This window comes from Protomyctophum bolini (genome assembly GCF_963924005.1).
Source record: "Protomyctophum bolini genome assembly, chromosome: 10".
Taxonomy (NCBI): Eukaryota; Metazoa; Chordata; class Actinopteri; order Myctophiformes; family Myctophidae; genus Protomyctophum; species Protomyctophum bolini.
The window spans coordinates 1,363,672-1,435,760 of NC_137871.1; the positions used below are offsets into that span (position 1 = coordinate 1,363,672).

A 72,089-nucleotide genomic window follows, 5' to 3' on the forward strand; every position below is an offset into this window, starting at 1 on the left:
GGCCGTGAACGGCCTTCATCAGGTGATAATCGGCAGTATATGTGACAACTCCCTTTTAAACCTAGTCGTCACATCACGTGACTGATGACGACTGCATGGGCAGGTGATTCACTAACACCAATAAGTGACATGACAATCAATATGAACATGAATAACCACCACATCAAGCAAGTTTACAATAAGGCAACACAGTTTTCAAAAGAACAATTTCAATAAAACTTGCTGGTTTTTGCTTGTTACAGACTGTTTTAGTATTTTTTTTAAATACATTTTTTTAAATATTTTTTATATATTAGATTTTGCATTTTTTGTTTGTTTTTAGTTTTAAGATTTAAAAAGCTTTTGGTACCAAAAGTAGTTTACAGTTTGGGCAGTCTGCTCCAAAATAGTATTAATCAGTCAGAACAATATCAAAGGGAACAGGTAAGAGACACATGAAGGCTAGCATTCAAGATCAATCAATGGTTCTCTGGACATCGGCCAGTAAAGCCATCAAGATAAATTTAATTTAAAGTAGACAACCCTGATGAAAGACAAGTAACGAGAAGTATACTTCACAAGACCAAAAGTCTTAAATAATAAGTATAAGTATAAATAGATAAATAAATAGATAAATATAGAGTCAACATGCAGTTCAGTTCACACAGGGGAATCTGATTGTTAAGTCCTTGCTCACTATTTACAGGAAGGCTGATAACTCATAGTCCTCATTTAGATTTGCAAAATTGCATTCTGACTCTTTGGTGATGTAGGGTAGGCTCCTGGTTCATACCACAGCTAATTTGATGAAGATAAGAGTGAGCATTATCAAGTTATAGGCTTTTTTTTGGTCTATTTTGCCCTATTCGGATTTGCCTTTTCAGAGATTGGGGTGGGATTTGTTTGAACCCACCCTGTAGCTTTCCAGTAGCTAGTTGACCAGGTTGTCCACCTAGGTTGTGATCAGTGATGGTCCTAGATATCATTTCTGGTGCACAACCTTTTACAACGCTCCAAGTCTGTAAAACCACTTTGCCCCCTGGGTAACAGTCTTGAAACTTGCTCCATGGACTTGGACCACCAATAGGAGCACGCTGTAAATGTTTAATTGCTTAAGCCCCGCCGCTCTGTCTTCCTATTGTCTGGCCTTTACACAGCTCTAACTATTGTTTACAACATGCTACAGCCTCAAACTTTGGTACATGGACGTAGACCATCAAGAGGAACAAGCTGTAATGGCTTAATTGCTTAAGCCCCGCCCCTCTGTATTCCTATTGGCTGGCCTTTACACAGCTATAACTTTTGTTTGCAACATGCTACAGTCTTGAAACTTGCTCCATGGACTTGGACCACCAATAGGAGCACGCTGTAAATGTTTAATTGCTTAAGCCCCGCCCCTCTGTCGTCCTATTGGCTGGCCTTTACACAGCTGTAACTATTGTTTACAACATGCTACAGCCTCAAACTTTGGTACATGGACGTATACCATCAAGAGGAACAAGCTGTAATGGCTTAATTGCTTAAGCCCCGCCCCTCTGTAATCCTATTGGCTGGCCTTTAAACAGCTATAACTTTTGTTTGCAACATGCTACAGTCTTGAAACTTGCTCCATGGACTTGGACCACCAATAGGAGCACGCTGTAATGGCTTAATTGCTTAAGCCCCGCCCCTCTGTATTCCTATTGGCTGGCCTTTAAACCGCTATAACTTTTGTTTGCAACATGCTACAGTCTTGAAACTTGCTCCATGGACTTGGACCACCAATAGGAGCACGCTGTAAATGTTTAATTGCTTAAGCCCCGCCCCTCTGTCTTCCTATTGGCTGGCCTTTACACAGCTCTAACTATTGTTTACAACATGATACAGCCTCAAACTTTGGTACATGGACGTAGACCATCGAGAGGAACAAGCTGTAATGGCTTAATTGCTTAAGCCCCACCCCTCTGCATTCCTATTGGCTGGCCTTTACACAGCTATAACTTTTGTTTGCAACATGCTACAGTCTTGAAACTTGCTCCATGGACTTGGACCACCAATAGGAGCACGCTGTAAATGTTTAATTGCTTAAGCCCCGCCCCTCTGTCTTCCTATTGGCTGGCCTTTACACAGCTCTAACTATTGTTTACAACATGCTACAGCCTCAAACTTTGGTACATGGACGTAGACCATCAAGAGGAACAAGCTGTAATGGCTTAATTGCTTAAGCCCCGCCCCTCTGTATTCCTATTGGCTGGCCTTTGCACAGCTATAACTTTTGTTTGCAACATGCTACAGTCTTGAAACTTGCTCCATGGACTTGGACCACCAATAGGAGCACGCTGAAAATGTTTAATTGCTTAAGCCCCGCCCCTCTGTCTTCCTATTGGCTGGCCTTTACACAGCTCTAACTATTGTTTACAACATGCTACAGCCTCAAACTTTGGTACATGGACGTAGACCATCAAGAGGAACAAGCTGTAATGGCTTAATTGCTTAAGCCCCACCCCTCTGTATTCCTATTGGCTGGCCTTTGCACAGCTATAACTTTTGTTTGCAACATGCTACAGTCTTGAAACTTGCTCCATGGACTTGGACCACCAATAGGAGCACGCTGAAAATGTTTAATTGCTTAAGCCCCGCCCCTCTGTCTTCCTATTGGCTGGCCTTTACACAGCTCTAACTATTGTTTACAACATGCTACAGCCTCAAACTTTGGTACATGGACGTAGACCATCAAGAGGAACAAGCTGTAATGGCTTAATTGCTTAAGCCCCGCCCCTCTGTATTCCTATTGGCTGGCCTTTGCACAGCTATAACTTTTGTTTGCAACATGCTACAGTCTTGAAACTTGCTCCATGGACTTGGACCACCAATAGGAGCACGCTGTAATGGCTTAATTGCTTAAGCCCCGCCCCTCTGTATTCCTATTGGCTGGCCTTTAAACAGCTATAACTTTTGTTTGCAACATGCTACAGTCTTGAAACTTGCTCTATGGACTTGGACCACCAATAGGAGCATGCTGTAAATGTTTAATTGCTTAAGCCCCGCCCCTCTGTCTTCCTATTGGCTGGCCTTTACACAGCTCTAACTATTGTTTACAACATGCTACAGCCTCAAACTTTGGTACATGGACGTAGACCATCAAGAGGAACAAGCTGTAATGGCTTAATTGCTTAAGCCCCGCCCCTCTGTATTCCTATTGGCTGGCCTTTGCACAGCTATAACTTTTGTTTGCAACATGCTACAGTTTTGAAACTTGCTCCATGGATTTGGACCACCAATAGGAGCACGCTGAAAATGTTTAATTGCTTAAGCCCCGCCCCTCTGTCTTCCTATTGGCTGGCCTTTACACAGCTCTAACTATTGTTTACAACATGCTACAGCCTCAAACTTTGGTACATGGACGTAGACCATCAAGAGGAACAAGCTGTAATGGCTTAATTGCTTAAGCCCCGCCCCTCTGTATTCCTATTGGCTGGCCTTTGCACAGCTATAACTTTTGTTTGCAACATGCTACAGTCTTGAAACTTGCTCCATGGATTTGGACCACCAATAGGAGCACGCTGTAATGGCTTAATTGCTTAAGCACCGCCCCTCGGTATTCCTATTGGCTGGCCTTTTAACAGCTCTAACTTTTGTTTGCAACATGCTACAGTCTTGAAACTTGCTCCATGGACTTGGACCACCAATAGGAGCACGCTGTAAATGTTTAATTGCTTAAGCCCCGCCCCTCTGTCTTCCTATTGGCTGGCCTTTACACAGCTCTAACTATTGTTTACAACATGCTACAGCCTCAAACTTTGGTACATGGACGTAGACCATCAAGAGGAACAAGCAGTAATGGCTTAATTGCTTAAGCCCCTCCCCTCTGTATTCCTATTGGCTGGACTTTGCACAGCTATAACTTTTGTTTGCAACATGCTACAGTCTTGAAACTTGCTCCATGGACTTGGACCACCAATAGGAGCACGCTGTAAATGTTTAATTGCTTAAGCCCCGCCCCTCTGTCTTCCTATTGGCTGGCCTTTACACAGCTCTAACTATTGTTTACAACATGCTACAGCCTCAAACTTTGGTACATGGACGTAGACCATCAAGAGGAACAAGCTGTAATGGCTTAATTGCTTAAGCCCCGCCCCTCTGTATTCCTATTGGCTGGCCTTTAAACAGCTATAACTTTTGTTTGCAACATGCTAGTCTTGAAACTTGCTCCATGCACTTAGACCAAGTTGACCACCTCTCACACACGCGCACACACAAACGCACATGCACGCACATGCACACATGTGCACACAAACACACACACACACACACATTGAAAGTCAATAGAGAAAATCGGGGAAACACGTAACTTTGTCATTTCTCAACCGTTTCAGACGCGGGGCGGCTCGCCGAAACCGGGACGCCCCCCCCCTGAACGAAACCAAATGGACCCTTACAGCTCAGACATCTTAGCATGTTAGCATTAGCATATTAGCATGATAGCATGATAGCATGTTAGTATTAGCATGTTAGCATATTAGCATGTTAGCATGATAGCATGTTAGCATTAGCATGCTAGCAATGCTAACATTCCCAATAAACTTAGACAAAAAAACCCATTGAAAGTCAATGGGGAGACCTGGCTCACATGCAACCAAATGGACCCTTCTGAGAGGCTGAATGTCATCAAATGGTGGTCCGTGGCTCAAATGCTGCACAGACTTGGCGAGCTTCAGGCACCCAGTAAAATTTCTTGAAATTTTGTTTCTAGTAATAATCGTAATCGTATATGTTCCGAAACTTTGACCGCTATGGCCGGCCGCACCGTTTACCAAAGCCCCGCAATATATACATCAAAACGTGCGGCTCGGCCGGGAATGGTGTGCTTGTGCTTTTCTTTCCGATTCGCGTTACCGTGCCGACGTAATTCGCAATAAACTACGCGAAAAATCCCCATTCAAAGTCAATGGGGAAACGCGGGTAAAAACAGAAAACGACGCGTTACTTTAGAGCCACATTGCTCTGGCATACTGTTACGTAGAAACACGATTTGAACGTCAAACAGCACACGAGGCAATCGACTTTGTTGTGGTTCAGACGGAATTCGAATACGTTGCACGGTTTGCCCGCTATCGCAGTGTGTGTGGTCTGAGCAAAAATCTCGACTTAGAGTGTCGCACGCCCAGAGAGAGAGCGGGTCAGAGTGAGCGGCCAGTGTCAAAACTGTAGCGAAATTCTCAGAACAAATCGTCCTCACGGCCAAAATATTAACTTTACACGCATGGGTTTCGGTAATTTTGTAGCCACACTCGTCCTCTTTCACCCAATGTCACAACCACAGCGCAGATTCATATGGTACGTGAACTACAGCCCTGAAAGCGACAGGTGTACCATCATAAAGTGTCATGAAACGCCATGTTAACTGCCTGAATGAGTCAGCATTTTTTTCATCACAAACACAATTTCTTAACTCGCTCTTATAACCACATTTTTTATCGTACCAATACCACGATCGCACACGGCGTACCTCAATGTCTCGGGTCACTCACGGCGAAAACAAAAATCGCATTCGACTTTTACTTTTTGCGCTAGAGCAATTTGTTCGGACCATATATCTGAACAAATTCTCTCATTGAGTCACTGTGCTGACTTTTTTTTTTTGACGTGTTTGCATTCGCATAGACTAGCCCTGCCCCAAGCTCAGGTGAAATTGATACTTTGTTAATGATTCAAGGTCAAGTTGACCACATCTCAAACACGCGCACACACGAACGCACATGCACGCACATGCACAAATGTGCACGCACACACACACACATTGAAAGTCAATAGAGAAAATCGGGGAAACATGTAACTCTGTCATTTGTCAACCGTTTCAGACGCGGGGTGGCTCGCCGGAACCGGGCCGCCCCCCTGAGCGAAACCAAATGGACACACACACACACACACACACACACACACACACACACACACACACACACACAAACCCTCTCTTCCTATTGGCTGGCCTTTACACAGCTCTAACTTTTGCTTGCAGCATGCTACAGTCTTGAAACTTGCTCCATGGACTTGGACCACCAATAGGAGCACGCTGTAAATGTTTAATTGCTTAAGCCCCGCCCCTCTGTCGTCCTATTGGCTGGCCTTTACACAGCTCTAACTATTGTTTACAACATGCTACAGCCTCAAACTTTGGTACATGGACGTAGACCATCAAGAGGAACAAGCTGTAATGGCTTAATTGCTTAAGCCCCGCCCCTCTGTATTCCTATTGGCTGGCCTTTAAACAGCTATAACTTTTGTTTGCAACATGCTACAGTCTTGAAACTTGCTCCATGGACTTGGACCACCAATAGGAGCACGCTGTAAATGTTTAATTGCTTAAGCCCCGCCCCTCTGTCTTCCTATTGGCTGGCCTTTACACAGCTCTAACTATTGTTTACAACATGCTACAGCCTCAAACTTTGGTACATGGATGTAGACCATCAAGAGGAACAAGCTGTAATGGCTTAATTGCTTAAGCCCCGCCCCTCTGTATTCCTATTGGCTGGCCTTTACACAGCTATAACTTTTGTTTGCAACATGCTACAGTCTTGAAACTTGCTCCATGGACTTGGACCACCAATAGGAGCACGCTGTAAATGTTTAATTGCTTAAGCCCCGCCCCTCTGTCGTCCTATTGGCTGGCCTTTACACAGCTGTAACTATTGTTTACAACATGCTACAGCCTCAAACTTTGGTACATGGACGTATACCATCAAGAGGAACAAGCTGTAATGGCTTAATTGCTTAAGCCCCGCCCCTCTGTAATCCTATTGGCTGGCCTTTAAACAGCTATAACTTTTGTTTGCAACATGCTACAGTCTTGAAACTTGCTCCATGGACTTGGACCACCAATAGGAGCACGCTGTAAATGTTTAATTGCTTAAGCCCCGCCCCTCTGTCTTCCTATTGGCTGGCCTTTACACAGCTCTAACTATTGTTTACAACATGCTACAGCCTCAAACTTTGGTACATGGACGTAGACCATCAAGAGGAACAAGCTGTAATGGCTTAATTGCTTAAGCCCCGCCCCTCTGTATTCCTATTGGCTGGCCTTTACACAGCTATAACTTTTGTTTGCAACATGCTACAGTCTTGAAACTTGCTCCATGGACTTGGACCACCAATAGGAGCACGCTGTAAATGTTTAATTGCTTAAGCCCCGCCCCTCTGTCTTCCTATTGGCTGGCCTTTACACAGCTCTAACTATTGTTTACAACATGCTACAGCCTCAAACTTTGGTACATGGACGTAGACCATCAAGAGGAACAAGCTGTAATGGCTTAATTGCTTAAGCCCCGCCCCTCTGTCTTCCTATTGGCTGGCCTTTACACAGCTCTAACTATTGTTTACAACATGCTACATCCTCAAACTTTGGTACATGGACGTAAACCATCAAGAGGAACAAGCTGTAATGGCTTAATTGCTTAAGCCCCGCCCCTCTGTATTCCTATTGGCTGGCCTTTACACAGCTATAACTTTTGTTTGCAACATGCTACCGTCTTGAAACTTGCTCCATGGACTTGGACCACCAATAGGAGCACGCTGTAAATGTTTAATTGCTTAAGCCCCGCCCCTCTGTCTTCCTATTGGCTGGCCTTTACACAGCTCTAACTATTGTTTACAACATGTTACAGCCTCAAACTTTGGTACATGGACGTAGACCATCAAGAGGAACAAGCTGTAATGGCTTAATTGCTTAAGCCCCGCCCCTCTGTATTCCTATTGGCTGGCCTTTACACAGCTATAACTTTTGTTTGCAACATGCTACAGTCTTGAAACTTGCTCCATGGACTTGGACCACCAATAGGAGCACGCTGTAAATGTTTAATTGCTTAAGCCCCACCCCTCTGTCTTCCTATTGGCTGGCCTTTACACAGCTCTAACTATTGTTTACAACATGCTACAGCCTCAAACTTTGGTACATGGACGTAGACCATCAAGAGGAACAAGCTGTAATGGCTTAATTGATTTAGCCCCGCCCCTCTGTATTCCTATTGGCTGACCTTTACACAGCTATAACTTTTGTTTGCAACATGCTACAGTCTTGAAACTTGCTCCATGCACTTAGACCAAGTTGGCCACCTCTCACACACGCGCACACACGAACGCACATGCACGCACATGCACACATGTGCACGCACACACACACAATGGAGAAAATCGGGGAAACACGTAACTCTGTCATTTCTCGACCGTTTCAGAAGCAGGGCGGCTCGCCGGAACCGGGCCGCCCCCCTGAACGAAACCATATGGACCCTTACAGCTCAGACATCTTAGCATTAGCATGTTAGCATATTAGCATGTTAGCATTAGCATGCCAGCATTAGCATGTTAGCATGTAACATTAGCATGTAACATTAGCATGTAACATTAGCATGTTAGCATGTTAGCATTAGCATGTTAGCATGTTAGCATTAGCATGTTAGCATGGTAGCATTAGCATGTTAGCATTAGCATGTTAGAATTAGCATGTTAGCATGATAGCATGTTAGCATTAAAATTTTAGCATGCTAGCATGTTAGCATGTTAGTATTAGCATGTTAGCATTATAATGTTGGTGGCAACATAATGCGCAATAAACTTGAACAAAATACCCCATTGAAAGTCAATGGGAGAATGGGGAGACCTGGCTCACATGTAACCAAATGGACCCTTCTGAGAGGCTAAATGTCATCAAATTGTGGTCCGTGGCTCAAATGCTGCACAGACTTGGCGAGCTTCAGGCACCCAGTAAAATTTCTTGAAATTTTGTTTCTAGTATTATAGGTTGTTTTCCGTGGACTAGAGATTTGAAGAAATGTGAATAAAATGCATTAATGCGGCACCAACACTAATACAAAGTGACTGTGTGTCCTCCAGCTCCAGTGTCCTCTCCTAAGCTGTCCTCTGAGTGTCTGTCCCAAGGACAGATGAGGCTGTCCTGCTCCTGTGACGGGGACAGTGTCCAGTACAGCTGGACTCTGGACGGAGAACCTCTGACAGACAACCAACTCTTCTCTGGAGGACGTCAGGACACCCAGAGCATCACTCTGACACAGGTTAGTATAGTAGTTAACTAAAAAAAATAAATAAAAAAAATAAATAAAATAAAATAAAATAAAATAAAATAAAATAAAATAAAATAAAATAAAAAAGACGATAACAAACTGAAACACAAAATAATCTGAAATGATAGACAAAGTTCCCTTAGTTTTTGTCAATTTACTTCTTAGCTTAATCTGTAAATGGATATTATTTTTTTGTAATGCTATCTTTTTTATATTACACTGTTACACAACACTTATGTTGGCCCTTTGCAATCCTGCACCTGACTTATTTGTTGCAATGAACACAAAGTCATTAATATAAACTAAACTGAAACTAAGCGTCACAAAAATAAGAAACTAATACAAACTGTCGCAAACCTGCTCTAAAATCTAGTCTGAAATGTCACTTCGCAAGTCATGCAAAGTGACATTTCAGACCCGCTGGAACCCAGGCTAATAACCTTGCCTCTGACACAGGATCTCTCTGGACTCCTGATGTGTATCGTCAGCAACAGTGTCAGCCGTGCTGCTGCTACGAAGAACATCACTGCATGTCCCGGTGAGACTGAACATGATTGTAAATGATACTGAGGAACATGGCAGTAATGTATAATAACCATAATGTGTTCTGCTTAGGGTTTAGTGGGTTAATCGGGGTCATCCCTATGTTCCCCAGGTTCTATGTTCCCCAGGTTCTATGTTCCCCATGCATGTTCTATGTTCCCCAGGTTCTATGTTCCCCAGTTGTTATGTCCCCCAGGTTCTATGTTCCCAAGGTTATTATATGTTCCCCAGGTTCTATGTTCACCAGGTTCTATGTTGCCCAGGTTATATGTTCCCCATGTTCTATGTTCCCCAGTTGTTATGTTCCCCAGGTTATATGTTCCCCAGGTTCTATGTTCCCCAGGTTATATGTTCCCCACTTATCTTAGGTTTAGGGTTAGCGTTAGGTTTCTGGTTTAAGGACTTCAGTGTTTTGTACTATATAATTGTAGTACAGAACAAATAATGTTTGTTTTTGCCATCTTTGTTGAAGAGTGAGGATTATTATTTTATGCCAGTGTTAATTTTTAGTCGGCTAAGACTAGATAGTTTAAGTAGCCTAGGCAGGCCTAAAGGATTGTTCAAAGACTGAGCTTAAATCAGAATTTGCTACTAAAAGGAACACTATTGCTAAAATACTTTTAGATTTACTAGAATTACTAAAATTACTAGGTTAGGTTTCTGGTTTAGGTTTAGGTTTATTCTAAGTGGGGAAAAAATAACCTTTTTTGCAACCTGGGGGACATAGAACCTGGGGAACATAGATCCTGGGGAAGATAGAACCTGGGGAAGATATGACCTGGGGAACATAGGACATGGGGAACATAGAACCTGGGGAACATAGAACCAGGGGAACATAGAACCTGGGGGACATAGAACCTGGGGGACATATAACCTGGGAAACATATAACCTGGGAAACATATAACCTGGGGAACATATAGCCCCATATGTGCCCTCTCCCTACGCTCATTCTGTAGCTCCGAGATGAGGTCACACACTAGGCCCCTCCCACGCGTTTCAGGAACGGCGCAAGCTTCCGCAATATACGTTTCTTATCCTTACCACACCATTAATCCAAAACGTGTATGGACCATGTACGTTTACACTAAATCATACATAGGAGCGGCGCAGAAAATCCCGCCGCTCCTATGTATGAAAGCCTTTACGTCCCGTCTTTTGTCAGTCGCTTCCATGTTTATCAAGGAAGTGTGCGTGTGCGCGTGCATGTCGAGAAAAAATCACACCCATGTGGCCCCCCCTCATCTCTCCCCCCTCTCCCTCTCTCTCTCTCATTAGCAGGCAACAGTGCGTGCAGCACTAATACTGTCTCTCTCTCTCTGTTTCTGGCAACAGCGCCCCTACTGGTACTCATTATACTGGCTCATTAACGTCACATATAGGTTAAAAAAAAGCACACACGTGTGAACTGAGTGGTGCAATCCCCCCCTCTCTCTCTCTCTCTCTCTCTCTCATTAGAGACACAGCACTACCCCTCTCTCTGTTTCTGGCGCCCCCTACTGGTATAAATAAGTCACATACTCGTGCTCATCCAGGTACACAAACAGGTACATACACGGACATTGCTGGTTGTAGGAGTGGTTGCACCACTCAACAACCACACATAGGTGTACACGGACATTGCTGGTTGTAGGAGTGGTTGCACCGCTCAAAAAATAGTAGACATACCAGTTCATAGTCACTGTCTGAGCAGAAGCTCTCAATGTTTTAACGATAATTCTAAGTGTACAATAACCAAACATAAATCTCACTTGAATTGGATTGCAATACAATACAATTTCAAATCATAAAAAATATGGAGCCCCCCCCCCCCCCCCCCCTGTCGGGGGCCCCCGGGCTGTAGCCCACCCTAGCCCAATGGTAAGTCCGCCTTTCACAATGTCGAAACTGTAGAGTGTAAATGTGCTAATTTAACTCATTATTAAACATTGAACTATCCCTCCTCAGGTGTGCCTCTCCACTGTGACGCCAGACAGAATGGAACTCAGTGTTTCGCAGCTCTGGGGGGAACCGTTGAGCTACGCCTGGTGGAGAGGATTGAGACAGAACGTGAATACCAATTATACAAAGGGATAAAAGAGGCATTGGGCAGAGTACAAGTAGTATTTAGCCTTAAAAGGAATACGTTTAACCCTGCTCCAACATACCGAAACAGATCATACTTGATTGAAAGTAGTGTAACATTTCGGATGAGTGACGTCACAAAGAGTGATGAAGCTCACTATGGTCTTGACATCTTCAACACGGATGGAATGTTCATCGAAAGGAAACACCTCCATCTGTCTGTTCAAGGTAAAGTGTTACAAATTACAACTGATATGTAATACAACTGATAAAAAATATAATATAAACTGTTCAGCTGGAACTACTGCAGTTTCATGTCAAATGCAGCTTTAATTATTCATGCATTTGCTATGCATTAATTTAGAATAAAATACATTTATAAATATTTAATTTAAATTCATAAAATACATTTATATTATATTATAGGTTGTTTTCCGTGGACTAGAGATTTGAAGAAATGTGAATAAAATGCATTAATGCGGCACCAACACTAATACAAAGTGACTGTGTGTCCTCCAGCTCCAGTGTCCTCTCCTAAGCTGTCCTCTGAGTGTCTGTCCCAAGGACAGATGAGGCTGTCCTGCTCCTGTGACGGGGACAGTGTCCAGTACAGCTGGACTCTGGACGGAGAACCTCTGACAGACAACCAACTCTTCTCTGGAGGACGTCAGGACACCCAGAGCATCACTCTGACACAGGTTAGTATAGTAGTTAACTAAAAATAAAATAAAATAAAATAAAATAAAATAAAATAAAATAAAATAAAATAAAATAAAATAAAATAAAATAAAATAAAATAAAATAAAATAAAATAAAATAAATAAAAAAGACGATAACAAACTGAAACACAAAATCATCTGAAATGATAGACAAAGTTCCCTTAGTTTTTGTCAATTTACTTCTTAGCTTAATCTGTAAATGGATATTATTTTTTTGTAATGCTATCTTTTTTATATTACACTGTTACACAACACTTATGTTGGCCCTTTGCAATCCTGCACCTGACTTATTTGTTGCAATGAACACAAAGTCATTAATATAAACTAAACTGAAACTAAGCGTCACAAAAATAAGAAACTAATACAAACTGTCGCAAACCTGCTCTAAAATCTAGTCTGAAATGTCACTTCGCAAGTCATGCAAAGTGACATTTCAGACCCGCTGGAACCCAGACTAATAACCTTGCCTCTGACACAGGATCTCTCTGGACTCCTGATGTGTATCGTCAGCAACAGTGTCAGCCGTGCTGCTGCTACGAAGAACATCACTGCATGTCCCGGTGAGACTGAACATGATTGTAAATGATACTGAGGAACATGGCAGTAATGTATAATAACCATAATGTGTTCTGCTTAGGGTTTAGTGAGTTAATCGGGGTCATCCCTATGTTCCCCAGGTTCTATGTTCCCCAGGTTCTATGTTCCCCATGCATGTTCTATGTTCCCCAGGTTCTATGTTCCCCAGTTGTTATGTCCCCCAGGTTCTATGTTCCCAAGGTTATATGTTCCCCAGGTTCTATGTTCACCAGGTTCTATGTTGCCCAGGTTATATGTTCCCCATGTTCTATGTTCCCCAGTTGTTATGTTCCCCAGGTTATATGTTCCCCAGGTTCTATGTTCCCCACTTATCTTAGGTTTAGGGTTAGCGTTAGGTTTCTGGTTTAAGGACTTCAGTGTTTTGTACTATATAATTGTAGTACAGAACAAATAATGTTTGTTTTTGCCATCTTTGTTGAAGAGTGAGGATTATTATTTTATGCCAGTGTTAATTTTTAGTCGGCTAAGACTAGATAGTTTAAGTAGCCTAGGCAGGCCTAAAGGATTGTTCAAAGACTGAGCTTAAATCAGAATTTGCTACTAAAAGGAACACTATTGCTAAAATACTTTTAGATTTACTAGAATTACTAAAATTACTAGGTTAGGTTTCTGGTTTAGGTTTAGGTTTATTCTAAGTGGGGAAAAAATAACCTTTTTTGCAACCTGGGGGACATAGAACCTGGGGAACATAGATCCTGGGGAAGATAGAACCTGGGGAAGATATGACCTGGGGAACATAGGACATGGGGAACATAGAACCTGGGGAACATAGAACCAGGGGAACATAGAACCTGGGGGACATATAACCTGGGAAACATATAACCTGGGAAACATATAACCTGGGGAACATATAGCCCCATATGTGCCCTCTCCCTACGCTCATTCTGTAGCTCCGAGATGAGGTCACACACTAGGCCCCTCCCACGCGTTTCAGGAACGGCGCAAGCTTCCGCAATATACGTTTCTTATCCTTACCACACCATTAATCCAAAACGTGTATGGACCATGTACGTTTACACTAAATCATACATAGGAGCGGCGCAGAAAATCCCGCCGCTCCTATGTATGAAAGCCTTTACGTCCCGTCTTTTGTCAGTCGCTTCCATGTTTATCAAGGAAGTGTGCGTGTGCGCGTGCATGTCGAGAAAAAATCACACCCATGTGGCCCCCCCTCATCTCTCCCCCCTCTCCCTCTCTCTCTCTCATTAGCAGGCAACAGTGCGTGCAGCACTAATACTGTCTCTCTCTCTCTGTTTCTGGCAACAGCGCCCCTACTGGTACTCATTATACTGGCTCATTAACGTCACATATAGGTTAAAAAAAAGCACACACGTGTGAACTGAGTGGTGCAATCCCCCCCCCCCCTCTCTCTCTCTCTCTCTCTCTCTCTCTCTCTCTCTCTCTCTCATTAGAGACACAGCACTACCCCTCTCTCTGTTTCTGGCGCCCCCTACTGGTATAAATAAGTCACATACTCGTGCTCATCCAGGTACACAAACAGGTACATACACGGACATTGCTGGTTGTAGGAGTGGTTGCACCACTCAACAACCACACATAGGTGTACACGGACATTGCTGGTTGTAGGAGTGGTTGCACCGCTCAAAAAATAGTAGACATACCAGTTCATAGTCACTGTCTGAGCAGAAGCTCTCAATGTTTTAACGATAATTCTAAGTGTACAATAACCAAACATAAATCTCACTTGAATTGGATTGCAATACAATACAATTTCAAATCATAAAAAATATGGAGCCCCCCCCCCCCCCCCCCCCCCCCCTGTCGGGGGCCCCCGGGTTGTAGCCCACCCTAGCCCAATGGTAAGTCCGCCTTTCACAATGTCGAAACTGTAGAGTGTAAATGTGCTAATTTAACTCATTATTAAACATTGAACTATCTCTCCTCAGGTGTGCCTCTCCACTGTGACGCCAGACAGAATGGAACTCAGTGTTTCGCAGCTCTGGGGGGAACCGTTGAGCTACGCCTGGTGGAGAGGATTGAGACAGAACGTGAATACCAATTATACAAAGGGATAAAAGAGGCATTGGGCAGAGTACAAGTAGTATTTAGCCTTAAAAGGAATACGTTTAACCCTGCTCCAACATACCGAAACAGATCATACTTGATTGAAAGTAGTGTAACATTTCGGATGAGTGACGTCACAAAGAGTGATGAAGCTCACTATGGTCTTGACATCTTCAACACGGATGGAATGTTCATCGAAAGGAAACACCTCCATCTGTCTGTTCAAGGTAAAGTGTTACAAATTACAACTGATATGTAATACAACTGATAAAAAATATAATATAAACTGTTCAGCTGGAACTACTGCAGTTTCATGTCAAATGCAGCTTTAATTATTCATGCATTTGCTATGCATTAATTTAGAATAAAATACATTTATAAATATTTAATTTAAAATAAATTTATAAATATTTTATTTAAATTCATAAAATACATTTATATTATATTATAGGTTGTTTTCCGTGGACTAGAGATTTGAAGAAATGTGAATAAAATGCATTAATGCGGCACCAACACTAATACAAAGTGACTGTGTGTCCTCCAGCTCCAGTGTCCTCTCCTAAGCTGTCCTCTGAGTGTCTGTCCCAAGGACAGATGAGGCTGTCCTGCTCCTGTGACGGGGACAGTGTCCAGTACAACTGGACTCTGGACGGAGAACCTCTGACAGACAACCAACTCTTCTCTGGAGGACGTCAGGACACCCAGAGCATCACTCTGACACAGGTTAGTATAGTAGTTAACTAAAAATAAAATAAAATAAAATAAAATAAAATAAAATAAAATAAAATAAAATAAAATAAAATAAAATAAAATAAAATAAAATAAAATAAAATAAAATAAAATAAAATAAAATAAATAAAAAAGACGATAACAAACTGAAACACAAAATCATCTGAAATGATAGACAAAGTTCCCTTAGTTTTTGTCAATTTACTTCTTAGCTTAATCTGTAAATGGATATTATTTTTTTGTAATGCTATCTTTTTTATATTACACTGTTACACAACACTTATGTTGGCCCTTTGCAATCCTGCACCTGACTTATTTGTTGCAATGAACACAAAGTCATTAATATAAACTAAACTGAAACTAAGCGTCACAAAAATAAGAAACTAATACAAACTGTCGCAAACCTGCTCTAAAATCTAGTCTGAAATGTCACTTCGCAAGTCATGCAAAGTGACATTTCAGACCCGCTGGAACCCAGACTAATAACCTTGCCTCTGACACAGGATCTCTCTGGACTCCTGATGTGTATCGTCAGCAACAGTGTCAGCCGTGCTAATGCTACGAAGAACATCACTGCATGTCCCGGTGAGACTGAACATGATTGTAAATGATACTGAGGAACATGGCAGTAATGTATAATAACCATAATGTGTTCTGCTTAGGGTTTAGTGGGTTAATCGGGGTCATCCCTATGTTCCCCAGGTTCTATGTTCCCCAGGTTCTATGTTCCCCATGCATGTTCTATGTTCCCCAGGTTCTATGTTCCCCAGTTGTTATGTCCCCCAGGTTCTATGTTCCCAAGGTTATATGTTCCCCAGGTTCTATGTTCACCAGGTTCTATGTTGCCCAGGTTATATGTTCCCCATGTTCTATGTTCCCCAGTTGTTATGTTCCCCAGGTTATATGTTCCCCAGGTTCTATGTTCCCCAGGTTATATGTTCCCCACTTATCTTAGGTTTAGGGTTAGCGTTAGGTTTCTGGTTTAAGGACTTCAGTGTTTTGTACTATATAATTGTAGTACAGAACAAATAATGTTTGTTTTTGCCATCTTTGTTGAAGAGTGAGGATTATTATTTTATGCCAGTGTTAATTTTTAGTCGGCTAAGACTAGATAGTTTAAGTAGCCTAGGCAGGCCTAAAGGATTGTTCAAAGACTGAGCTTAAATCAGAATTTGCTACTAAAAGGAACACTATTGCTAAAATACTTTTAGATTTACTAGAATTACTAAAATTACTAGGTTAGGTTTCTGGTTTAGGTTTAGGTTTATTCTAAGTGGGGAAAAAATAACCTTTTTTGCAACCTGGGGGACATAGAACCTGGGGAACATAGATCCTGGGGAAGATAGAACCTGGGGAAGATATGACCTGGGGAACATAGGACATGGGGAACATAGAACCTGGGGAACATAGAACCAGGGGAACATAGAACCTGGGGGACATAGAACCTGGGGGACATATAACCTGGGAAACATATAACCTGGGAAACATATAACCTGGGGAACATATAGCCCCATATGTGCCCTCTCCCTACGCTCATTCTGTAGCTCCGAGATGAGGTCACACACTAGGCCCCTCCCACGCGTTTCAGGAACGGCGCAAGCTTCCGCAATATACGTTTCTTATCCTTACCACACCATTAATCCAAAACGTGTATGGACCATGTACGTTTACACTAAATCATACATAGGAGCGGCGCAGAAAATCCCGCCGCTCCTATGTATGAAAGCCTTTACGTCCCGTCTTTTGTCAGTCGCTTCCATGTTTATCAAGGAAGTGTGCGTGTGCGCGTGCATGTCGAGAAAAAATCACACCCATGTGGCCCCCCCTCATCTCTCCCCCCTCTCCCTCTCTCTCTCTCATTAGCAGGCAACAGTGCGTGCAGCACTAATACTGTCTCTCTCTCTCTGTTTCTGGCAACAGCGCCCCTACTGGTACTCATTATACTGGCTCATTAACGTCACATATAGGTTAAAAAAAAGCACACACGTGTGAACTGAGTGGTGCAATCCCCCCCCCCCCTCTCTCTCTCTCTCTCTCTCTCTCTCTCTCTCTCATTAGAGACACAGCACTACCCCTCTCTCTGTTTCTGGCGCCCCCTACTGGTATAAATAAGTCACATACTCGTGCTCATCCAGGTACACAAACAGGTACATACACGGACATTGCTGGTTGTAGGAGTGGTTGCACCACTCAACAACCACACATAGGTGTACACGGACATTGCTGGTTGTAGGAGTGGTTGCACCGCTCAAAAAATAGTAGACATACCAGTTCATAGTCACTGTCTGAGCAGAAGCTCTCAATGTTTTAACGATAATTCTAAGTGTACAATAACCAAACATAAATCTCACTTGAATTGGATTGCAATACAATACAATTTCAAATCATAAAAAATATGGAGCCCCCACCCCCCCCCCCCCCCCCTGTCGGGGGCCCCCGGGTTGTAGCCCACCCTAGCCCAATGGTAAGTCCGCCTTTCACAATGTCGAAACTGTAGAGTGTAAATGTGCTAATTTAACTCATTATTAAACATTGAACTATCTCTCCTCAGGTGTGCCTCTCCACTGTGACGCCAGACAGAATGGAACTCAGTGTTTCGCAGCTCTGGGGGGAACCGTTGAGCTACGCCTGGTGGAGAGGATTGAGACAGAACGTGAATACCAATTATACAAAGGGATAAAAGAGGCATTGGGCAGAGTACAAGTAGTATTTAGCCTTAAAAGGAATACGTTTAACCCTGCTCCAACATACCGAAACAGATCATACTTGATTGAAAGTAGTGTAACATTTCGGATGAGTGACGTCACAAAGAGTGATGAAGCTCACTATGGTCTTGACATCTTCAACACGGATGGAATGTTCATCGAAAGGAAACACCTCCATCTGTCTGTTCAAGGTAAAGTGTTACAAATTACAACTGATATGTAATACAACTGATAAAAAATATAATATAAACTGTTCAGCTGGAACTACTGCAGTTTCATGTCAAATGCAGCTTTAATTATTCATGCATTTGCTATGCATTAATTTAGAATAAAATACATTTATAAATATTTAATTTAAAATAAATTTATAAATATTTTATTTAAATTCATAAAATACATTTATATTATATTATAGGTTGTTTTCCGTGGACTAGAGATTTGAAGAAATGTGAATAAAATGCATTAATGCGGCACCAACACTAATACAAAGTGACTGTGTGTCCTCCAGCTCCAGTGTCCTCTCCTAAGCTGTCCTCTGAGTGTCTGTCCCAAGGACAGATGAGGCTGTCCTGCTCCTGTGACGGGGACAGTGTCCAGTACAGCTGGACTCTGGACGGAGAACCTCTGACAGACAACCAACTCTTCTCTGGAGGACGTCAGGACACCCAGAGCATCACTCTGACACAGGTTAGTATAGTAGTTAACTAAAAATAAAATAAAATAAAATAAAATAAAATAAAATAAAATAAAATAAAAAAGACGATAACAAACTGAAACACAAAATCATCTGAAATGATAGACAAAGTTCCCTTAGTTTTTGTCAATTTACTTCTTAGCTTAATCTGTAAATGGATATTATTTTTTTGTAATGCTATCTTTTTTATATTACACTGTTACACAACACTTATGTTGGCCCTTTGCAATCCTGCACCTGACTTATTTGTTGCAATGAACACAAAGTCATTAATATAAACTAAACTGAAACTAAGCGTCACAAAAATAAGAAACTAATACAAACTGTCGCAAACCTGCTCTAAAATCTAGTCTGAAATGTCACTTCGCAAGTCATGCAAAGTGACATTTCAGACCCGCTGGAACCCAGACTAATAACCTTGCCTCTGACACAGGATCTCTCTGGACTCCTGATGTGTATCGTCAGCAACAGTGTCAGCCGTGCTGCTGCTACGAAGAACATCACTGCATGTCCCGGTGAGACTGAACATGATTGTAAATGATACTGAGGAACATGGCAGTAATGTATAATAACCATAATGTGTTCTGCTTAGGGTTTAGTGGGTTAATCGGGGTCATCCCTATGTTCCCCAGGTTCTATGTTCCCCAGGTTCTATGTTCCCCATGCATGTTCTATGTTCCCCAGGTTCTATGTTCCCCAGTTGTTATGTCCCCCAGGTTCTATGTTCCCAAGGTTATTATATGTTCCCCAGGTTCTATGTTCACCAGGTTCTATGTTGCCCAGGTTATATGTTCCCCATGTTCTATGTTCCCCAGTTGTTATGTTCCCCAGGTTATATGTTCCCCAGGTTCTATGTTCCCCAGGTTATATGTTCCCCACTTATCTTAGGTTTAGGGTTAGCGTTAGGTTTCTGGTTTAAGGACTTCAGTGTTTTGTACTATATAATTGTAGTACAGAACAAATAATGTTTGTTTTTGCCATCTTTGTTGAAGAGTGAGGATTATTATTTTATGCCAGTGTTAATTTTTAGTCGGCTAAGACTAGATAGTTTAAGTAGCCTAGGCAGGCCTAAAGGATTGTTCAAAGACTGAGCTTAAATCAGAATTTGCTACTAAAAGGAACACTATTGCTAAAATACTTTTAGATTTACTAGAATTACTAAAATTACTAGGTTAGGTTTCTGGTTTAGGTTTAGGTTTATTCTAAGTGGGGAAAAAATAACCTTTTTTGCAACCTGGGGGACATAGAACCTGGGGAACATAGATCCTGGGGAAGATAGAACCTGGGGAAGATATGACCTGGGGAACATAGGACATGGGGAACATAGAACCTGGGGAACATAGAACCAGGGGAACATAGGACCTGGGGGACATAGAACCTGGGGGACATATAACCTGGGAAACATATAACCTGGGGAAGATAGAACCTGGGGAAGATATGACCTGGGGAACATAGGACATGGGGAACATAGAACCTGGGGAACATAGAACCAGGGGAACATAGAACCTGGGGGACATAGAACCTGGGGGACATATAACCTGGGAAACATATAACCTGGGAAACATATAACCTGGGGAACATATAGCCCCATATGTGCCCTCTCCCTACGCTCATTCTGTAGCTCCGAGATGAGGTCACACACTAGGCCCCTCCCACGCGTTTCAGGAACGGCGCAAGCTTCCGCAATATACGTTTCTTATCCTTACCACACCATTAATCCAAAACGTGTATGGACCATGTACGTTTACACTAAATCATACATAGGAGCGGCGCAGAAAATCCCGCCGCTCCTATGTATGAAAGCCTTTACGTCCCGTCTTTTGTCAGTCGCTTCCATGTTTATCAAGGAAGTGTGCGTGTGCGCGTGCATGTCGAGAAAAAATCACACCCATGTGGCCCCCCCTCATCTCTCCCCCCTCTCCCTCTCTCTCTCTCATTAGCAGGCAACAGTGCGTGCAGCACTAATACTGTCTCTCTCTCTCTGTTTCTGGCAACAGCGCCCCTACTGGTACTCATTATACTGGCTCATTAACGTCACATATAGGTTAAAAAAAAGCACACACGTGTGAACTGAGTGGTGCAATCCCCCCCCCCCCCCTCTCTCTCTCTCTCTCTCTCTCTCTCTCTCTCTCATTAGAGACACAGCACTACCCCTCTCTCTGTTTCTGGCGCCCCCTACTGGTATAAATAAGTCACATACTCGTGCTCATCCAGGTACACAAACAGGTACATACACGGACATTGCTGGTTGTAGGAGTGGTTGCACCACTCAACAACCACACATAGGTGTACACGGACATTGCTGGTTGTAGGAGTGGTTGCACCGCTCAAAAAATAGTAGACATACCAGTTCATAGTCACTGTCTGAGCAGAAGCTCTCAATGTTTTAACGATAATTCTAAGTGTACAATAACCAAACATAAATCTCACTTGAATTGGATTGCAATACAATACAATTTCAAATCATAAAAAATATGGAGCCCCCCCCCCCCCCCCCCCCCCTGTCGGGGGCCCCCGGGCTGTAGCCCACCCTAGCCCAATGGTAAGTCCGCCTTTCACAATGTCGAAACTGTAGAGTGTAAATGTGCTAATTTAACTCATTATTAAACATTGAACTATCTCTCCTCAGGTGTGCCTCTCCACTGTGACGCCAGACAGAATGGAACTCAGTGTTTCGCAGCTCTGGGGGGAACCGTTGAGCTACGCCTGGTGGAGAGGATTGAGACAGAACGTGAATACCAATTATACAAAGGGATAAAAGAGGCATTGGGCAGAGTACAAGTAGTATTTAGCCTTAAAAGGAATACGTTTAACCCTGCTCCAACATACCGAAACAGATCATACTTGATTGAAAGTAGTGTAACATTTCGGATGAGTGACGTCACAAAGAGTGATGAAGCTCACTATGGTCTTGACATCTTCAACACGGATGGAATGTTCATCGAAAGGAAACACCTCCATCTGTCTGTTCAAGGTAAAGTGTTACAAATTACAACTGATATGTAATACAACTGATAAAAAATATAATATAAACTGTTCAGCTGGAACTACTGCAGTTTCATGTCAAATGCAGCTTTAATTATTCATGCATTTGCTATGCATTAATTTAGAATAAAATACATTTATAAATATTTAATTTAAAATAAATTTATAAATATTTTATTTAAATTCATAAAATACATTTATATTATATTATAGGTTGTTTTCCGTGGACTAGAGATTTGAAGAAATGTGAATAAAATGCATTAATGCGGCACCAACACTAATACAAAGTGACTGTGTCCTCCAGCTCCAGTGTCCTCTCCTAAGCTGTCCTCTGAGTGTCTGTCCCAAGGACAGATGAGGCTGTCCTGCTCCTGTGACGGGGACAGTGTCCAGTACAGCTGGACTCTGGACGGAGAACCTCTGACAGACAACCAACTCTTCTCTGGAGGACGTCAGGACACCCAGAGCATCACTCTGACACAGGTTAGTATAGTAGTTAACTAAAAATAAAATAAAATAAAATAAAATAAAATAAAATAAAATAAAATAAAATAAAATAAAATAAAATAAAATAAAATAAAATAAAATAAAATAAATAAAAAAGACGATAACAAACTGAAACACAAAATCATCTGAAATGATAGACAAAGTTCCCTTAGTTTTTGTCAATTTACTTCTTAGCTTAATCTGTAAATGGATATTATTTTTTTGTAATGCTATCTTTTTTATATTACACTGTTACACAACACTTATGTTGGCCCTTTGCAATCCTGCACCTGACTTATTTGTTGCAATGAACACAAAGTCATTAATATAAACTAAACTGAAACTAAGCGTCACAAAAATAAGAAACTAATACAAACTGTCGCAAACCTGCTCTAAAATCTAGTCTGAAATGTCACTTCGCAAGTCATGCAAAGTGACATTTCAGACCCGCTGGAACCCAGACTAATAACCTTGCCTCTGACACAGGATCTCTCTGGACTCCTGATGTGTATCGTCAGCAACAGTGTCAGCCGTGCTAATGCTACGAAGAACATCACTGCATGTCCCGGTGAGACTGAACATGATTGTAAATGATACTGAGGAACATGGCAGTAATGTATAATAACCATAATGTGTTCTGCTTAGGGTTTAGTGGGTTAATCGGGGTCATCCCTATGTTCCCCAGGTTCTATGTTCCCCAGGTTCTATGTTCCCCATGCATGTTCTATGTTCCCCAGGTTCTATGTTCCCCAGTTGTTATGTCCCCCAGGTTCTATGTTCCCAAGGTTATATGTTCCCCAGGTTCTATGTTCACCAGGTTCTATGTTGCCCAGGTTATATGTTCCCCATGTTCTATGTTCCCCAGTTGTTATGTTCCCCAGGTTATATGTTCCCCAGGTTCTATGTTCCCCAGGTTATATGTTCCCCACTTATCTTAGGTTTAGGGTTAGCGTTAGGTTTCTGGTTTAAGGACTTCAGTGTTTTGTACTATATAATTGTAGTACAGAACAAATAATGTTTGTTTTTGCCATCTTTGTTGAAGAGTGAGGATTATTATTTTATGCCAGTGTTAATTTTTAGTCGGCTAAGACTAGATAGTTTAAGTAGCCTAGGCAGGCCTAAAGGATTGTTCAAAGACTGAGCTTAAATCAGAATTTGCTACTAAAAGGAACACTATTGCTAAAATACTTTTAGATTTACTAGAATTACTAAAATTACTAGGTTAGGTTTCTGGTTTAGGTTTAGGTTTATTCTAAGTGGGGAAAAAATAACCTTTTTTGCAACCTATAGAACCTGGGGAACATAGATCCTGGGGAAGATAGAACCTGGGGAAGATATGACCTGGGGAACATAGGACATGGGGAACATAGAACCTGGGGAACATAGAACCAGGGCAACATAGAACCTGGGGGACATAGAACCTGGGGGACATATAACCTGGGAAACATATAACCTGGGAAACATATAACCTGGGGAACATATAGCCCCATATGTGCCCTCTCCCTACGCTCATTCTGTAGCTCCGAGATGAGGTCACACACTAGGCCCCTCCCACGCGTTTCAGGAACGGCGCAAGCTTCCGCAATATACGTTTCTTATCCTTACCACACCATTAATCCAAAACGTGTATGGACCATGTACGTTTACACTAAATCATACATAGGAGCGGCGCAGAAAATCCCGCCGCTCCTATGTATGAAAGCCTTTACGTCCCGTCTTTTGTCAGTCGCTTCCATGTTTATCAAGGAAGTGTGCGTGTGCGCGTGCATGTCGAGAAAAAATCACACCCATGTGGCCCCCCCTCATCTCTCCCCCCTCTCCCTCTCTCTCTCTCATTAGCAGGCAACAGTGCGTGCAGCACTAATACTGTCTCTCTCTCTCTGTTTCTGGCAACAGCGCCCCTACTGGTACTCATTATACTGGCTCATTAACGTCACATATAGGTTAAAAAAAAGCACACACGTGTGAACTGAGTGGTGCAATCCCCCCCCCCCCCCTCTCTCTCTCTCTCTCTCTCTCTCTCTCTCTCTCTCATTAGAGACACAGCACTACCCCTCTCTCTGTTTCTGGCGCCCCCTACTGGTATAAATAAGTCACATACTCGTGCTCATCCAGGTACACAAACAGGTACATACACGGACATTGCTGGTTGTAGGAGTGGTTGCACCACTCAACAACCACACATAGGTGTACACGGACATTGCTGGTTGTAGGAGTGGTTGCACCGCTCAAAAAATAGTAGACATACCAGTTCATAGTCACTGTCTGAGCAGAAGCTCTCAATGTTTTAACGATAATTCTAAGTGTACAATAACCAAACATAAATCTCACTTGAATTGGATTGCAATACAATACAATTTCAAATCATAAAAAATATGGAGCCCCCCCCCCCCCCCCCCCCCCCCCCCCTGTCGGGGGCCCCCGGGCTGTAGCCCACCCTAGCCCAATGGTAAGTCCGCCTTTCACAATGTCGAAACTGTAGAGTGTAAATGTGCTAATTTAACTCATTATTAAACATTGAACTATCTCTCCTCAGGTGTGCCTCTCCACTGTGACGCCAGACAGAATGGAACTCAGTGTTTCGCAGCTCTGGGGGGAACCGTTGAGCTACGCCTGGTGGAGAGGATTGAGACAGAACGTGAATACCAATTATACAAAGGGATAAAAGAGGCATTGGGCAGAGTACAAGTAGTATTTAGCCTTAAAAGGAATACGTTTAACCCTGCTCCAACATACCGAAACAGATCATACTTGATTGAAAGTAGTGTAACATTTCGGATGAGTGACGTCACAAAGAGTGATGAAGCTCACTATGGTCTTGACATCTTCAACACGGATGGAATGTTCATCGAAAGGAAACACCTCCATCTGTCTGTTCAAGGTAAAGTGTTACAAATTACAACTGATATGTAATACAACTGATAAAAAATATAATATAAACTGTTCAGCTGGAACTACTGCAGTTTCATGTCAAATGCAGCTTTAATTATTCATGCATTTGCTATGCATTAATTTAGAATAAAATACATTTATAAATATTTAATTTAAAATAAATTTATAAATATTTTATTTAAATTCATAAAATACATTTATATTATATTATAGGTTGTTTTCCGTGGACTAGAGATTTGAAGAAATGTGAATAAAATGCATTAATGCGGCACCAACACTAATACAAAGTGACTGTGTGTCCTCCAGCTCCAGTGTCCTCTCCTAAGCTGTCCTCTGAGTGTCTGTCCCAAGGACAGATGAGGCTGTCCTGCTCCTGTGACGGGGACAGTGTCCAGTACAGCTGGACTCTGGACGGAGAACCTCTGACAGACAACCAACTCTTCTCTGGAGGACGTCAGGACACCCAGAGCATCACTCTGACACAGGTTAGTATAGTAGTTAACTAAAAATAAAATAAAATAAAATAAAATAAAATAAAATAAAATAAAATAAAATAAAATAAAATAAAATAAAATAAAATAAAATAAAATAAAATAAAATAAAATAAAATAAAATAAAATAAAATAAATAAAAAAGACGATAACAAACTGAAACACAAAATCATCTGAAATGATAGACAAAGTTCCCTTAGTTTTTGTCAATTTACTTCTTAGCTTAATCTGTAAATGGATATTATTTTTTTGTAATGCTATCTTTTTTATATTACACTGTTACACAACACTTATGTTGGCCCTTTGCAATCCTGCACCTGACTTATTTGTTGCAATGAACACAAAGTCATTAATATAAACTAAACTGAAACTAAGCGTCACAAAAATAAGAAACTAATACAAACTGTCGCAAACCTGCTCTAAAATCTAGTCTGAAATGTCACTTCGCAAGTCATGCAAAGTGACATTTCAGACCCGCTGGAACCCAGACTAATAACCTTGCCTCTGACACAGGATCTCTCTGGACTCCTGATGTGTATCGTCAGCAACAGTGTCAGCCGTGCTAATGCTACGAAGAACATCACTGCATGTCCCGGTGAGACTGAACATGATTGTAAATGATACTGAGGAACATGGCAGTAATGTATAATAACCATAATGTGTTCTGCTTAGGGTTTAGTGGGTTAATCGGGGTCATCCCTATGTTCCCCAGGTTCTATGTTCCCCAGGTTCTATGTTCCCCATGCATGTTCTATGTTCCCCAGGTTCTATGTTCCCCAGTTGTTATGTCCCCCAGGTTCTATGTTCCCAAGGTTATATGTTCCCCAGGTTCTATGTTCACCAGGTTCTATGTTGCCCAGGTTATATGTTCCCCATGTTCTATGTTCCCCAGTTGTTATGTTCCCCAGGTTATATGTTCCCCAGGTTCTATGTTCCCCAGGTTATATGTTCCCCACTTATCTTAAGTTTAGGGTTAGCGTTAGGTTTCTGGTTTAAGGACTTCAGTGTTTTGTACTATATAATTGTAGTACAGAACAAATAATGTTTGTTTTTGCCATCTTTGTTGAAGAGTGAGGATTATTATTTTATGCCAGTGTTAATTTTTAGTCGGCTAAGACTAGATAGTTTAAGTAGCCTAGGCAGGCCTAAAGGATTGTTCAAAGACTGAGCTTAAATCAGAATTTGCTACTAAAAGGAACACTATTGCTAAAATACTTTTAGATTTACTAGAATTACTAAAATTACTAGGTTAGGTTTCTGGTTTAGGTTTAGGTTTATTCTAAGTGGGGAAAAAATAACCTTTTTTGCAACCTGGGGGACATAGAACCTGGGGAACATAGATCCTGGGGAAGATAGAACCTGGGGAAGATATGACCTGGGGAACATAGGACATGGGGAACATAGAACCTGGGGAACATAGAACCAGGGCAACATAGAACCTGGGGGACATAGAACCTGGGGGACATATAACCTGGGAAACATATAACCTGGGAAACATATAACCTGGGGAACATATAGCCCCATATGTGCCCTCTCCCTACGCTCATTCTGTAGCTCCGAGATGAGGTCACACACTAGGCCCCTCCCACGCGTTTCAGGAACGGCGCAAGCTTCCGCAATATACGTTTCTTATCCTTACCACACCATTAATCCAAAACGTGTATGGACCATGTACGTTTACACTAAATCATACATAGGAGCGGCGCAGAAAATCCCGCCGCTCCTATGTATGAAAGCCTTTACGTCCCGTCTTTTGTCAGTCGCTTCCATGTTTATCAAGGAAGTGTGCGTGTGCGCGTGCATGTCGAGAAAAAATCACACCCATGTGGCCCCCCCTCATCTCTCCCCCCTCTCCCTCTCTCTCTCTCATTAGCAGGCAACAGTGCGTGCAGCACTAATACTGTCTCTCTCTCTCTGTTTCTGGCAACAGCGCCCCTACTGGTACTCATTATACTGGCTCATTAACGTCACATATAGGTTAAAAAAAAGCACACACGTGTGAACTGAGTGGTGCAATCCCCCCCCCCCCCTCTCTCTCTCTCTCTCTCTCTCTCTCTCTCTCTCTCATTAGAGACACAGCACTACCCCTCTCTCTGTTTCTGGCGCCCCCTACTGGTATAAATAAGTCACATACTCGTGCTCATCCAGGTACACAAACAGGTACATACACGGACATTGCTGGTTGTAGGAGTGGTTGCACCACTCAACAACCACACATAGGTGTACACGGACATTGCTGGTTGTAGGAGTGGTTGCACCGCTCAAAAAATAGTAGACATACCAGTTCATAGTCACTGTCTGAGCAGAAGCTCTCAATGTTTTAACGATAATTCTAAGTGTACAATAACCAAACATAAATCTCACTTGAATTGGATTGCAATACAATACAATTTCAAATCATAAAAAATATGGAGCCCCCCCCCCCCCCCCCCCCCTGTCGGGGGCCCCCGGGCTGTAGCCCACCCTAGCCCAATGGTAAGTCCGCCTTTCACAATGTCGAAACTGTAGAGTGTAAATGTGCTAATTTAACTCATTATTAAACATTGAACTATCTCTCCTCAGGTGTGCCTCTCCACTGTGACGCCAGACAGAATGGAACTCAGTGTTTCGCAGCTCTGGGGGGAACCGTTGAGCTACGCCTGGTGGAGAGGATTGAGACAGAACGTGAATACCAATTATACAAAGGGATAAAAGAGGCATTGGGCAGAGTACAAGTAGTATTTAGCCTTAAAAGGAATACGTTTAACCCTGCTCCAACATACCGAAACAGATCATACTTGATTGAAAGTAGTGTAACATTTCGGATGAGTGACGTCACAAAGAGTGATGAAGCTCACTATGGTCTTGACATCTTCAACACGGATGGAATGTTCATCGAAAGGAAACACCTCCATCTGTCTGTTCAAGGTAAAGTGTTACAAATTACAACTGATATGTAATACAACTGATAAAAAATATAATATAAACTGTTCAGCTGGAACTACTGCAGTTTCATGTCAAATGCAGCTTTAATTATTCATGCATTTGCTATGCATTAATTTAGAATAAAATAAATTTATAAATATTTAATTTAAAATACATTTATAAATATTTTATTTAAATTCATAAAATACATTTATATTATATTATAGGTTGTTTTCCGTGGACTAGAGATTTGAAGAAATGTGAATAAAATGCATTAATGCGGCACCAACACTAATACAAAGTGACTGTGTGTCCTCCAGCTCCAGTGTCCTCTCCTAAGCTGTCCTCTGAGTGTCTGTCCCAAGGACAGATGAGGCTGTCCTGCTCCTGTGACGGGGACAGTGTCCAGTACAGCTGGACTCTGGACGGAGAACCTCTGACAGACAACCAACTCTTCTCTGGAGGACGTCAGGACACCCAGAGCATCACTCTGACACAGGTTAGTATAGTAGTTAACTAAAAATAAAATAAAATAAAATAAAATAAAATAAAATAAAATAAAATAAAATAAAATAAAATAAAATAAAATAAAATAAAATAAAATAAAATAAAAAAGACGATAACAAACTGAAACACAAAATCATCTGAAATGATAGACAAAGTTCCCTTAGTTTTTGTCAATTTACTTCTTAGCTTAATCTGTAAATGGATATTATTTTTTTGTAATGCTATCTTTTTTATATTACACTGTTACACAACACTTATGTTGGCCCTTTGCAATCCTGCACCTGACTTATTTGTTGCAATGAACACAAAGTCATTAATATAAACTAAACTGAAACTAAGCGTCACAAAAATAAGAAACTAATACAAACTGTCGCAAACCTGCTCTAAAATCTAGTCTGAAATGTCACTTCGCAAGTCATGCAAAGTGACATTTCAGACCCGCTGGAACCCAGACTAATAACCTTGCCTCTGACACAGGATCTCTCTGGACTCCTGATGTGTATCGTCAGCAACAGTGTCAGCCGTGCTGCTGCTACGAAGAACATCACTGCATGTCCCGGTGAGACTGAACATGATTGTAAATGATACTGAGGAACATGGCAGTAATGTATAATAACCATAATGTGTTCTGCTTAGGGTTTAGTGGGTTAATCGGGGTCATCCCTATGTTCCCCAGGTTCTATGTTCCCCAGGTTCTATGTTCCCCATGCATGTTCTATGTTCCCCAGGTTCTATGTTCCCCAGTTGTTATGTCCCCCAGGTTCTATGTTCCCAAGGTTCTATGTTCACCAGGTTCTATGTTGCCCATGTTCTATGTTCCCCATGTTCTATGTTCCCCAGTTGTTATGTTCCCCAGGTTATATGTTCCCCAGGTTCTATGTTCCCCAGGTTATATGTTCCCCACTTATCTTAGGTTTAGGGTTAGCGTTAGGTTTCTGGTTTAAGGACTTCAGTGTTTTGTACTATATAATTGTAGTACAGAACAAATAATGTTTGTTTTTGCCATCTTTGTTGAAGAGTGAGGATTATTATTTTATGCCAGTGTTAATTTTTAGTCGGCTAAGACTAGATAGTTTAAGTAGCCTAGGCAGGCCTAAAGGATTGTTCAAAGACTGAGCTTAAATCAGAATTTGCTACTAAAAGGAACACTATTGCTAAAATACTTTTAGATTTACTAGAATTACTAAAATTGCTAGGTTAGGTTTCTGGTTTAGGTTTAGGTTTATTCTAAGTGGGGAAAAAATAACCTTTTTTGCAACCTGGGGGACATAGAACCTGGGGGACATAGAACCTGGGGAACATAGATCCTGGGGAAGATAGAACCTGGGGAAGATATGACCTGGGGAACATAGGACATGGGGAACATAGAACCTGGGGAACATAGAACCAGGGGAACATAGAACCTGGGGGACATAGAACCTGGGGGACATATAACCTGGGAAACATATAACCTGGGAAACATATAACCTGGGGAACATATAGCCCCATATGTGCCCTCTCCCTACGCTCATTCTGTAGCTCCGAGATGAGGTCACACACTAGGCCCCTCCCACGCGTTTCAGGAACGGCGCAAGCTTCCGCAATATACGTTTCTTATCCTTACCACACCATTAATCCAAAACGTGTATGGACCATGTACGTTTACACTAAATCATACATAGGAGCGGCGCAGAAAATCCCGCCGCTCCTATGTATGAAAGCCTTTACGTCCCGTCTTTTGTCAGTCGCTTCCATGTTTATCAAGGAAGTGTGCGTGTGCGCGTGCATGTCGAGAAAAAATCACACCCATGTGGCCCCCCCTCATCTCTCCCCCCTCTCCCTCTCTCTCTCTCATTAGCAGGCAACAGTGCGTGCAGCACTAATACTGTCTCTCTCTCTCTCTCTCTCTCTCTCTCTGTCTCCAGAGAGCGTTTGTATATTTGTATGCTCTGCATTAAGTGCGTCTGCTAAATCCCTAAATTATATTTTAAAGTATTTCATAGGTCAACAATAGTATACACCCCCAACTGAACATGTTAACTCACACTGATGTATTGCTAGACAGGAACTATCTACTGTTACACTCAAACTCATTCATTTGATCATGTTTCTCTTCAGCAGTTAATCCAACAGTCCACACAATGGGTAAATAAAACAAGAACGGACAACTACGCAACATTGTAAGCTGATTTTAGTTTTCCTTATAATCAAAGTAATATTACCTTTTTACTGGATATTATATTGTCTGTACAGAGTCTGATGATGTCAGGTTGGTGGAAGGAACCGGTCTCTGTACTGGTAAACTCGAAGTGAGACACCAGGGAGAGTGGAAACCAGCGGCTGATTTTACGTCTAGCTGGAACCTCCAGTCATCGTCTGTGGTCTGTCGACAGCTGGGCTGTAGCTCTGCTGTTGATCACAAATGGAGGTCTGGTTCTACACGTCAACCTGTGTGGTGGATTACATCTTCCTGTGTTGGATCTGAATCTTCAATGAGGGAGTGTGTAACGATGCAGGCTGGTCATTCTGTGGATAGACTGGAGGTGATCTGTTCAGGTATCTATCTATCTATCTATCTGTCTGTCTGTCTGTCTGTCTGTCTGTCTGTCTGTCTGTCTGTCTGTCTGTCTGTCTCATATGAAACATGATGTAACTCCAACGGTCCAACCTAACCCATATGAAGCCTGAAAGATGTTCCACAGTTTTGTTTTTTTCACTGTTTTCACTCAAACTAATTAATTTGATCGTGTTTCTCTTCAGCTCTCCAAGTTAAACCAACACTCCACACAATATGATAAACAGACATGAACAAACAAATATACATTATTACACATTGTAATCTAACAGATGTTCTTCTAATCTAATTCAAGTAATATTACCTCTATACTGTTTATACTACTGTCTCTGTACAGAGTCTGATGTCAGGTTGGTGGAAGGAACCAGTCTCTGTACTGGTAAACTCGAAGTGAGACACCAGGGAGAGTGGAAACCAGCGGCTGATTTTACATCTAACTGGAACCTCCAGTCATCGTCTGTGGTGTGTCGACAGCTGGGCTGTAGCTCTGCCGTTGACCACAAATGGAGGTCTGGTTCTACACGTCAACCTGTGTGGTGGATTACATCTTCCTGTGTAGGATCTGAATCTTCACTGAGGGAGTGTGTAACGATGCAGGCTGGTCATTCTGTGGAGAGACTGGAGGTGATCTGTTCAGGTAACAAAGAATAACTTCAACACTGACAATCATCATCAATCCATCCATCTAGTCTCTCCAAGAACCTGCAGAGAAAAAGTCTTGATTCTGCGGAGAACAATACTGATACTGCGGAGACAAATTCTTGATTCCGCGCCTTGAAAGTTAATATTCCACATGATTTTGCATTAAGAAATAACCCAACCTGACAATCTACAATAGTATAAATACTGTACATACTGTAAAAAACATGATGATGTCACCATGGGCCACATACTGTACATACTGTACATACTGTACAAAACATGATGATGTCACCATGGGCCACATACGGTACAAAATATGATGATGTCACCATGGGCCACATACTGTACATACTGTACAAAACATGATGATGTCACCATGGGCCACATACTGTACATACTGTACAAAACATGATTATGTCACCATGGGCCACACATACTGTACATGCTGTACAAAACAAAATGAACAAACTGTACAAAACACTAACTCTCATAAAGGGCTAATATTGCTGTCTAGAGGGCAGAAGGGCAGGTTCTCTCTGGCGCCACCTAGTGTCTATCTGTGCTCATTGTGGACGGCTGCATCTCTCCACAGTGACACTGTCAAAGCACTGCGGACCCCCAGAGGTCCTCCAGATGAACGGCATCATGAAAGGTACGAGACGAGACGTGTACGCACCCGGAGAGAAGGTGTTCTACGAATGCATGGTGGGATACACTTGGACCAGAGGACCCCACAGTGTTACGTGTGTGGATGGACAATGGTCACGTTTAACAATACAATGTGGAAGTAAGTGTATACGTTTGTCAGTGTTGTTTGATTGAAGTGTGTGTGTGTGTGTGTGTGTGTGTGTGTGTCACCAGTCACAAGGAGGTCCTGATTCTGGAGGTGGGCTGTGTCTTTGATTTGTACATGGACCTAGCCTGGGCTAACCTGACGCTGCCAGATCCAAAAAGCTTGCTACACAAATTTGTTTAACAGCTTATTGGGATCTGGGATCGCGGAAGCAAATTCGATGACGGGGCTGTTCCTTTTTTTCAAGATACATGGTAGATGATTGGATGGGAGCGTCTGTCTATCACCGTGTGGGCGTGCAAACACAACCAATCATATTGACGTGTCTATATAGCTTCACATCCGGTTTCGCACATATCCCGCCCTTAGCTCACGCTGATTGGTTCGGTACGGGTCGGATCTGTGTTAGCTCAACCCCCTCAGAGATCCCAGATCCAAATAAGCTGTGAAACAAATTTGTGTAGCAAGCTTTTTGGATCTGGCAGCGTCGGTTAAGCCTGGGCACCATTTCATTTCGGTATATGATCCGGGCTGGAGCCGGATGATATGCTTACGTCATGTTGTAGGCAATGGTTTGCCTACAACAAACAGGAAGCTGTTTGTTGCTTCCTGTTTGAATAAAAGCAATAAAAGCTCTCGTAAGCGAGAGCTTTTATTGAGAGGGAAAAGGAAGTTGTCGCCGCCTGTTCATCCTGTCTGGCGACTACAAAACAATACTACAACATGACGTAACCACATCATCCGGCCCCAGCCCGGATCATACGGACTTTTGAAACAGAGACCAGGAAGCCTGGGCCGTGTGCATAAACTGACCATGAGTGGCCTATGAGAATAGCTGGCATGACAAAGAGCAAAGCCAAACAACTTGTCAAATACTGTTCTGTTTCGGCTGTTATAGGCAGCTTGTCTGTGTGGAGGAGGAGGTGCCATATGTGTATCCTTAAGTGTACATGAACTGTCAACCCCGTTATATTTGTTTCCTTGTAAAATGTATTGTAATTTGTGGATTCAAATAAATACATTGAAGTGTGTGTGTGTGTGTGTGTGTGTGTGTGTGTGTGTGTGTGTGTGTGTGTGTGTGTGTGTGTGTGTGTGCGCGTGTGCATGCGTCGCACGGAACGCACGCATGCACACACACACACACACACAGTCACACACACACTTCTCTCCATGGCTCTCACGCTCTGTCTCCATTTGACTCAGGAAAGTGCGGCAAGCGGATCGGCAATATGCTCACAATCAGCGGAGGCACTCTGTCTCGACCTGGAGACCATCCATGGCAGGTGTCTCTGCAGCGCAAACGCAGAAACACATCGAATGCGTTCGGACACGTCTGTGGAGGCATCCTCATCCATTCCTGTTGGGTCCTCACCGCTGCTCACTGCGTGTAAGATGCTCTGAATGCTATGTGTGCTAACATGCTGCTCTGAATGCTATTTGTGCTAACATGCTGCTATGAATGCTATGTGTGCTAACATGCTGCTCTGAATGCTATGTGTGCTAACATGCTGCTCTGAATGCTATGTGTGCTAACATGCTGCTCTGAATGCTATGTGTGCTAACATGCTGCTATGAATGCTATGTGTGCTAACATGCTGCTCTGAATGCTATTTGTGCTAACATGCTGCTCTGAATGCTATGTGTGCTAACATGCTGAGGTGTGAGATGTCATGCTGACCAGATTGTCCATTTCTGAGTTTTTACTCAACAATGAAACAATAATCTCTACGTTGAAACTATATACACTATAGCACTATAGGACATGGCATCTGAGTGAGTCTGCAGTTCTGACTGCAATGGGAAGTTCATTCCATAGTTTAGATTGGGAGTGAGTCTGCAGTTCTGACTGTAATGGGCAGTTCATTCCAGTCTGGGAGCCAGAATAATGAATGAAACGTCTCTCATGTCTTAATGACTGACTGTTGTTTCTCCAGTAAGACTAACGACACCATGGACATGCAGGTGGTCTTGGGGGGAGTGGACAAAGGCATACATGAAGAGGAAGACCAGATCGTCGAAGTGGTCAGAGACTTCATTCATGGGGAATATTGGGAAAGCAAAATAAACAAGAATCCAAGAAATGACATTGGTGAGACCATTAATTTACTCTATGTCTCTGATTGGTCCATTCATTTACTCTGTCTCTGATTGGTCCATTCATCTACTCTATGTCTCTGATTGGTCCATTCATCTACTCTATGTCACTCACACAGCATGCCTAAAGGTCTAAATGATGACATCATGTCAGTCAGAGATGCCAATGTTATGTAACTATTGTGTTTACTGTGTCCTCAGCATTACTGCAGCTGGGAACCACCAACGGAGCATTCTGTGCCAATGAAACCAGCTACGTTACAACTGCCTGTCTGCCAGACAAGATGTCCCCCGATGGAACGAAGTGTTGGATCTCTGGATGGGGCGAAACTAAAGATGGTATACGTGTCCAACCATTTCACTACCATTAATCACACCTTAACTTAACCCATTCTGAACGGGAACCCATTTTAGTGTTAGCATAATGTTATGCTTTAGCTATTGAAAAATAGCAGATCTACAAGCTCATAGCGCGCCACCGAGTGGCGCGCTACGAGCTTGTACTGTAGGTCTGCTATTTTTGAAAAATCGAAGAACGACTGACATTTTTAGAATCTGATCTCGGGTCAGAATGGGTTAATTAGACCAGTGTGTGTCCAGTGGAAACCTCGTATGAATCTGATCTCAGGTCAGAATGGGTTAAAGATGGAGTGCCGTGATTGTTTTCCACCCTAAAACATGATCATCAGGTCTTATTGTTATATAAGGAGTTATATTTTTTTCCAAAAAAAAGTGTACAATATTTGCTCTAATGTTGTTTTTATGTGGACACGCCCACCAGTTAATTAAGTATGCCTGGTTTGCTTGGTGGGTGCTTAGAGTATATATGAATAGAGACGGCACCGGATTCCTCCTCCCATCCACTTGCATTAAGTTGCTCAAAAGCGCATGAGGCGATTTCACTCCTAGGAACAAGTGCATTCTGGGATGGATTGCCCCAATAACATGAACGCGCTGGTCGTTGACTATCATTGTGCCGTTTGTGCGCGTTCACGTATGAAACATTCGTTCACGTGTCATGGCCCCAATAACATGAACGTGCGCAATGATAGTCAACGGACCAGCGCTGGCTCGAGCTGCAATATCAAATTCGGCCACAATGGCCATTTCGCCTCAGGGTTTCCTCCGGGTGCCGTCTCTATTCATATATACTCTAAGGGTGGGTGGTGATGGGTGGTGATGAGTGGTGATCCACCTGAACTGAAGCCACACCCACAGCTGTAGTTGGGAGAGGGAGGGCTTAGAGGATGGGCTGATAGTGTGATGTCACTATATTACTGTTTATTTCATTGGCCCGTTTGACTGTCAAGGGTTCAGCCTCCAGGAAGAAACCCTAAATACAAAGTTAATACACCATTGCACATAAAAACGACTCCAGGGTGTAATGAAGTACTGTCACCTCATAGACACATGAAAAACTGGAAAAATACAAACATTGTGGCACTCCCTCTTTAAAGCTGCTTTTAATATTTAATATCATATTGTCTATGTCCCTCAAAGTTATTTCTAATTGTTTGAGACTCAATCACCACTCTGATATAACCAGTCCTTGTAATTTCTTTCTGGACTTTGAAAGCAGTTTTAGCTGCAATACCACAATGTCCTGAGGTGGTGGGGGTGCTGATATGCAGATTATTTAATATTTGAGTCATTATAATACTGATGCTAGATAAAAACCAGGCATGTTTCCATTCCATGCCAGCTTGGAAAATCAACAATGGTGGACATTGCTGGTGACATCACGATGAGGACAAAATCAGTTGAGCTGTTCCTGAGAGCAATTTCCATTAAAACACCTAATATGATATGAAAGCCTGATTGTTCAAGATTGGTTATTTGTGGGGATAGAAAACACATATGGGAGCCCCAAAAACACAAACTAAATTGAACAAGTTGCATTTTATGTTATAGGTACTTTAAATAAAAGCTACTCTCTCTAGGTCGTCCTCAGACGAGCCCTCCATCGTCGTTTCCAGTCATCCCGGTTCTCCATACATCTGGCCAGTTCGTTGGTACTTTGCGCTCCTGCGTCGTTCTTGAGTACATCCACGTATGTTAGCGTTGGACGTCCTCGTGACCGGTGCCCGTGTGTTGGTTCCCACAGCACTAGTTTACTGGCTGGCAGCTCTTGGTGTCTTTGGCAGTGTCCTGCTAGTCTCATTCTCCTGGCTGCTATTTTCTGGGTCACCCTTGGCATTCCATCATACAGAGTTGTGTTTGTAACATGTGTGCTCTTATTGATGTTGAGTACTGCCCGCAACATTCTGGTGTAGCACCCATCGAGAGACTTCTGCAGGGTTGGCTTCAAGGTCCAGCATTCACTGCCATATAGGAGAACGGACTCTACCATTGCGTAGAAGAAGCTTAGTTTGGTTTGACAGGGGAGGTTGGAGTTCCATACGCTGGCCATGCCGTTTAGGGCCCTCCATGCAAGGGCCTTCCTCACTTTCAGGTCTTGTTCGGTGGAGTTGACCCATGAGCCCAGGTACTTGAAGTCATTGACTTCCTTCAAAGCAGTGCCTTCTGTTGTTGTTAGAGGTGGATGCTCTGATGGGATGTCACCAGTCTATATTAACACAGGGATAAACCAACCAGTGTTCTTGTCCCTCAGATATCCACCCATCCAAACTGTCACAAGGACAGGTTTCCCTGATGTCTCATGAGCGTTGCATGAAGTTTTATGGATCCCAGCTGGACGACACCATGATCTGTGGAGAAGACAAGACGGGACTAGTCAGCACCTGTAGAGTAAGTCTGTGTGTGTGTGTGTGTGTGTGTGTGTGTGTGTGTGTGTGTGTGTGTGTGTGTGACTGTGTGTGTGTGTGTGTGTGTGTGTGTGTGTGTGTGTGTGTGTGTGTGATTGATGCTTGTCAATATTCCCAGTAGAGATGAATAAAACAATTAGATCTGATCAAAAAGGTTTAATTGAAGATAATACAAAAATGAGAATAAGTCAAAGAGATAAAGTAGATCAAGTCAAAATGATAAGTAGGTGACTCATGGCTGTGTGTCTTACAGGGTGACTCATATGGCTGTGTGTCTTACAGGGTGACTCATATGGCTGTGTGTCTTACAGGGTGACTCGATATGGCTGTGTGTCTTACAGGGTGACTCATATGGCTGTGTGTCTTACAGGGTGACTCGATATGTCTGTGTGTCTTACAGGGTGACTCATATGGCTGTGTGTCTTACAGGGTGACTCATATGGCTGTGTGTCTTACAGGGTGACTCATATGGCTGTGTGTCTTACAGGGTGACTCATATGGCTGTGTGTCTTACAGGGTGACTCATATGGCTGTGTGTCTTACAGGGTGACTCATATGGCTGTGTGTCTTACAGGGGGATTCGGGTGGACCCGTGATCTGCAAGGACCATGGGGTTCACTACGTGGCAGGCTTGGCCAGCTGGGGGAGTGGGGCATGCGATGGTGAAAACCCTAATGTCTACACCGACGTCCACAGACAAGTGCAGTGGATTTCCCGCTGCATTGCCAGCTATGGAAAACAATGCAAGACACAGAGTGTGTGGGAATATGATGACTATGAAGTATAAACCTATTATATACATGTATACATAAAAGCATTATTACCTTTAATCCTCCCAACACTAAAACATATCGTCATTACGTCACCATCGAAAACCAATTACACTCTGGCATTGGGTCCTTTAATCCACATCTTTATTACGTCGTCATTGAGAGCTAGTTATACAGATGCATGTAATCTGGCACCACTGCCGTATCAGGCACAATTTGCTGGGACGGTGCATATACGCATCAAAATTGGCGGGACGGCTGGGACGGTGCGTACGGCGCAAAGTAACCACAGTATACCGCTAATCAACTTACAAATTACATACTGTATACATAGTATATGTATAACTATCAGCAGTGGCAGTCGGCCGCGGAGGTGGAGCTTCTTTTCCATCCACCAGCTGTCTAAAAACCCCACGAAGAAGAAGGGCTTCAGGTTCTTCTGACGCGTCCACAACTCCACGCGTGACAGTGTGCTTGCGGCCTCTACCTGTCAGGCCGGTAACCTCTGCCTACTTTATGGGCGTCAGTCCAACTCCAGACCCGTACGTGTCACTCAAATGTCAAATCAAATATTTTACCCAAATAATAACAAACTCGCAATATAGACAGCACAGAATATATAGGACCTTAGTCACCTTACCCTTGACAGATGGCGTTACTTCAGAAATATTAAATAATACAACATGCACTTTTAAATGTTGATATTAAAATAAATTATTCGTAACTTGTGTGGCACAATCACCTACAAGTGATTCAATTCAAATTGAATTGAGTTGAATTGATTTTCAGCTCTGTTTGGAACTTCTCCTTTAAGGCTATATGTGGGGGCCATATGGGGGGGGGGGGGGGGGGGGGTCATCAGCCTCTTTTGTTGTGAAAGTCTGTGAAAGATTCCACGTAAATTGCCTTCATGATTTGAGTCATTTTCAAATATCCACCTGTTGGTGGCGCTCCTGTTCTCCTGTTGAAGTAGACCAATGGCCTATGAAATAATGCAGCACCAATGTGGACTTCCTTTTGTTTTGTTTATTTAAAAACAAAACATGTACAAAGGCAATTTAAATAAATGTAAGCCGCATATTTAATATAACAGAAATGCAATTAATATACGCGTAAATGGCTCAATTGAATAACAACATTGCTGTATAATTTGCATCAGTTGAGTCCTGTATTGATTTATAAACAGTATGCAGAATGAGTACATTTAATTCAAACAAAAGTACAACTTAATACAAAAACTGTGGACACTATGATGAAGCATTACACTTGTTTACAATAAGGCCCACCATTTTCAATTCATCAGAACATTTAGAGACTTACAAGTATACACTTCTATATGGAAGGAATGATTGAATGTAATATGTCAGGTAAGCTATATCAAGTTAGTTTCAGCCGAATCAGCCTTCTAGTGGAATCTGATATTTCCTCTTGTACTGTGTATTATGGGTTAAGAATTGCATAATTATGTACCATAATATGACATAAGATTCAGGAATACCCCAAAGATGTATAAGTTTGTATAAGGTTATAATGTAACCTTAAGAGGCAGCAGGCATTTCTCTGGCAGAGGATGGGGGTTGACACACATTTACGAAGTGAACACTTATGGTTATAGATGTGACGTGTAAATGGCTCAATTGAATAACAACATTGCTGTGATTTGCATCAGTTGAGTCCCAGTTTCAATGTATTGATTTATAAACGGTATGCAGGCAAATGGTTTGGTAAAATGTGTATAACTTGCCGATATTGCTTAATTCTTAGACATGCGCTGGGCATGATCAGCAGTGGAAAGAGGAAGGTTCTGGAGCAATCTGTGTTATTCTAAAACCTTTTTAATAAACATGGTTAATATGACATAATTTATGGTATTGGTGTTATTTCTTCATTCAGAGCATGCCAACACATTATACACAGCGTCTCTTTATCGTATTGAGAAACACTGCAAAACAAGTTTTTCAGAAAAAATAATGGATTTAGAAGACATTTGCGACAGCAAGCGATGACATCACATGACCTCTGGGCCAAGGAAGCTTAGAGAAGGAATGGACATGGTCACGTGACTGGGCTGCGCCATGACACTTTCATGGATGCTTTCATGGGAGCCAAAACTCACACCCGGAAGTTCATAAGACATGTGACACATTATTGTCTGCTGTGTCAAATCTCGCGATACCTCCGAGCAAGAAACGATGTCTGCTGCTGTTTAGATCCTCTAATAAAATTGTTGTGGCTCGAAGCCCCGCTTGGCACACATTTTACGCCAGTAAACTTAAAAAAAAAAAAAAAAACATTATTGTGAAAACATTAATTAAAAAAATGGGCATGGCATTCCCAGCTGATACCTAATACAATCCCTGATGGAGATCCTTGACTGTGATCAATATTAAGCCCGTATATGGGAATGCCAATATATGATCTGTGACAGTGTCATGATAACCACTGTGGTTTCCGCAAAGGTCACAGTTAACCCATTCTGGGCAGGAACCCCTTTCGGTGTTTCAAGCATTCTGTTATACAGCACATTAAGGTCATTAAAATCATCCCCACCCTTGGCTGTTTCAATGCATTTCATTATAATGGTTAATGAGTACTTTCATGTTTGGTACTTTACTTACTTAGGCCTACTTACTTTTACATTTACTTCTTGCTGAACCTTTTCTCGTAATAGTGTGTTATGCTTGTGGTATATTGCTTTTTTATTAACGCCTTAATACATGGGTTCCCAAAGTGGGGACCCCTAGGGGTACTTGAGGGAGTTTCAGGGGGTCCCTCAATTAGAGATAGTTAGGAATCAAATGGACCCTAACGGGTCCATTTGGTTCCATTTGTACTCTCAGAGTTAAACTAACAGTGGTTTTACAATATAAATCAGGGTATACCAGAGATAGAAATGCCATTAAATCAGGGGTCCGTAGCATAATGCGTGTGAAACTGGGGGTCCATGAAATTAATATGTTTCAGAATCACTGTTAGAGCCGTAAATGTCAATGTGCACGTTTGTCCATGTGTGTTTACATATAACCTCCATGTATTTGGCAGATAAACACTGTTTACTTTATATCCATAATAATAAATGTTTCCCTTTAAAAACTGCTCTATTTGTGTTTCACACAGATTTTATGTCTTTGCTAACTAGTTACTGTATCGATTTTTAAATCATTGAATCGTATTGTGTAGCCATTATGAACCTAATGTGTTCCAACGAATCCAATGGCGTCGTTGTCTTTGTTAATACTTTTTATTGGTTAAATATCTGTAGGAGCCGTGAAATGGTTACGTTGATTACATGTTGGTCATGGTCAATGAGATTAATGGGCTGTCACTGGTGTTTAATGTGGATGATTGACAGGCATAGGGTCGGACCTGATTCATCATATAATAACCTCTAGTTCACCTGCTCACACAGTGAGAGAGAAGGGGTATGTGGGACGCGGCACTTTTTGTTGACAGCTTTAATTTGCTTTATTTCATTGAATTTATTTAAGTTGAAGCTGTGGACATTTTGGCTTTACGTTTGAGCACCGTTATGAGTTATTTATATTGCTTTAATGAAAGCTTTAAAATGAATCGTTTGGATCCAGCGAATTCCTTTTGTTTGCGGCAGAGCGTGTCTGACAACATGGCCCATATCCCATCGCCTCTCAGCCACTTGAAGTTTATTTCTCATGTAGTCACTTTACAATATCTATAGAAACCCAACAGAAATGATAATACAAACCAAATAGTGGTGGAGGCTAATGAAGGCTAATGAATGAGGGTAATGATTAATGAAAGTCGCTTGGAAGACACAGACTTGGCAACGCTGCAACTGGACTGTGTGAGCACACTGCACCAGAGACAGAGCGTATACTTTATTGATATAAATGTTATTAACAAAGTGCAGAATGGGTACGGTCCAAAGAATACAGGTCTCACAGCCTTGTTTACATCAAGGTCCTCCATTTTCGTTTCATCAAGAAATCTGTATACTTCTATCTTTTAAGATGAATAATCAGTTAGATAAATATGTGGAACGTGTTCCTCAGTCATGTTGCAGTATACATATGATACGGTTGATGATGCTGCGTGTTTCGTTGTGTAAACTAATTTTAACTTTTAATTTGTTTTATTTCTATTTGTATTTGTTTATCTTGTCTATCCTTGCTTTATATTATGTTTTTGTGCTCATACATAATGTCCATGCATACGTAGGACTAGGCCTATTATGTTCTTGTTGTTGCTAGTGTTTGTTTTTTGTGTTTATTTGTAAAATAAAATCCAAATAAAGTACTGATCATAAAAAAAAAAAAAAAAAATGAATCTGTATACTTCTATATAGTCTACTTCTATACTGCAGGAAGTATACAGAATAAAGCAGGGAATGGAATGAGCTGGATTCGCTGGGGAATATTGGTGTAATGCAGTGGTTTTCAACCCTTTTCATACCAAGGCTGATTCAATATTCTATTCTGCATCTGAGCCATGAACCACCATTTGATGACATTTAGCCTCGAGTCAGACCCAAAACTTCATGTTCTCATCCTTGGATAAGATTTTGACCACAATTCCATCCTGTTGCACTTGGTACCCTGATAGATAACTTGGTACCCTGATAGATAACTTGGTACCCTCATAAATAACTTAGTACCCTGATAGATAACTTCGTACCCTGATAGATAGCAGGCAGACGTTGATCAAAATGACAATTATTCTACATTCTCTAATTGTGCAGATTTTTCCCCCTCACTGTAGGCCTATATGTTTATTTTATATCTTATTTTCCCTTTTTACCTCCTTTACGATGAACTCCTGTTCTGTTCTTTAGCTATATAGAAGTGTCTCTAAATGTTTTGATGAATTGAACAAGGTGGACCGTCTTGTAAACAAGTGTAATGCTTTATTGGGCCGTCCACTCACAGTTAACAGTCTTTGTATTGAGTTGTGCTTGAAATGTACTGTAATTCTGCAAACTGTAAATATTTCAATCAATAAATTAAGTAATGCAGATGTTTAACAATAATTAACTCTTGGGAGTGTCAAATTACATTAATTTGGTTTCATAATGCTCTCAAGAGTCAAATTTCCAATAGCCTAAGTCACAGTGTCCAATTTGGTTAACAACTCCTGGTTGAAATAAACCACTATAATACAATTCCTATGCTGCATATTACGCTGTACCATGGCTCCCCCTAGTGACCGTTTATGCTACGTGCACGCTCCAGCAGCAGCGCTAATGCGCATGTGCACACCAGTATGTGTCTTCTTTCTTTGATATTTGCTCATCTTGTAAGATGGAACATATGAGTCGTTATATTTACTATATTGTATCTGCTTGTTTGATATAATAACTGTGATCATAACAACCAGTAGTTAATACTTGATGCAGCAGCAGTAATAATAATATATGCATTGTTTGGTTGCAACTTGTTGATGCCACTATTATTAATGTAACCATAACGTTACGTTGTAGAATTTTAGTGGCGAGAGAGAGAGAGAGAGAGAGAGAGAGAGAGAGGGGGGGGAGATGGGGAGAAAGAGAGAGAGAGAGAGAGAGAGAGAGAGAGAGGGTGTTCACTCTCCATTCCGACATGCTGCCACTCCTACATTGACTTCTAATTGTCGGAATGGTGGTATGCTCCATATTTTTAAACATTCCACCATTCCGACAGAAAAAAGTCCTACCATTCCGACAGGGACCCGTGGCAGAAAAAGTCCCACCATTCCGACAGATCACTTTCAAGTCCCACCATTCCGACAGGGACCCGTGGCAGAAAAAGTCCCACCATTCCGACAGATCACTTTCAAGTCCCACCATTCCGACAGGGACCCGTGGCAGAAAAAGTCCCAGCATTCCGACAGATCACTTTCACAACTATTTATTTATTATTTATATTTATATTAATATAAATATTATTATTTATATTTATTTATATTTATATTTATATTTATATTTATATTTATTTATTTTATTTATTTATTTTATTTATTTATTTATTTTATTTATTTTATTTATTTTATTTATTTTATTTATTTTATTTATTTTATTTATTTTATTTATTTTATTTATATTAATATAAACACTGACCATGACACTGACATGATACTGACATGACACTGACCATGACACTGAGACATGATACTGACATGACACTGACCATGACACTGACCATGACACTGAGACATGATACTGACATGATACTGACCATGATACTGACATGACACTGACCATGACACTGACCATGACACTGAGACATGATACTGACATGACACTGACCATGACACTGAGACATGATACTGACATGATACTGACCATGATACTGACATGACACTGACCATTACACTGACATGACACTGACATGACACTGACCATGACACTGAGACATGATACTGACATGATACTGACCATGATACTGACATGACACTGACCATTACACTGACATGACACTGACATGACACTGACCATGACACTGAGACATGATACTGACATGACACTGACCATGACACTGACATGATACTGACCATGACACTGACCATGACACTGACATGACACTGACCATGACACTGACCATGACACTGACATGATACTGACCATGACACTGACATGACACTGACCATGACACTGACCATGACACTGACATGACACTGACCATGACACTGACATGATACTGACCATTATGAGATGGTTTACAACTATTTATTTATTATTATTTATTTATTTTTATTATTTATATTAATATAAATATTATTATTTATTATAATTTATTTATTTTTTATTGATTATAGTACAAATGGTTTATCCTGCTTATATTTGATTCTTTCTGAAGATGATAGGCCTATACAGTATGTCAGTATCATGTCAGTGTCATGGTCAGTATCATGGTCAGTATCATGTCAGTGTCATGGTCAGTGTCATGTCAGTATCATGTCAGTGTCATGTCAGTATCATGACAGTGTCATCGTCAGTATCATGGTCAGTATCATGTCAGTGTCATGGTCAGTGTCATGTCAGTATCATGTCAGTGTCATGGTCAGTGTCATGGTCAGTATCATGGTCAGTATCATGTCAGTGTCATGTCAGTGTCATGGTCAGTGTCATGTCAGTGTCGTGGTCAGTGTCATGGTCAGTGTCATGTCAGTGTCATGGTCAGTGTCATGGTCAGTATCATGTCAGTATCATGGTCAGTATCATGTCAGTGTCATCTCAGTGTCATGTCAGTATCATGGTCAATATGACTAAAATGTAATAAAACTCATAATGTAATAATCAGCTCATATATTATAGTCCGGGAGCTAGACCCAGCCCTCATAACAATTTTTGCTACCTTTTTTTCACTATTATTTCCTGTTAGCATATACCTTGGGCCATCTCAAAATGAAGGGACCACTTCCAACTCGGGGCCGTTTGGTTTCAGGGGCCCAAAAACCCCTTTTTTGGTATATGTCTCTGGCGAAATTGTGTAAAGGCAAATAAAAATTCACTAAAATTACATAAATACACGAAGTGTGAAATGTGGCATGGAGTATCCTGACATATAGGGGTAAGTATCAGAATAGGATTTTGGGGCTATCTACCATTGTATTCTTAAATATGACCTACATCATCCTCAGAAACACAAACATATACACTGTCCGTTTAACAAATAACAACAAAGATGGTTATTTTCCAGCACATTAGGGTGAATATAACTGCCTCACTTGTATATAGAAAACTTCCCATATCCTTAAGCTTCAATTTAAGCCCAAGATGACCTCTCTATCTTGAAGATTACTCTTTCTGTGGCCAAAATGCTGCACTATACCTCAAATCGGAGACATTTTCATTATCAGTCACTATAGCCTTCCAGAGTCCTAGAATGTAACAATAGGTTCACATGTTCTGCAACTACTGCTGTCTGAAGTTAGAAACATGAATACTACAGCAGGAACACAAATGCCTTTTATTATATTTATATTTATTTATTATATTATATGCACATAATAGCTTGTTTCAGTACATAGCCTATCAATAGTCACCCAAATCAATGTGCATCCAAATGTTAATAGAAAAAATAAAAAAATAAAATAGAAATGTTGAATGGGAGAAGAGGTAGAAACCTGATTGTGTCCACCTTGATGCATTAATATAATTCAACCATCATCACTCCATGTCACCCTCAATAAATATATGTGAAACCACAAGCCGACTATGGTCCTGCATGGTTCTCTATAGGCACACTGGTGTAAGGGTGCCTACAACCAGCAAACCCCTTCGTACAGTATACAATTATTTCATGGTCCTTCGAGCACGGATCACCCTGCCATCAGAGATGGACCGGAGTCCCCCTCCCCAGCCACCATCGGCGCAGCAGCGACCATGGGCCCCAGCCCCCCAGCAGCCATGGCCCTCAGCCCCCCAGCAGCCATGGCCGTACTGTACTGTACATTATGTGTCGCATGTCGTTATAGGTGAGCCGTACTGTACTGTACTGTACATTATGTGTCGCATGTCGTTATAGGTGAGCCGTACTGTACATTACGTGTCGCATGACGTTATAGGTGAGCCGTACTGTACTGTACATTATGTGTCGCATGTCGTTATAGGTGAGCCGTACTGTACTGTACATTATGTGTCACATGTTGTTATAGGTGAGCCGTACTGTACTGTACTGTACCTTATGTGTCGCATGTCGTTAAGGTGAGCCGTACTGTACTGTACATTATGTGTCGCATGTCGTTATGTTGTCCAGCATTCACAGCATGTCAGGGCCCTCAGCTCCCAGCAGCAGCCATGGCCCCCACTCCCCAGCAGCCATGGCCCCCACTCCCCCAGCTCCCCAGCAGCAGCCATGGCCCCCAGCTCCCCAGCAGCCATTTCAGGGCTCTATAGGGTCCAGCACTTTCGTCATGTAGGTCTATAGGGCTCTGAAATAGCATTCAGGGCTCTATAGGATTCAATTAAATAGGTATCAATTCAATCCTTACATTAGGAGCATGTCTGGGCTCTCTAGGGTCCAGCATTCACAGCATGTCAGGGCCCTCAGCTCCCCAACAGCAGCCATGGCCCCCAGCTCCCTAGCAGCCATGGCCCCCACTCCCCCAGCTCCCAGCAGCAGCCATGGCCCCCAGCTCCCCAGCAGCCATGGCCCCCACTCCGCCAGCTCCCAGCAGCAGCCATGGCCCCCAGCTCCCCAGCAGCCATGGCCCCCACTCCCCCAGCTCCCCAGCAGCAGCTGAGGGCCATGGCTGCTGGGGGGCTGGGGCCCATGGTCGCTGCTGCGCCGATGGTGGCGGTGGAGCTGGGGAGGGGGACTCCGGTCCATCTCTGATGGCAGGGTGATCCGTGCTCGAAGGACCATGAAATAATTGTATACTGTACGAAGGGGTTTGCTGGTTGTAGGCTATATCACCCTTACACCAGTGTGCCTATAGAGAACCATGCAGGACCATAGTCGGCTTGTGGTTTCACATATATTTATTGAGGGTGACATGGAGTGATGATGGTTGAATTATATTAATGCATCAAGGTGGACACAATCAGGTTTCTACCTCTTCTGAATGATGACTAAAACATTATGTTCTGTTGGTGATTTCCACAGAGCACCACAGGAGGAGATCTCACGCCATCAGGAGAGAGATGGCCTCCAAAAGATATTTCGCACGGTCAGAGGAGCAGCGGCAGATGGACCAGGGACATGGACTGTTTGATGCAATGTTTCAACCCGTAGTAAAGTTATACAGGATGGGTATGTACCGTTTCATTTACAGCTAGTTCAATATGTGCTCCTCTGTAACTGTCCTGTTGTACCTTGGATGCACAAGTGCTGAAATCTTTGCCCCTGCAAACAAAAAATCACAGGGCTGCCAAAGTCTCACCCTTTGAGAGTGAGAGTCACGCAATTTAATCTTTTACCACCCATCACAACACACGTGCCATTTCACACGCTTATTTTCCACTCTCAGAGTCTCACTAGTCACTATGCCTTCCTTGTTGAAATGTACAAATAAACATGCTTACTCTAACGGGCAAAGCAGTGCTGTAACTTCATTACACTGTTTAGTAAATCAATTCATAAATCTAAATATTATTATTATTATTATTATTAGACAATGAATCAATTTGTATATTTATTCAAGAGTACATTAGCCTTTTATGATCCAATAGAATAACAGAATAAAGTAAGTCTATGGTATGTGTCTTACAACATACACCCTCCATGCGACTCAACCATGGCTGATCAGACCCCAGCCTGTGTCCAAGTGGCATGCTACACTACAGCCCCCACTGTCTGGCCTGTGTCCTAGTGGCATGCTACACTACAGCCCGCACTGTCTCTGTCCTGTGTCCTAGTGGCATGCTACACTACAGCCCCCACTGTCTCTGTCCTGTGTCCAAGTGGCATCAGCTTCGGTACAACTCCAGCTATACAGTCAGCCTCTCAAGCTGCACCGAGGCTAATTTTAAACCCTCCTTGCAGGTGTTACTGCAGTCTGTAGCGTTTTGTGTTTCTCCTCACAGAACAAGTGTTTTGGGCTGCCAACCCTCTCCACCCTCTCCGGCCGTCCTCTGTCTCTCCAGATGTCACCCTCTTGGTGGTCGTCACCCAGGCTGTTCCTGGTTGTCACTGGTACTACAACTCCCAGAGTTCTTCAGTCTGTTCCTGGTTTGTCACTGGTACTACAACTCCCAGAGTTATTCAGTCTGTTCCTGGTTGTCACTGGTACTGCAACACTTCCAGAGTTCTTCAGTTAATTAAACCTCATGAACTTGGACACATCATCAACCAAGACTTGTTTACCTTACATTACATCAGGTAATAAAGGTAATATTGGTGTAATGTATTCTCTATAATACAATTCCTATGATGCATAGGATTATTCTTTATTATTCGCACATTTTAAAACAACACATTTGGAACAACAATATTGTAGGGCGAGATTTAGAAAACCCTGTGGGGATTTATAAGGTTAATCTAATTTAACAAAATAAATCATAAAAATCAAACATTAAAAACAACAATGGATGTAACAGTATAAATGAAAAAGTAAAAATACATATTAGTAGAAATGTAAAGTGTATGTGTAGTGTGTGGAAGAGACTGACATTGAATTGATAGATGTGATTCATCAAATGGTTTTAAGTTTATATTTAAAATGATTTGAGTGAAGTTAGACTTTGATGACACCCACAGTATAAAACATAGAAGTGTGCATGGTTTTCTGGACCCACTGAAAAAATCGACCATTCATTTTTTTCCCGAAAATATTTATACATTTATTTAAAATATATACTTAAATGTATAGGTGTTATGGTCATGACTCACCAGGATCCTGGATGGATTGATTCTAGGCTCAGAATAATATATAAATATAATTTAAAAAATATATATATAATATAAATATCTTAGTAAAACTCTATCGGAGAGTTTTCAGCTCTATAGCTGTTCCATAGCTGCTCCCCACTGTATTACACTGTATCATGGCTCCCCCTAGTGACCGTTTATGGTACATGCACCGTGCACGCTCCAGTCTCCAGCAGGGCAGAGCCACAGAGAGAGTTACGACATTGAGGGGGCAGAAAACAGCCTGGTCACGTGGTTCATGTTCTCGCGCGAGCCCATAGAATCCAATGCATTCCGTAAACTTTGGGGGGATAACACTGCTCTGTTGGTGGGAGCGTGAGAGGAGGGTTGATCGGAGGATGACGTCTCGCGGAGGAGCTGCGTTGTGACAGAGACGGTGGAGGGAGGAGACCTGGAGGATTCGGGTGCTTCCGTCAACGTGTCGTTTGGTTACCGCAGCAACAGGGAAACGCGAGAAGGAGCACGGTTTGAGCATTGTTTGATAACACCATTGACCGGCTTTAATAGCAACTAAAGACTGTGGGACTTGGGTGTGGGAGGAAGGTGGAGGGACACCGGCTGACGGCCTGTATAGGTGGTCCGAAACAGTTCCGAACAGACCCAGCAGCTAGGGTAGTAGCATATATGGCTGGAAACGGGAGGAAAGGGGGAGAGAAGAACAAAACTAAAAGTGCGAACCCAGAGAAAAGGGTACGGTCAGAGTCAGACAATGGGAGTGGAGGTGAGAGTGGCCAGGAGCAAAATGACGCTAGGAAAAATCTAAGATGTCAGATGTGGCTGAAATCAAGTTTGTGGTGAAGTTTAAGGATAGGAGCGACAAAGGGCTGAATCCACTTAAGTTGTCGGCGGACATCAAAGACAAGCTGGGAGATGTGTTAAACATGAAGGTGATGATGAATGGGAACATACTTATCTTCTGCAAAAGCGAAGGCCAGAGACGAAAGGCAATGCAGGCTAAACAGCTGCTCGGCAGACCAATTGAGTGTTTTATTCCCGGCAGCGGAATGAGAAATATCATGGGAGTGATCTATGTGAGCCAAGACATAACAGAAAGGGCAATTGTAGAGAAAACATTGGGGAAGGTGAAAGTGAAGCAGTGGTTGAGGAAGCAAAGAGGTTTAAAAAGGAGGGCACGGCGGTGCTGCTAACCTTTAAAAAAGAAGTGACCACAATGCCGACAAGAGTATATCTTGGATATATGAGCTTCCGAGTAAAGGAATATATCCGGCCCCCGATGCGGTTTGGGCACGCAGCCGCGGTAGAGGGGACAGGAGGTGTGGAAAGTGTGGAGGGAGCCACGAGTTTGCAGAGTGTCAGGCAACGGAGGCTAAATGTTGCAATTGTGGGGGTAGCCATATCACTTCATTCAGGGGTTGTGAACACCATGTGAATGCCACGGAGGTTGAGAGAGTCAGAGCGGGAGGGGAACAGTGGAAGCAGTCAAAACAGTGAGGGCAGGGGAGCCCCGAGGCAGTGGGGACGGAGTGGGGTGAGCAGGTAGTCGAGAAGCAGGTATTCATGGCGATTCTGACAGAAATCTTGTGTGCACTCACCGCCAGGAAATCACAGGAACCATTTAAACGGGCGAAGGCAATCCAAATGGTGATAGAGGCAGCGGAAAGATTGTTTTCAGAGGCACCGCAGGTAGACCAGGCAGGGCAGTTATTCACCTACATGGGGCAGAAGGACATGGAAAGAGTAGCAGTAACAAAAGAAAGGAGTGGTGCTAGCAGGAGCGAGCGGATAGAAGAGGGAACTGAAGGCTACGATGATAATCGTTAGGTTGATGGTATTTTACATATTAATGGAATGCAAGAAGCTTGATAGCAAATCGGCAGGAACTTAAAAGGGTGATAAAAGAGCACCCAAACAAACCAGAAATAATTTGTGTACAGGAGACCTGGCTCAGACCGTGTCTAGATTTTGTGATCCCTGGGTATGAAAGTATAAGGCTGGATAGGAAAGAACAAAGGGGAGGGGGGTGTGCAACGTTCGTAAGGGAAAATATACAGTACAAAAGGGTGGAAATTAAGACTGCTCTAGAGTGCGTGGCGGTGAGGGTATGGGAGAAGGATAAGTGGATAAATATTGTGAACTTTTATAACCCGTGTTGTACACTGAGCCTAAGTGAACTTGAGGAGGCTATGGAGCAGATAGGGGCACCAGTGATCTGGGTGGGGGACTTTAACTCACACAACCCCCTCTGGGGCAGTAGGATGAAAGACAGCAATGGGAGCACAGTGGAGGAGGTTATGGACAGATACGGATTGGTGTGTACAAATGATGGGAGGCCAACTAGGTTTGACGTAAGAACAGGGGCGGAGTCTTGTATAGATCTAACTATAGTATCCAGTGAGTTGGCAAGGGTGGGGGAGTGGGGCTGATGCCACCTGGACACAGAACAGCATGGCACAATAGGCAGTGATCACTACCCAATACTGGTGAGGTTTGGGAAAACACTGGTAGCTGAAGAACAAGCAAGACCAGGGTTTTTTGACTACAGCGAGGCAAAGTGGGATGAATTTGCAGAAAAGTGTGACAATGAGTTAGACAGTGTGAATGGGGAGGGAACCATAGATGAGTGGAATGATAGCTTGTGCGCAATGCTATTGCACAAGGCGCGGTAGTGCACAGTCAAGAGAAGCCCTAAAGAAAGAGTAAGTGTCCCATGGTGGAACAAGGCATGCACAGCAGCAATCCGAGAAAGGAACTCTGCATATAGATAATTGAGAAGGAGCCCGACAGAGAACAATGTAATAGAGTATAACAAGCTCAGAGCTAGAGCCAGAAGAGTGATTAAGACGGCAAAAAAGGAGTGTTGGAGGAACTACTGCAAAGGCTTAGGAGTCGAGACCTCAGTAGGGGAAATCTGGGCAGCGGTGCACAGAATGTCAGGGGTGAAAAAGAGAATGAGGATGCCAGTGTTAAAAAAAGAGGGGGTGGTGGCTAAAAGCGATGTGTGAAAGCACATTTAAGGCTGTGCATAGTGGGACGAACATTGGAGATGAAGGGATAAGGAAAAGGAATGAAACATTAAGCCAACACACATTTAAACTCCAAGTGAACTATGACAACACTGATGTGGTCAATTTGCACTTCTCTATGTCAGAATTGCGAAGAGCAATAAAGAATGGGGGGAAAACCGCACCAGGAAAGGACGAACTAAGCTATGAGATTTTTAAGAGAGTAGGGGAGCTAGTGCTGGAAGAGATTCTGGCCCTAATAAATACGGTATGGGAAGTGGGAACCCTGCCTTCAGCATGGAAGCAAGCAGTTGTAATCCCAATCATAAAGCCAGGTAAAGAGGCTGCAAAGCCAGGGTCATACAGGCCTATAGCACTGACAGCAGTATTGTGCAAGATAATGGAAAGAATGGTGACGGACAGGCTAGTATATAAACTAGAGAAGCAGGGGTGGTTTAGCCCAGTACAGAGTGGGTTCCGCAGAGGTAGGAGCACCATGGACTCTGTGATATCCCTGGAGTCGGATATAAAGAAGGCCTTGATAAACAAGGAGGGACTGGTAGCAATGTTTTTGGACATTGAAAAAGCCTATGACATGTTGTGGAAAGAGGGACTAGCCATAAAACTCTACGATGCAGGAATCCGAGGGTGCCTACTAAACTGGATTCAGGACTTTTTAAAGAACAGGGTAATACAGGTCAGAGTGGGCGAGGCCCTATCAGATGGGACCAGTATTGACAATGGAACTCCGCAGGGCAGTGTAATCAGCCCAGTGTTGTTCGATGTAATGCTCAACGACATATTTCAGGATATACGGCCAGGATTTGGTCTGTCTCTGTTCGCAGATGATGGAGCTGTCTGGAAAAGAGGCAGAGACATTTACTTTATTACAAAGGGTATGCAGGGAGCTATAAACAAAATAACGGACTGGGGAAATAGGTGGGGGTTTAGGATATCAGTGGAAAAAACAAAATATGTTGTCTTCGGGAATAAGAGAAACAAGGGAGATGGCCTGCGTATGTATGGGCAGGAAATAGAGAGAGTGAAGGACTTCAAACTGCTAGGAGTGCACTTTGATGAAAGGCTAACGTGGAAAAAGCACATAGACAGCATTGTACACAAGTGTGAAAAGGTGATCAATGTGATGAGGTGCATCTCGGGAAGCTCGTGGGGAGCAGACCAGCTAACCCAAATAATGGTATATATAGAGCAATGGTCAGGTCTAAGGATGGATGTCTGTGCTATGGAACAGCAGCCAAGAGTCACCTGAAGAAGCTAGAGGTAGTACAGGCAAAGGCTTTAAGAGTGTGTTGTGGAGCCCGCCGCACCACCCCAATACCAGCCTTACAGATAGAGATGGGAGAGACTCCACTAGAGATGCGGAGGACAAAGCTGGTCATGCAGTATATCAGCAAACTCAGGGGACACCTAGGGGAGAACCCAGCTATAGCAGTGCTATAGACGCATGGGAGTGGGGAGGGGCTAAAGGCAAGCAAGAGTGCTTCATCTTTAAAATGAACAAGGAGATGGAGAAGCTGGAGTTGTGAGCGGTGGGGCTGGCCCCTATAGTGCACTGGCCAGTGGTACCGACTTGGTTATTACCGACACCAGTAATAGACCTAAGCCTACCCGAGGCAAAAAAAGAGCAGGGCAGCACGTTCTACAGTGACATGGTAGCTAAAAGGCTAGAAAGCACCTGGGAACACCATCTCCAGATATACACGGATGGGGCCAAAGACCATAAGTCAGGGAAGGCAGGTTTTGCGTATGCAATACCTAAAATGGAGGTGTCGGTAAACAAGAGGCTGTCTGAGGGGGTCTCAGTATTCACAACAGAACTGATGGCAATAATCTGGGCATTGAAGTGGGTGGAGGAGGCGAAGCCTAGACAGGTGGTCATATGCTCGGACTCGGCCTCAGTACTTATGAACATGGGGGAAGGAAAGCAGGGAGCTCGGTCAGACCTGATGGTGGAGCTGTTGGTCCACCTCTATAGGATAGAGAAAGTAGGAGGGGAAGTAGGCTTCCTCTGGGTACCAGCCCATGTGGGGGTGGAAGGGAACGAGGTGGCGGATAGGGCAGCGAAAAAGTCACTAGGCAGGGCAATAGACATAAACATAGCAATAGATGCATATGAGTGCAGATCCATCATTAAAAGGAAAATAACAGCAGGCTGGCAGGAACAGTGGGAAAGGGGAAAGAAAGGAAGGCAGTATTTCAAGATACAGAACAGTGTAAAAAAAGGGGCATGCTATCTTGGGGCAGAAAGAAGGCAGTCAGTGACAATGACAAGACTGAGTCTGGGACACTGTGGACTGGCATGGGACTTGGCAAAAATGGGGAAGCACCCAGATGGACTGTGCAAAAATGGGGAAGCACCCAGATGGACTGTGCAGCACGTGCAAAAAGGACCAAACAGTGGAGCATGTTCTCATGGAGTGCACCCGGTACACCGAGGAAAGAGAGGGGATGTATGCGGCAGTGGCAAGTGACCACACAAGCAGTGTGACGCTCAAACAACTCCTGAACCCAACGGAAAACCAGGGAAAGACTGTCAAAGCGGTGCTCAATTTCTTGGCAGCAACAAGACTGCAGTATAGTAGTTATAATGGACAGAAAGGAGGTATACTCCCGACCAGAGGGAGGCAGCAATGTGCCGGAAGGCATCTAGTCTGCCGGAAACCACAAGAAGAAGAAGAAGACTCCAATGCATTCAGCAAACTCCAAGAAAGCTTAGAGAAGGAAAAGACACCAACGTCATGGTGTCACGTGACTGGACGCAAGGGCTGCGCCATGACAACCCACCACGCCCCCTTGTGCCAAAACTCACACTGGAAGTTCGATGAATACATTGCAGTGGATGGGAGCCCGCTGGACATCTTGTAAACAAACATTATGTATGAACGATAGCGACCTTTGTCATATAATCGCTCCAGGAATATAATAGAAGACATATCACAGATTGTTTTCCGACTGGGTGTTTTTGAACTTGCGAACCATGTAATTTTATTGAGTCATCTAAAGAGCACAGAGTAATTTTCTGCCTGGGCTGCATGGGTTGTCATCGCGAGACTCAACGCGTGACATTACCACACTTTCTAGATCATAACAGTTTGTGTGGAGAAGCGACCGCCGACCGCGCCAAGCAATCTAAAGTCAACAAAGAGGTAAGTATGAGTTGGTCATTTATGCATGAATTAATCTATTGCTTTGTATTGAGTTTGTGTTTGAAATGTACTGTAATTCTGCAAGTGCAAACTGTTAATAAATATTTCAATCAATCAATCAATGCTTTTTGGGTTCCATACTAAGTTTCAGCATTTATTGTATACCTTCTAAAAACTAGCTATCATGACATGCTGGCCTTTAATCCTGGATCAAGAGTCAGTCTATCGATAAAGATGTGGATTAAAGGACCCAATGCCAGGATTAAAGGCAATGCCCCTATGTGTACAACTATACATGTATGTAAGCTGACACCACTGCCATATCAAGCACAAGTAGTCATTTGCATAGATGTGTTCAGGGTTAGCCTAACAGTTAACTAATTACAATATTCTGCATCTAGAGATTCTACTGGATTCAAAACATCATGGCTCTTATGGGAGAAAGGTGGTGTGGCTGAAAAAATGGGAAAAAAGACAAAAATGTCAAGACCTGAACTAAGCAAGAGAAAACAGTGAACATAGAGGACATGTTGGCTACTTTGATGCAAAAGTCCCTCTAATCCTGAACTTAAAAAAAATAAAAACAGTACAAAGATTGGCTGTTAAGGGGTACAGTAGGTATGTTTATTTTCCTTTCCCACTGTCAAACTGGTATTACTTTATACAAACCAACTGGCACAAGCCATCAAACACTGATGGGGTACAGTGGCAGTTACTGTACACATAAACATGTTACAGTATAGAACACTGAGTGTGAATACGTCAGGGAGATCATTATGACCACTATAATTCAGTGAAACAGACAAAGACGTCAGACTTCCCAAATTACAGACCTATTCGGAGCTCATAAAAAAAGAACAAAGTAAAATCACTTAGTATAACTATACAGTACAGTTAAGACCTTTAACTCCAATGTTCTTGTAAAATAAAACACTCCTGTCTTTATTGTTCACGTGGATGCCCAATCGCTGCCCTCCTCTCTGATGAGTTTAATACTGCACTTAAGTAAAGTGGAGACAATTGAGCCTAAATCAACCAATTGACAAATCAAAGACGGTAAACTTCAAATATGCACTGACATGCATTGAGTCGTGTAAAAATAGCGTGCAACAGAAAGAAAAATCAAGAGAAAGAAAAGGCCTTTCTCTAAAAATTAAAAACCCAACAATACTTAATCCTCCTTTGACTATACAGTGCATATACATCCATCATTCCAGTCAACCAGCTGTCTATAACTCACATACGGTACAAAAATAGTCAGCTCCAAAATAATAATAATTAAATATATAATATTTGATTAAATTAACCATTTTGTACATAAATATATCAGAGCCCAAAGGTCAGGTTCAGGTTAATGCTACACGTTGGCACACCTGGCGCGTTCAGTCAAGTGGCTTCCTACAGTGTAGATCCTAAAGGCACAAGTTCCAAGTTTGAAACTGGCCTGACGACACTCTACACTTAACTATAGTATTACATAACTACCAGTTGGTTGAGAGCAGTGGTGCTTTGCAAAAGGGCAGTGCAAACATAATCCTTCATTCTTCTCATAAAAATGTACTTCACATTCGAATGGCTATGGCCGTTTTTAGCCAACGTAGTGTTTTTTGTGCAAAACTAATGCTTGGAATGGATCCAGAATCATGAAAAGCCCCTAGTTTGACATGCCACATGCTACTTAAAGCATAATGAAATTTAGAACATTTAGCCTTATATTGGTTGTTGATGGTACCCAACTTTCAGCAGCTGTCAAACATGCCCCTAGGGTGGTTCAATAGAAACCAATGTGGTATATGTTAGTAGACACCTTTACAAACATTGGTGAAGAAAAATTCTTGGTAAGAAATGTATTCACAGATTTGATATTATTCTGATAATATTCCCCGACTAAATTGGTAAAATAATAGCAGGTCCACCATTCTTTTTAAATGTCTACCATCCATGGTCACAGGATAAATCTAAATAGTACAACTGTATTCCTCATCCTTGACAATGTATGATTAGTCACCAGAATCAAGATCCTAGGTGGTGTAGAACTTGAGTTATTGGGAAATAACAGAAAGTTGGCGGCCATTTTGAAAAATGTCTACCATGGTCACAGGGCAAATCTAAATAGTACCACTGTATTCCTCATCCTTGAAAATGTGGGATTAGTCACCAGAATCAAGATCCTAGGTGGTCTAGAACCTAAATCAGTTAAACTTGTCAACTCCGTCAGATGTTCGTCAACTCCGTCAGACGTTCGTCCCGTGATGTTTTTGTTAATTTCCAAAGAAATAGAAAATTCGATGTCAAATCTTTTGTGCTTATGTATTGAAACACCAACTGAAATGATACGTAATGATGATTTTCTTTTTTTTTTTACATGGTTTTCATGTTATAATATTGAAAATAAAGGTTGAAATGACGGATTTGAGAAATTGGATATTTCATAATAGTGTGATATTCGAACAAAACAATATTAAAAGATTTGTATTACTTAACTTGATTACTGAAAGCCATTATAAGATAACTGAGGACTTTATATTATTGTTGAAATGATCAAATTCAATTAAAAGGGATTTTAGTGTGTCTGACGGAGTTGACATGAATCAGATATTAAGTGCATAAATGTCCCATTTTAGAAATAAATGTTACGCGAAAAACCTGTTCCTTGTCAAGATTGGTAGTTGAGACCTGTGTCTACAAATACATCTTGAAAAAAGTTTTGTCCCCTTTCTCAAGAATGGGTGATATATAATAATACCTTCATCTCTAGCTCAACTTCGAGTTCAGCGATCCGTCTGCGTGGGTCTCTGCATATTTCCTCTGCAGGTTCTTCGTCTTGTTCTGCGGTTACACACCGGCATTCCGACGCATCGCCATTCCGATCATTGACTTCTATTGATCGGAATGGCGGGGTTTCTCCCCTTTGGTTAAGACCCCGCCACTCCGACGATTAAACACATCGCTATTCCGAACCCTATTGATCGGAATGGCGGGGTTTCTCCACTTTGGGAAAGACCCCGCCACTCCGACCCCCCCCCCCCCCCCCCGCCTCCGATACGTACATCAATCCAGCCCCCCCACCACCCCACTCCGTGCATGTGCGTGGGGAGGCGGCCTTTTTTCCGTACGGTCGAGATGTCTGTCTGACGGACAGACTCTATCTCTATTATTATTATTATTATTATATTATTATATTATTATTATTATTATTATTATTATTATTATTATTATTATTATTATTATACTGATGACAGAGTATGATTGCCGGACAGCGAGTCTTCTTCAATGATCGATAAGATATTATATAGCCTGCATGCTGCGTAACCTCAAAGCAGTCACGTAGGCCTACGTGTTGCCCTGCAGTGGGAATATTGCAATAATATAATGCTTGTCACAGGTCTTCTTTTTCCTTTAACACAAAACACACATCCATCCATCAGGTAATGCACTTTTGTTTCAAGGATCATTTTAGTGTTTGAGGGGCGCTAGCCCCTCCTATATACACAGGTGTGTGTTTTAAAAAACGCCATTGACAATGCAGGGAAAATGTATGTCATCTTGTTTCTAACAAACATTCAATTAAATCCCATTAACAATAAAGATAATTTAATGTTTGTGTTGGCACTGTTTGTTTTACATCACTTTACCTAATCAACATGAGTTAGACTTTAATATAGTAGCGCCCCTCACTTCACACAGGTGGGATTTTTAAAACCTATAAGCCAGCTCAATTCTGATGAAGTTATATGCGGGAGCTTCAGCTATAACCATTTAAACACATCCGATTGAGTTGCTTTTGGTGAATAGTATACGGCAAATATACTGTAATGTTGTACACAGCTCACCTCCAGGACATGCACAAGAGCCTCACTCGCGTCCCGTAGCTTCTTGGGAGCAGCAGCCGCAGAGGGGAACAGTGATGGCAGTGCACGGAGGACCATGAGAGCCTGTTGAACTGTTGAGGAAAAGATTCCTTACATTTATACTTTGAATAAATGCACGATTATCTACAATGCATTAAACAATTGATGGGACAGCCAGGAGATTAAAAAGAAAGACAAGACACTTGCACATTAACTTGATACATGGACCCAACATCAAGTGCTTACTTTTGGTCATTCCCATTGGAGGTTTCATCAACTTTTTCGCCACGCCATAAAACTGCACCTTCAGGCAGAAATCATTCCATCTTCCTTTCAGTTGACCAATGTAGTCGCTGTTGTTCCTGTCCAGGATGCGGCGAAGTTCCGCCATCACCTATGAAATATTGAATATATAATACAGACATTTAAATGCATCCTTTAGGAGGACATTGGAAAAACGTTTATAATTATGCCTCATCAACAATCACTTACATGTCCAATGACATTGAAGCAAGGATATGCCTCCATAATTCTGTCGTATCTGTGCTCCTCTGGAATGCAATCGGAATCAATGAATGCTCTTCTGGCTTTGAATTCCAAATCCAGGAGCTGAGAGACAGACTCGTGGTTTGGATTTTTCTTCTTGTACAACACTTGCAGGGTTCTGTAGTGTTTGGCCATGGTTGCTGGACTGTCGGAGTCAGGACTGTCGATATCCGCTGGCTTGTTCGCTATAAAAAGGACACACACAGATCTTTATTTAAAATTGCATTCTGTTTATTAAAGACCTGGAGATACACTATAGAAATAAAATATACAGTACATGTACATTGTATTTGAAAATCACCTCTTTTGGCCATGGTTGCTGGACTGTTGGAGTCAGGACTGTCAATGTCCACCGGCTTGTTGGCTATAAAACACAGACAGACACACACACACACAGCTCTATATTTAAAATTACATTATGTTCATTAAAGATCTGGAGATATACTATAGCAATAGAATATACAGTACATTTATTTATTTATTTGACAGGGACACAGCTCATTCATCAACATGTCAGTTTTCACATCAATGTAAATGGGCCAGAGTTAGCCGAAGCTAAATTTCATCTGTAGTCCCTGGGCAAGCTCTTAAAAAATGAATGATAAAAAAAGAAGGGCAAAGTGTAGTGTGCCTGTGTACATATACAGTGTATTTGAAAATCACCTCTTTTGGCCATTGTTGCTGGACTGTTGGAGTCAGGACTGTCAATGTCCACCGGCTTGTTGGCTATAAAACACAGACAGACACACACACACACACAGCTCTATATTTAAAATTACATTCTGTTCATTAAAGATCTGGCGATTTACTATAGCAATAGAATATACAGTATATAGACAGTGCATTTGAAGATCACCTCTTTCATTAATGGAAGAGTCCAGGAAGGGAAGGAAGGGGTTTGTATTCCCCTCTGAGGAGGAGTCGATAATGAGGGTTGAGTCACTCGAAATGTCATCCGAGTAATGTGGCTCCTCAAGAGGAGGCACCTTTGGCTGCAGATGGCGCTTCTTTGAAGGTCTGCCTTCTGGAACAGTCTTTTGGGGGGATCTCACGTTCTGCAATCTTTTGTATAGCTGTCCATGCACAGTGGCCTGTACAAGACAAAAGTAAAGCATTGTAATTTCCACTTAAAACACTAAACACTTTAGTCAACTGGATACATTTCACTTACCCATGTATTGTTGTTGTTTAGGTCCTGCAGCATGGGGTAGTACTGGACTATTCTTCTTGCCATCGCTGTAACCTCTGGCTTTGATGGGTATCTGTCAGATTCAGCATCCCCCTTTGCCCTCAGGATTGCAATCATACTGGTCATGGTGTTACGGATGAGCCGGCATCTGAGGTCCTTGGACATTTGGCAGGTCTGCTCTTCACCCTTCTTCGCCAACTCAAAGTATTGTTTTCGGACGTGCTCAAGTTCGGTGTCTGTGTGTACTACGTAGTCTGGGAAGGATATCTTCACAACCTTTTCAGGGGTTGTGTATTTTGCAGCTGTACATCCTCTAACAGGATTCGGAGTGGAAGTCTGTGGCAGTGGTGACTTGTTAACAGAAGTAGAACTCCCCGAGTCTTCTCTGCCAGATTCCTATGAAATAAAATATTATGAACTACTGGTAAACCAACATTTCCTTTTTACTGTGTTAAACTGCACTGACAGCATAGCACAAGTATACCATGTTTAATTTGGAGGTTAAATCTTGCATCAGCTAAACTCTAATTAGAGGATATTGGAGTAAGTTATTAACGGTAATAATAGTTGATCATGTTTTGCATTATTATTGTGTTAGTGTTAAGCACTATAAATCATTAAAGTACATACAGGTTGGTACTTAATTATTGTAGAAACTGACCTCAACACGATCATCATGACATGAATGCCAGACTGCTTTCCTCCTCAAGAAGTTTTCTGGGCCTGGGAAAAGATCCTTCAAGTCTTCACGAGTCAGGGTGCCCATCATTGCCTCACTGATGTTGGCAGCTACAGGGAAATAGGAAGAGAAAATAACTGTTTATTAATAATTTGTTTTCATTAATACAACACAACTGGAGCTGCAAATATTTTAGCAATAACTCTGATAAATGAGAAGTGTATATTTTATAATATCAGTGAGAGCGATTTGATCTGGTGGTCACCAGCTAACTGACTGATAATTAGGAACCAAATGGATCCTTACTGGTCCATTTGTACAGTGCTAAAAACAGGTCTGTAATAAATGCAACAGGCAACTAGGTGGCATGGCTTTATATCTAAGCATCTAGCCAAGACCCAAGATAGAATTCTAAATATTAGCCCTACATCAAAAAATAAATAGATTAGAATGATTAACTAGAACTTTACTAGGTTTTGGCATGAAGCACGTTATATCAGCCCAACTAACTAATTCCAATTTAAAATAGATGTGTAAAAAAGACCAGATTTACAAACTCACAACGCGACACCCATATGCTGGATGTGAGCTTGAAGTTTTTTTTACAAACAACGCGATAGCATTTAGCGCAGACACGTCAAATAAATGGATAACATTAATACGAGAGTCATGAACCATGGCTAGGATAACATTAATAGTTTTCTGATGTTGTTTAAAGATATTTGCACGCATTACCCCTTAAAGTTGACACAGCAACGTCGTCCAAGTCTTCCATGTTAGCAGAACTGGCTAGTTGGCCTGGTTAGCTCCACTTGTTGGCTTCTAAACACGTGCACAATACACAATGACATTAATAACATTTTTCAAACCGCGTAATCAACTTCAAAAGTAACATTTCATGTAGTATTTAACTTACCAGCAATAACGTTTGGTTTCAAATAAGGAATAAGGTTTCGTTGGTGTAGTCGCAGAGAAATAAAGACGGTGTACTGTGTTCTTAGGTGGAGGTGAACAGAATACCGGTACAAACTACAATTTGAATTAGTGGACCCAGCTGTGTTTCATACTGACAATCAAAGGAGGCGGAGCCGCGTTCCGTTCGGTTGTCTTCGGCTTTCATCGGCTCGTGGGTCGCTACCATTTAAAAAAAGTAGGGGGGTTGTAATACTAATTCATTCATAAATCAATTTAAAACGCATCGTTTACTTTATTTATGATAGCCTTATAACATATATGCATGTACATATTACGTTTTGTTGCCTGAATTCTGTGCAGTGGAACTCAAATTCAAGATAACTAAAATGGAACTGTACCCTACACTACATAGTCTGGTCGGGACCGGATATGCTCATTGTAAACAACGGAACGCGCATATGGTCAAAATACATTACACGCTGGAAGTGAAGGGAACCACAGACCGCGGCTTTACATCCACATTTAAGTTATTAGCATTACCCTTTTTTCTGTACAGCACTTTGGTCAACCTTGGTTGTTTTAAAACGTGCTTTATAAATAAAGTTTGATTTGATCTGACCTTAAATCAATTAGGTGATGTAATGATATAAAACAAACTGTCAAAACAAACTAAAACAAATTAATTTCTTTGTTAATTGGATTTAAATGTTTGTGTTTAATAGGGACAAGATGATGTAAATTTTCCTTCATTGTCAATGGCGTTAAAAAAAACATTGAACAAGTCTTGTATTAAACAAATAAAATATTTATTTTCTCAACCCTTTATATAAAAAAAATAATACAGCAGCAGATTATGTACAGTACACAAAGCAGTGGATCACATCTTCAATATACAGTATTGACTGGCTGGACAGGCCAATATATATCATTCACAACAAAATAAACAAAACATAAAATAATATTGCACTGTCTGGCATTTCAAAACATATTTGCTCACAGTGTGTACTGAATTGAAAATTCCCAAACATGTCAAGTGTGTACAGCATTGAGATCATACCTGAACATAATGACCAATTCAATACACGTACAAAGTGCTTACTGTATATATAAACATTCAAGGGCATTGCTTCAAAAGGGCAAGTTTACAAGGTAGGGTCGTGCGATTGCCTTGCCATGATGCAACTCCAGGGTGGACAAGAAATCGTATCCATTAGTAATTGACAATTCCATATATGCTCCTCGTTGGCTTACATTGTATGGTGCGACAGCTGTCAAAGTCTCTCCCTTAGCTTATAAATGAATGCAATGATTCAGACAATATAGAACATAAAAACACCCAGTACCAGTTCTGGTTCTCTGTGCACTACGTGGTCTGGGAAGGATATCTTCAAATCCTTTACTTGCAGTAAGAGTGACTTTGAGAGATGTTTCACTGTAATATGTAAGTTAATGAGGCAATGGATTTCTTGCCCACCTTTATAGTTACATCATGGCAAGGTCACTACACAACCCAAACCTCTACCAAAGTGATCTTGTCCTTACAACATTAACACAAACAGCTGACCAATATAAACAAATAGTTGACAAGGGATTTCCTCATTATAAAGTGCAGTATTCCAATTAAACAGTTTGGATAAAATGTACTGCTGGGCCAACAAGGCTAAATTAATACAGCTGCCTAGATTTAACCTCAGGTAGTTCTACTTCAGCTAACAACTCAGTACATTACTGAAGTCCACATGTGACAATTGGCTGAGTGCTTACTGTATATTTTAACATTCAAAATAAGGGCTTTGCTTTAACATCAACACAAGCAAATGGTCAAGATAACATTCAATCATCTGAACAAAGTTGTCTACAAAAGTGTAGTTACAATTTTCTAGTGTAATAACATTCTAATTAAACTTTCGGAAATTTGAAATCCAGGGGGAGAGGAAAAACAAGGCTACAGATAATTTAAAAGGGATATTTCACTTAAAAAAAAACTTTGTCATTTCATCATCTACTCAGGCATTGTAACCATGATATAAATACAAAACACCCGACCTATTTTCTGTTGACTGATAATGTCCTTCTAATACTCGAGGGGGCCGTGGTTTGACATTTACTGTTTATTTATTTTTAATAATTATTTTTGATTTTGTGAGAAGCTGGAGCTGCTGGAGGTTCTTTTCCAAAATAATTATTAAAAATAAATGAGAACAGTCACTGACAAACCATGGCCCCCTCACGTATTAGAAGGACAATATCAGTCAACAGAAAAAGTTTAGGTGTTGGTCTGTATAGGAAGGGGACGGGGCAGCTAAAATGAATATCAAATTGCTGAATCAAGCAACTTAAGAACTGCCTGGGGTGTTCATAGAAGCCTGAGTAGACGTTAAAATGACAAGGTTATTTTTAAAGTGAAATATCCCTTTAAGGCTGTGGATTGCAGGAGCCAAGAATACATTCTGGATGGGGACTAAACTAAATCTGACCACATCTGACCATTGTTTAGTGGCCAATGAAAGCTTTCCAATCGACCATGGCCTTCTTGTAAGGCGTTAGGTCTCCCTCTTGCTTTTTCAATTTCACAACATTGTCTTATATGACTTTGCATGGTTCTTTTAACAAAACAATCTTCATTGAACTGTTTCTGCATATCTTCAAAGTTGCCTGCATTTACTGTATGCAAACCCTACTACTTTAAATCCAGCAACTTCATGTTGAGCTAGAGTGTCTCCACACACATCCGCCCCATTTGCAGTGACAATTTTAACACCATTATACAGCTCACTTAAATCACGGTTAACCCTCTGAAATATCTTATCGAAATCTGCATACTCTTTTGATATTGCCATGGCAAGCAGACGAATTGCAGGAAGTCATGTGGATTGCAGCAGCCTAGAATACATGGACTCTCAGATTGGATTATAGCAAGGATTGGGGGCAGGGGGGGGCGGTGAAAGCTTTCCAATCGGCCATAGCCTTCTTGTAAGATGGAGTGAGGTCTCCCTCATGGATTTTGTCCAAGAGGACCTCCGTTTGTATGACAGAAAGCAGGGTGGATACACACTTGGGGTACGTAAGGTGTAAGGCATAATAGTAGGCCATAAGATACAAAACACCATCTGCTACCTCACATTTTGGGAGTGTGTGTACGGGCTCATCTCCTATAGCCAGGATGCAGTCTGACTCACTCACAAGCAGCACAGGACAGGATAGAGGACGCTTCTTCAAGAACGCATTGGGGTCTTCTTTTTCCTTTAACACAAACACACGTTGCAAGGATCTTTTATTTTATTTATTTTTAAACCTAAGCTAGCTAAATTCTGATGAAGTAATATGCAGGTCCTTCAGCTACAACTATTTCAACAGATCGTGTTGATTTTGACAGGTGAACTGTAATGTTGTACACAACTCACCTCCAGTACATGCGCCAAAGCCTCACTGGCATCTCGTAGCTTCTTGGGAGCAGCAGCCTCAGAAGGGAACAGTGATGGCAGTGCACGGAGGAACTGTTGAGGAAAAGATTCATAACATTTACACTTTGATAAAATGCACTTTAAAATAGCTTGATATAAACAAACAAGTACTTACTTTTGCTCATTCCCATTGTAGGTTTCATCATATCTCTTGACACGCCATAAACCAGCACCTTCTGGCAGAAGTCGTGCCACCGTCCTTTAAGTTCATCAATGTAGTCTACGTTATTCTTGTCCATGATACAGCGAAGTTCCTCCATCACCTATGAAATACAGACATTTGAATGCATCCTTTAGGAGTTTAGGACATTGGCAAAGTGTGTTTTGAATTATGCCTCATCAATCACTTACATGTTCAATGAAGTAGAAGCAAGGATATGCCTCTACAATTTTGTCATATCTGTCTTTCTCAGGAAAGGAATCTGAATCAATGAATGCTCTTCTGGCTTTGAATTTCAAATCTTTTGTATTGTTTCTTTTGTAAAATGCCTGGAGGGTTCTGTACTGCTTGGCCGTGGTTGCTGGACTGTCAGAGTTAGAATCAGTACTGTCGCTGTCTGCTGGCACGTTAGCTATAAGACACAAACACACGTGATTGAAGTCAAATGAATAGCTCTATATTCTGATAACAATCATATAGTGCGCTTATTCATTAACAGGGTTCTCCTGTCTCTACATCTCTACTAAACAAAATGCAATTTCAGGTTGGTATATACAGAAGAGCTGATTATACAAATTAGTAAAGGTTGATGGACATTAAATGTTCAGGTGTCTATGAACAGTCAAAATCAGAATGCACATTGGCCAATACTAACCCTTCCACTTTATTTTACGAGTGCATCATGGAAACCAAAATGGTTCAAATGTGAACACCTTACAAGGATACATGTGTAAATATACATTTGAAGGTCACCTCTTTCATCCGAGTCAGGTGGCTCCTCAAGACGGAGCTTTTTGGGGGAGCTCACGTTTTCCAATCTTTTGTATAGCTGTCCATTCACAGTGTCCTGTACAAGACAAAAGTAAAACATTCTAATCTCCACTTAAAATTCCAAACCCTTTAGTCAACTGGATACATTTCACTTACCCATGTATTGTTATTGTTCATGTCCTGCAGCATGGGGTAGTATAGGACTATTTTTCTTGCCATCTCTATTATTTCTGGCTTTGATGGGTATCTGTCGGATTCAGCATCGCTCTTTGCAATCATACTGGTCATGGTGTTATCAATGAGCCGGCGTCGTAGCTCCTTGGACATTCGGCAGTTCCGCTCTTGACCCTTCGCCGCCAACTTAAAGTATTGTTTTCTGACATGCTCAAGTTCAGTATCCGTGTAGTAGACACCATAGTCTGGTAAGGATATGTCCACAACCTTTTCAGGGGTCGTGTAGTTTGCAGCTGGACATCCTCTAACAGGTGTGGACATCTGTGGCAGTGGTGCTTTGTTAGCACAAGTAGAACAGACTTCTCGGTCAGCTTCCTATGAAACAAATACATAATAATAATAATAATAATAAAGTACTGGCAAAAACAACATTTTCTTTTTACCGTGTTAAATTGCAATGACAACTACCCAGCACAAGTAAGCTATGTTTAATTTTGGAGGTTAAATAGCAGCAATTAGGAATAGCACAGGCCAGTACAGTTCGGATACAAGGTCACATGATTTAAACCCAAGAAAGCACAATGGCTTGTTTACATTGGGGTCCTTTTGTACTAAATTCACAGAGACATTAAATGACAGAAGAATATAGACAGTACTATGCAAAAATAAATAAATCATAACACTCGGACATCAGGAATAGATTTATTTTCTTTTAAAAATTGACAGTATTGGGGGTTCATGACAAAATGACTGCTCAGTCAGTGCTGCTTCTAAAGTTATATAGGTTGCTACTTGCTACTGAAGTGGAGATCCTTTGTTGCTGCCCTACATGCCAGCCGGCGTAAAGGGCAGTAAGTAAGTAAGTACTTGCTACTGTTGTTATTGTACAAACTGACCTCGACATCACCATGACATGAACGCCAGACTGCTTTTCTCCTCAAGAAGTTTACTGGTCCTGGGAAAAGTTTGTGCAAGTCTTCACGAGTCAGGGTGCCCATCAATGCCTCACTGATGTTGGCAGCTATAGGAAAATATAATGGCAAATAAAATGTATTGCCTAGTTGCTGGGCCTCAGGTCTTAATGGGTTAACACAACAGCCATATCAATTAATGTAATTATGAATACAACTGGAGCTGCAAATAATGATTTTTTATTAGCAATAATTATATCAAGTGATCTAATAATTGAGAACTCTTTTTATTTTATAATATCAATGAAAATGATTGGATCCAGGGGGTCACTCAGTCTATATGGATTATGGAACCAAATAGACCCTTAAATAAAACAAATAAATCACATACAAATATGTGCATGCATTACCCCTTAAAGTCTTCACAGCGACGTCATCCAAGTTGCTCATGTTTTTGGCTAGTTGGTTAGCTTCCAAAAACGTCCTTCTTTATACTCTAGCTCAGCTTGTTGGCTTCATTCTGCAACATAGACTGTTCTGCAAGCATGTTCATTTGAAACGTCACTAACATTCAAAACCGTTAAGATATTAACCATTAACGCAATCAACTTCAAATGTAAAATATTTACCTGCAATAACGTGTGATTTCAAATCAGGTTTATTTGGCAAAGTTGCAGAGAAATAAGGACGATTAACAAAGCAGGTAGAGGTGAATTTGAATCTGGGGCTGGGCAAGGCAAAGCTGTGTTTGATGCTGAGATGATCAAAGGCACCGCGTTCTCTTCGGCTGTCTTCCGGTTGCTACCATTTCCAAAAAGAAGAGGGGTTGAGTCTTGTGACACCAATTCTCTCAAATTAATTTAAAACGCACCATTTCTTAATTTGTGAGGGTTTTGTATATCTATGTAATAATTTTGCCTTGTTCCCTACATTTTGTGCTGTTGAACTACAATGAAAATATAACATTACCAAAATAGAATTGGCCCCTGCCTATAGTCTGGTTTAGTAGGTACCGGAAGCACCGCAGGATATGCATTTATTGCATTAGCTTCTGGCGCGCTCAAATCAAAACAGAAGCAGAAAGAAGACTGGAACATACACAGATAAGTTGCTATTATTGTATTTCAGTATAACATCGACGTGTTGCTTCTGACGGACGGACGTCCGACTTTGAAGATGGTTTGGCGTTGTTTTATCTGCTACGTTTTCGTGGCACTTAGTCTCAAAAAGCTTTTGAGTCACATTAACTCTTTACACAGCCGTAGTCCTGACTTTCGTGTGGTGTGTGGTATCGATGGCTGCTCAAATGAGTACAGGGTGTATAATTCATTTTATTACCACATAAAGCGAACGCACGCGCATCATCTTCAACAAGTTGTGCCTGCAACGGGGGGTGACGGGCCGCCACCAGGAGCACTTGAACAACAGCGCTGTAGCTGAGGACAACGTACCTACAACGCAAGAAGATAATTCATTCAGCGCCACTGGAACGGTAGGTGTTACATTGTTAATTTTAATGATTTTTGTATTCATTGTGTATGTATCCCCCTGCCCCTACCTCCCAGAGAGCTGTCCAAATGAGACTTGCGGTTGCGGGTTAATTTGGTTACAGACCTGTTTACCAGTGTAAACTGTCCCGTTTTGGTTACATTTGTACACTCAGAGTCTAGTAGTATAGTTACTATTATAAGGATTCGTACATGGTGAGGTCTATGACAATGACAACACTTGTGGTGTACTGATGACAACACTCTGATGAAAGTGTTGTAAGAGTAGTTCTATGCTGTTGTTACCCTCATCACGTTTCCCTGTTTTAATAGAGATATTTGTTTATCTTTTTCAGAGTGCAGAAGGTGGAGGAGGGGGTCCTGAGAAGGTTGACCTTTCCAAACATGCAACTGCATTTCTTCTTCAAGCCAGAGAAACCCAACGACTGACACAGGTATTGTCTTCTAATGGAATTTCATTGTTGGTAGCAAGCAATGAAACATATAATAAACTAGAACTGCACTCTGCCGAGTGCATACTTGCTTGTTGCACACTAGTAGGCCATAAATGGCCTACTAGTGCGCAAGCAGAGCGCGCAAGTACTTTTGACCGCTACAAACCGCTACAAACTGTCAAATCTCAGTTTCTGCCTCTATGTATATGTCATTTGTAAGTTGATTACTGTGGTTACTTTGCACCCTATGCACCGTCCCAGCCTTTTCGATGCGTATGCACCGTCCCAGCAATGACTAATGACTAGACATACGTATACATATACTATATAGAGTATGCAGTTGTAATTTGATTAGCAGTATACTGTGGTTACTTGGTGCCAAAAAGTGACAGCCGTCAACCATTTTTTTGTGTATGCAAATCTGTGCCTGTGTGTATATGTATGACTAGCTCTCAATGATGACGTAAGAGAAATGGTCATCTGTGTAATCTGGTCCCAGCAAACCAGGCACAGATTTGCTTACACAGAAAAGTGGTTGACGGCTGTCACGTTGAAGAGACCAGGCGAAATTATTACTTGCACGCTCTGCTTGCGCAAGTAACAATCTAAAAATTGTATAATAAATTAAAGGCCCTCATGGGAGATCTTTCTTTTTGTTAGTTTAGTTATTAGTTTGTGTATTTATCCCCTCCCCTCCCCAGAGAGCTGTTAACCAGATGGTGGGTGGAGTGCAGCAATATCAGGCCGCATTACTGGAGCACCTAAAACAACAAATGAGTGACACGATTGAAGGACATTCTGGAGACCTTGATCAACTGAAGAGTGATGCAATGGGTATATTTGACCAGTTTGTTGACCCTTTCAGTGACATTTCTACAACTCACTTGCAGGACAAGAGAATCACAGTTGCAACCAGTTGAAGCAGAGCTTATCGTCTTAAAAAAGACAGCATGTTATGTGAAACGTGGAGATTCCAGAGCCCTTACCCTTAAGAGCCATTTCTTGCATTATATACCATTGCTTAAAAGTTTGGAGCAGCTGTTATTA

The 72,089-nt window shown here is 41.9% G+C and overlaps 1 protein-coding gene across 1 annotated transcript; it reads left to right on the forward strand.

Annotated features, from left to right (window-relative positions):
* Positions 1-32,445: 32,445 nt before the first annotated feature.
* Positions 32,446-34,751, forward strand: LOC308322919 (transmembrane protease serine 3-like; the record flags this gene model as incomplete). Its single annotated transcript, XM_080774408.1, has 3 exons — positions 32,446-32,562; positions 33,160-33,354; positions 34,564-34,751. Exons 1-3 carry the CDS (start codon positions 32,517-32,519, stop codon positions 34,749-34,751), a joined length of 429 nt encoding a protein of 142 aa, XP_080630534.1. The 5' UTR covers positions 32,446-32,516.
* Between the last annotated feature and the right edge of the window lie 37,338 nt (positions 34,752-72,089).